This window comes from Pezoporus flaviventris, unplaced genomic scaffold (assembly GCF_033815535.1).
Source record: "Pezoporus flaviventris isolate CSIRO_AGI_PZ_B2104156 unplaced genomic scaffold, CSIRO_AGI_Pfla_v1 ptg000030l, whole genome shotgun sequence".
Classification (NCBI taxonomy): Eukaryota; Metazoa; Chordata; class Aves; order Psittaciformes; family Psittacidae; genus Pezoporus; species Pezoporus flaviventris.
In genome coordinates, this window is record NW_026892578.1 from 1,166,587 (window position 1) to 1,229,435 (window position 62,849).

General features: G+C 40.3%; 1 protein-coding gene and 1 long non-coding RNA gene across 3 annotated transcripts; both read right to left on the reverse strand.

The window, feature by feature from the left end:
- Positions 1 to 5,053: 5,053 nt before the first annotated feature.
- Positions 5,054 to 7,516, reverse strand: LOC133272491 (uncharacterized). The gene is made up of 2 exons (XR_009744452.1): positions 7,274 to 7,516; positions 5,054 to 6,333 (listed from the first exon to the last, which is right to left on the reverse strand). It is a non-coding gene; the product is annotated as an uncharacterized LOC133272491 (long non-coding RNA).
- Positions 7,517 to 7,525: 9 nt separating this feature from the next.
- On the reverse strand, positions 7,526 to 29,826 carry LOC133272486 (interleukin-1 receptor type 1-like). Of its 2 annotated transcripts, none has more exons than XM_061459628.1 (13): positions 29,780 to 29,826; positions 28,274 to 28,355; positions 25,359 to 25,629; positions 24,494 to 24,560; positions 23,821 to 24,052; positions 22,015 to 22,204; positions 20,771 to 20,945; positions 19,514 to 19,579; positions 15,036 to 15,156; positions 11,936 to 12,081; positions 10,330 to 10,473; positions 9,126 to 9,290; positions 7,526 to 8,242 (listed from the first exon to the last, which is right to left on the reverse strand). In XM_061459628.1, exons 4-13 carry the CDS (start codon positions 24,552 to 24,554, stop codon positions 7,866 to 7,868), a joined length of 1,677 nt encoding a protein of 558 aa, XP_061315612.1. In that variant the 5' UTR covers positions 24,555 to 24,560; positions 25,359 to 25,629; positions 28,274 to 28,355; positions 29,780 to 29,826; the 3' UTR covers positions 7,526 to 7,865. The 2 variants fall into 2 exon arrangements, with proteins under 2 accessions (XP_061315612.1, XP_061315611.1); XM_061459627.1 differs by having other exon boundaries at positions 11,936 to 12,123.
- Positions 29,827 to 62,849: the final 33,023 nt, after the last annotated feature.

The window sequence follows — 62,849 nt, forward strand, 5'->3', positions numbered from 1 at the left end:
CAGCCGCGGAGCCGCTGTCGGCTCTCGCCCCTTTGCAGCTCCCGCCTTCAGGGCCTCACCCTCTCCCGGCTGCAAACCTCAGTGTCACCGCGGTGGAGAGAGGAGCCCTCCTCTCCCCTCCTCTCCTCTCCTCTCCTCTTCAGCCCGCCCCTTCCCGCTTCGGCGGCAGGTGTCCCAGCGCAGGCAGGCCGGCCGGCCGGCATTAAACCTGATTAAACCCAGGTCACGGAAAACAGATTGAGCAAGAGCCACTTCGCGTTGTGAAGGCGGCGCCTCGCTTCAGCTATCAGCCCCCTGCTGCCGCGCCAGGGCTCGCCCTCCGCAGCCGGAGGGAGCCGGAACAAACCCTCCAGTCTTGGGGTGAGTGGCGTTTGTTTTGTCCTGTGGCACGGGCAGGCTTCCCTAGTGGAAGAGAACGTGTCGCTGGAAGAGAATGATCCCCTCGCACGTGTAGGGGCTATTGGCAGGAGCATCTCGGAGACGTCAGCTGGTTTATTTGGTTCTTCAATAGGCTACTTTGACAGCTTGGTCCGGGTTCCCCGGACTGCAACATGTCGCTGAGATGCTGGGCTCCGAAGCTTGAGCGCACAGATTTAGTCCCACTTAGCCGTAAGGTTTTACTTAGAGATTTAAAGTGTTGTTTAGTAGCCCTGCGTTTTTTAGAGGTTACTTAGCTTGTTCTGGGAACAGCATGTTCACTGTGTTCTGGTATTTCTTAGTTCTCTGTGCACGGCTGGACTCAGAGTTATTCCAAGTAGTTTTTCAAAGGTCGTGTGATGAACACAGAATTGGATATGGACTTTTTTAAGGCAGTATTGTCACTGACTAAAATTATTACTAAGGTAGAGGAAACCTCTTTCTTAGGTTCCTCCCACAGTAGGCAGCAATCAGCAAACCCTAACCTTTTAGAATTAACGAGGTAGATGTTCTCATTATTTAAAAAAAAAAAAACAACAAAAAACAACATCATAAGCACATTTGTTAAGCAAATTACAAGCATTCTGCTAAAACTGGGGGGAATAATCCAGGCATGTCCTGCTTCTTCCACCCTGATTTTTCATTCGCCTTCTGGTACTTCTTGCATTCCACTTTCTGGTATGATTGTATTTACCAAGCGGACGCATGCTCAATCATCCTCCCTACAGATAAGCAAAGATGAGAGATTATGTGCTGCTATGCCTGCATATCTTGTCCTCCACTGATGCAAAGTGGAGTACTGGCTCCTCCAGCCCCTCGTGCTGGCTGAAGGCACATTATAGCAGCTTCAGACATGATGCTCTTGGGAGGAACACAGAGAGTGAATGCGTTCCTGGCTCAGCAGAGACAGCAGGATTTGTGCAGTCAGCTAGCCTCTCGTTGGTCAGCAATTATACCCATATTTCATTTTGGAAATGTTTCTTATGAACTCACTGTATTAGGTCACATCATTTTTATGCAACATTTCTGGCTGCTGTATTGCAGTTTTGCATCACCAGCAAATATCTGTGAGTTAAATCTGATTATCATAAATACAAGTGAGGTGTTTCCTCACCTGCTCTACTACATTCGTCTAGAAGCAGTTATTTAAATATATATATATGTATATTCAGAATTCTTTCTGAGACATACATTCTAGAGGTTCCAGTATATATGGTGGGTTTTTTTTTCTCCTATCTTCATTATAATACTACTAATAGTGAAAAAAATGTTTTCAGTAAAAATGTTTCTGGTATAAAAGATGTTGTTAAATATTACCAAAACAAATAAGTAAAATGGGAACTATTCAGTAATTCAAATATTCAGTGATTGATATGAATCAGAATTGAGAAAAAAACACATTATAGTAAAGCTGAAGGAGTACCAACTGAAACAGCTGGATTTCATGAGACAGCAGAATACACAGAACATGGGTGTCACAAGACAAAACTTGCAGGGAGGGGCAGAGATGTGGGTTGTCTGAGGAAAGTGGGCATTGGCACAAGTCTCCAGGAACACTTCCGCAGGCTATGAATGACCGACTCGAGCAATGAAGGTGATGCTAAGCAAAGAGTTATCCAAACACATACTCCTGAGCAGATCTGTGCAGTGGAATTTGCTGGGTTTTGGTTTGGTTTTTTTTTTTCCTAATCTATACAAATATTCAGAGTATTTTGTCTCATAAAGCTCTAATATAGAATAATCTGTTGTTATTAGCATAGGGTGGGCTCTAATATAACTCATCAGTGCCGTCTCTGAAAATGACTGCAGCAAAGCAGTGGTTATGATGTGGCTTATCTTTCTGCAGCTGAGGTGCTCAAAAAAGGCTGTTTCTATACAAGTGAAGAGACATCTTGGAGTGGAGCTGGAGCAAAGTCTGGGGAGTAGCATTTGGTATACTACTTTTCCCAAAATGTATTTGCTAAATAAGGTATCACTGTGAAGCCCTTTTTCCACTGGATGGTGGCATGCATCTGCTTAATTTATTTGATAAACATAACACAAAGAAAGAAGAAGATTACTTACAATAAATAATTCAATCATTTTGGCTTATGCATAGAAGGAAATCAGAGTGAGACCATTGACTTAGCTAGGGATGGGATGGAAGTTGCCTGGGATGAATTTAGACCACTGCCTTTTATTACCACAAGCCTCCTGTTTTTCTGCATCCTCCAGTAGTTTTGTTCCAGCTTCCAAGATGACTTGGCTTCCCCAGTTTACAATATTGATAACTTTCCCTTTTCACCTGTATCCATCTCCTTCGGGTATATGCATGTGGCTGCACCAGCGTTTTTTTTTGGAGCAGGATACCACTTTTAAAGCTGATCTCCTGCTCAACCCCACCCCCCATGCTTTATATCACCAAACGGTTCTGTAGCAGAGTGAACAGGTTCCTTTCAGATGAGGTAAAACTTGAAGACAAGCTCCAACTACTTGGGCATGCTATCAACAGTACCTGACAGCAGCTAGTCTGAAATAAATAAAGTCTCTTGAAACATGCATCCATGCCAACTGACTTAACCTGCAAAAATCAGGGCAACGCTTGCCCTGATTTTTATTTTTATAGGACAAGTGACAATGACAAGCAAATGAAATTGCTACTTCTGTAAGGGAAATGATAGAATTCAGTAATCTTGTGTTTTACCTGCTCTTGGTAAATCATCCTTTGTACGTGAAAAGAGACTATAGTCATACCATGTCGCTAAGATATCCGGAAGCATATTTAGGGCTAACCTATGTGGTTTGTAGCCACAATCTTAGGTTTTAGGTGCAATACGTGTTCATCGCATCTCTTGCTCATCTGGAAACTGAGCAAGGCAAATCAAAACCTAACAATTTTCAATTATTGTGTATTTTCCTAACATTTCTACTTTAAGCTTCATGGCACAAGATAATTTCAATGAACACATAAATTGTTCTCAGTTACACTAGTGTAATTAGGGTAACTGTTGTTGCTAACTAGGGAAGTGTTCACTATTTTAATAACTTAGTCATTTTAAGGCAATGTACACTGCAACCTGGCCAGTATATCACACAAAGCAATGGTTATAGCCTTGTATCTGCACTTTGGTGATGTTGAGCTGCTGCAGAGAAGCAGCATCCATCAGGAAAAGAATCTTGTATGTAAAATGAAAGCAATTAAGTTGGTGCCAGGAAAATGGCTCTGTTCTGCGATCACAGTGGTAAAGACATGTTTTGTCATTTCACGTATTTGAAAGTCACTCAAATATCCACAAAACATACTGAAAACAGATCCAAGATTATGAATATTAAATATTTTTATTGCAGTAGTATACCCACGAGTAATTAACTGTGAGCAAAACTTTTTGTGGATAGGTACTCAACAGAGGTACACAGGCACTGTGCCAAACAGACCTTTTTATAGAAAAAAAAAACCCAACATAGAATCACACAATCAATCAGTCTTTATTACACGAAAGACTGACAAGTAGACTAATGAATTTTATATAAATTTTATATTGTTTTCCCATGCAATTATATGAGTTTGCATAAGTAATTCCCTCCATTCCTTTTAGTGTCATATCAGTTAGTACAACATCCTCTCTCAAACTAAGAAGCCTTATTTCTCTAAGCAGATTACATTCCTAAATGCAATAACAATAAATTATTTAAACAAGGACAGATAACACAAGTAAATAACTTAATTCAAAATCTATAATATTTCTCAGGAATGCAGAAAGTAACTTTGCTGGTGTCCTGGGTTCAGCAGTAGCAGTCATTTTTCTCCTCCTTGGTAGCTGGTGCAGTGCAGTGTTTTGACTTTCGGCCTGGGAACAGAGCTGATAGCGATGTTTTGGTTTGACCAAGGACTTTGTGAGCCTCATGCTCTGCCAGGGAGGAGGGGAAGCCGGGAGGAAGCAGAGACAGGACACCTGACCCAAACTGACCAAAGAGGTATTGAGCTTGGTCGGGCTGAGGGGGGTGAGTTATCGGTTGGCTGGTAGTGAGATGCTGTATTCTCTTCCCTTGTTATTTCCTTTATCACTGTCATTATTGGTAGTAGCAGTAGTGATCTGTGCTATACCTTAGTTACTGAACTGTTCTTATCTCAACCCGTGGGAGTTGAATTCTTTTCGATTCTCCTCTCCGTCCCTCCGGGAGCAGGGGGAGGGCAAGAAAGGGGGGGGAAGTGAGCGAACGAATTACCTGACTGGGTTTAAACCACGACAGCTGGTAACAATAAAATTCATTTCATATTAATACATCTCTGAAAACTTTCTTATTTTCCACTTTTATTTTTTGGTTGGTTTTGTTTTCTTGCATTTAAGAACAAAATCCAAATCAGAGGGTAAGAGACATTCCTTCCTGACTGACATTTGCACAGGTTCCCTAGTCTGCGCCTGCAAGAACAAACCAAAGCAGCTTCTCAGATGGATGGGCTCTGGACTAGCTCCCTGTCATCACAGGCATTTGGCTTCTACTTCTGTACCTCATTAAGCTAAAGTTCATTTGAAAATGAGACATTTCACTATCTATCAGTACACAACATAGGCTGGCAGCTCCCTCTCAGCCAGGGTCCTGCTTGCTGTTCTTTAGTGAAGGAATAAGGAAAAAAAAAAACAAACAAACCCAGCAGTGCTGTAGGAAAGAAATATGTAGTGCTTTTATTGAATTTAAAAAAATACCTTTCTTCAAATTGCCTTTACATAACACATGAAAACTTTAACATCATTTGTATAAATATAGCAAAAGGAACAAGTATTTTTTTTTTAAATCAGTGTTTTGGCTCAGTAAAATAAATTTCCTTTCCCTAAAGGTAGGGATAACAAGTAGCAGTTTTTCATTCAGTTTATTCCAGTCAGCAAAAATAATTCAGGAGGCCCAAAGTTGCTGGAACTCTGTTGGCTGGCCTGTGTAGTGTGAGCTGTCAATGTGGAAGCGTAAAGTTAGTATTACACCCTAGATCTCAGAGTACAAATACCATACTTCTAGGGTCTAGTCTTCACATTTGATATAGGCATCTTCTTAAGGGGGAGGTCTGTGAGCAAACCATACAGCTTCTGTCCTACCACGTTCTTTTATCACTGGTAGCTGAAACAAGCCTTGCTTACATGGATCTCAGTAACTTTAGATGTACCTTCAGGCTCTTTACCTTACAACAAGCTGTCATAGAATACACACCAGATTTAAAAGCTGTGTGTGACAGCTATGTCAATGTGGCACTTCATGACCAGAACTGATCCGCCCTTGACACTCCCATCTTGACCAAACTATCGAATGAGACCAGAATACAAGCATGTGCTTGTATATGCATACATGACATTCAGCAGTAAAACACTCCAGTACCATGGCAGTTTGAAAGCCTCATGTTTCAAATGCTTATTTCCCCCTCCTATCCTGAAATGAAGAGATTCTTACTTATTTCATTCTTACCAAACACACACTCAGTTCACAAAACTCAGATGGCACTGTCTCTCAGAAGCAGAGTTTCAAGTTTTCCAGCATACACCAAGGTAAACAAAGCACTTTAGGTGTGAGAGGAATCTATTTCCACTGGTTTTATCACTTATCAGGCAGAACATGAGGGTCACACCATCCCGCATTCACTAAGCAGTTCTTCCAGGGGATAGCACCTCACACTTTCAGTCTTGTTTGGTTGAGAACAGAAGCGTAACATGATAAATGCTTGAGCCATGAAGAAGAAAAGGCCAACATTGCAGTGTCAAAATGAATAGACAAATTCTGAAGGACGTAGAATACGATTTTTTTTTGTCAGGTGAAAAAGTGGAGATATCACAGGATCAACTCAAAGGGAAAATTTCTGCCCAGTACTGTATTAGCAACAGCCTTGAAGGACAGGTTGGCAAGTGATGGAGTTTGACACAATAGTAAGTTGGTTGTTCCAAGACAAGGGAGCTGTATGGAAAAAGACAGGCCACATTAAAAGAAAAAAAAAATCAAATCTGTTTAAAAATCAATCAATTCCCTCCCCCCCAAAAAGAACTGAAAGTACATCACTAGTTACACTCAACATGCACACTAAGTTTTAACAACTTCCTTTCCCAAACAGCTCTTTGGAAGCTGCAGCTCCAGTCCCACTTCAACTAGTCCCAGCCAAATTCAGTACATGGTCCTCTCAGATTCCTTGGATCAGGGCAGAGGGAAAGAAGAAAAACAAGCAGCGGCAGGGGGCAACCCAGGGCATCTCTTTCACTTTAAAGAGTATTAAGCAACAATATAATTTTAGCTCTATTTTCTAAACACAGCTGGAGCCAAAATACATGGTCCTACCACCCCTTTTCTTCTTCCATATCACCCTGAACCCTCCAGGAACCAGATAAACTCACTAAACTATACCAAGGAAAAGAACGGTTTCTGCCACCATAGCTGATTCAGCCAGCTTCAGCTGTCGGAGCTGATAAATGCTGGAGCCAACTCCCTGGCTAGGAACAGGAGAGAAAACCTGCTCTCCTTCAGCAAGAGCAACCTGCAAGAAGTGGGTACCATGCAGCCGCTTGATCTGGTCCTTAAGGTAAGGCAGATGAAGCCAACCATCCTATACTCCCCAGGAGACACAGTCTGTATCATTAAGCTAATTGTTCCATTTGGGTAAAATAAGAACAAATATATTAAGCCATTTAACTGTGGGAGAGGGGATGAAGGGGTGTCAGTGTGAAATCCTCTAGAGAGTAGGTTTTTGACTCAATACAGCATTAAAGTGATATTTTTATGCTGCCTGCATGGGACAAGTGACTAAAAATGGTACAGTTCTTTACAACGTCAACAAGATCAGGGAAGAGTATTTATGCTTTGTCAGGTTCAACAGCACTTTGAGGGGGCTGGGCTTGTCTCTTACCTTTTCTCTTGGACGGTAACACACTGATGCAGTAACACAGAGGGATTTATCTTTTGGCAAACTGAATAAGACAAGTAACAAACTTTTAACAAAGAAGTTTTGTGTCCTTTCATTAAAACAAAATGGAAGAAAAACACTTACTGGCATCAACCATCCCCACTACATAATATCATAGTTGTAATTAATGCAGTTCTCTTCATATTCGAACTTTAACTGTAATAAAACATAAGGTTGTTTGTTGTGTTGTTTGGTTGGTTGTTTTTTTTTGGGGGGGGTGATAATTTTTCTCCCCTTTCAGTTTTAATAACAAAAAATTTCCAGCAAATCACAGTGCAATTCTTGGAAAAGGCTTCATGTACTTCCTACGTGATATTCATGTCATCTCTGTGCTACTGATGGCATTTCAAAGCATTCTGTTGTTCTGGACAGAAGAAAAAAAATGATTCACATCTGTAGATGAAGTTGTAGTACCTTCAGTCCAAAAAATCTGGATAAGATTGTCTGCACAAAACAGATAAATGTGACCTTCAATCAATCCATCACCAACCATGTGAATGGAATTAGTCATTAAGTGTCATTTTTCTTTTGTTATTTAGGGAGAATTAAAGTCTTTTGGTAACAAATGCAGTCCTGATGAAGATCCATTTTTTCTGGACGGCATGTGGTAGCGCACTTTCTTCCAGAATTTGGTACTTGCCGAGTGAGACCTTTCTGAGAAGTCCCCTTTCCATCGGATCACTCCATGCTTTTGCTTAACATACTTGATGGATTCTGGCATGGTTGCATAATCCTGTATTTTTTCCAGTTCAATGAGAATTACTTTAATGCCATCTTGGATAAGAGCGTTGTACATGGCTAGCTGCTTTTCAGATACATCTTCTAGGATACTATAACAGGAGGGTTCTGGTACTAAAACAATTATCACTCTTCTACTTTGATGAATTTTTTCATCAGCGATGCTGATCACAGCTGTAGAGGAAAAGGTTGTACAAAATGAAGGGTTTATGTTTCTATTTTTTGTTACTATCATGTTGCAGTTGTTTCACTCACTGTTTGATAGGACAAGGGGGAATGGCTTTAAACTGAAAGAGGGTAGATTTAGATAAGATATTAGGAAAAAATTCTTCACTATGAGGATGATGAGGCACTGGCACAGGTTGCCCAGAGAAGCTGTGTCTGCCCCATCCTTGGCAGTGTTCAAGGCCAGGCTGGACAGGGCCTTGAGCAATCTGGTCTAGCAGAAGCTGGGTGCTCCTGCTCATGGCAGGGGGTTGGAACTAGATGATCTTTAAGGTAATTTCCAACCCAAACAATTTTGTGATTCTACAATATTTGAGCCAACACACTTTACCTCACAAATAGGGATAGAGTAAGAGCATGCAAGCAGTTACATTGCGTTAGCCAACAAGTAGAAATTTGGCCAATGCAACACAATCTGACCCCATCAGCATGCACTTGCATATTCTTGTTTTGCATAAACAGAGGAAAGCTACCAACGATCAACTACTTGTTTTGCTAATGTCATTTTATCATCATCACAGGTGCAATAGCAAAAAAAACCAAGTTTCAAAACCATAGGCCAAATAAAACTCATCTGCAGATGTCTAGGCTAGCCAGACACTAAAAAAACCTGGAAGAGCCAAACAACGTCAGGGGAAAGGCAAAGATTAACAGACTTCATAGAAGCACCTAGTGCTGTATTTCTCATTATCCAGCAGAGAAAATAGGAAAATAGCTCATTTGATTGTGGTTGATTTTTAGAATCACATCTGATTGATTGTCTGTTTCTGAGTTGTATTTGCAACTGCCAATGAGAAAAAACTCAAGTGTAATTTGTCTTCAGGTAACTTACCTTCTCCTGGTAAATCATCCCTCCCAAATATGAAGAGGTTATACCCACACTGTCTTTCTAAGACCTCTGGTAGTATCTTCAGAGCAAAAATATCTGATGAATATAAGCAGCTCTCTCTGTTTTTTGGATACACAACATAAGCATCATAGATCTTCCCATCTGAAACTAAAGAGCAAGCAACAGAAGTAATATGAGAATGGATTCTAAAGACACAAAAGCAAGCAAACAAACAAAAATCTCTAAACTCTGGGGTTTCTTCCCCACTGGAATAATTGTTTTAGGTCCTAATCCTGCTGTTACCTAAGCATATATTATACTAAGCCTGAAATATTTGTAGAATCAAGCCTTCTAAAATTCAGTATGCTGGATCTGAATAGGCAAAAGAGACATGTAAAATGAAGTAGGTTTTAATATTCTTTTTTAACTCCAAATTTTAAAAATGTTGGGAAATAGGGGTTCTAGTAATACAACTGAATACTTAATATTACAGCTGCCATATAACTCAAAGGTAATTTTTGTAACCTGGAGTTTCAAAGCCCAGCAACCACTTAGACATGAAAACAAAAACCAAAGTATTTGGAAAAATTCAAGGTCTGAATGGTATTAGGTATTCTGAAACAAACTTTTCAGAAAGACCAAATTTAAAAGACTTCAAAGAAACATAATGGAATCTCGATACCTCTAGAAAATACCTTCTGTTTCTCTAGCCAGGTATCCCCTCTGAGATGTCAGGAAATGACCCACGATTTACCATAGTCTCATAGACAGCTCCCCTAGCAACATTTTTCTGAATGACAGGAATTTACAGGAAGTAAAATAATTGGAAGTGCCTTCAAATAGAAAATGAAAGCAAGTGAAATTTGTCCTGGTTCATCTATTGAAAGTAAGAAACAATTCCACTGTATTACTCCTTTCTGTAAGAAGGATAATTAAAAGAAATCTGAAGAACTGCTATCAGAGCACCATTCAAACCACTGAAATATGTCTTCAGAGAAAGGAATGACAGTTCTGGATTCCTGGGAAGGTGCTGATTTTTCCCCCTGCAGATGCTTTTGTTTTCTGAACTAATTTTAAGCATCCTAAAAACATGTTATCCTTTCAAAAATCCCAAGGAAGACCGATCACACTCCATGTGGTTAGCTCATTGCTTTGCAAGGGAATGTGGAGCCTTGTTACAATACAGAGTATTGTTACACAAACATACCTTTTTTACCCAGGAAAAGATGGCAGGAGTCCCGATACCAAAGCACAATATCAATTTTGAAGATCTTGTAGATACAAAGAGTAAAAAAACCTAAAAATACTAAAGAAACTCCTCCTCCAATTAAGTAACCTTGAATGTTCCGACCTGCAGTAGGGTGGAATGAGAAGAGAGGAAACAAACAACACACAGTTATACACTAGAACCAGAGAGACGAAATTGTTTAGCCATTAAAATACTTTTTAAACAAGGAATTAATAAATAGAACTGGAAGTTTTTCATGTATTCCTTTCTGCAAATATTCAAAAACCCTACTATTCCATTTCAGAGAAGAGTTACTTTAGCTATGTGGCAAATGAGGCTACTCTTCAGCTGAAACATGAAAATATTGACATACAGACCAGGGCAACAGTAGTGAGAATTCTTGTACAAAATCTTATCAGTCAGAAAGCAAGAAAGTCAAAGGTGGGAAGGTGATTCCTGACCATGCTGTTCTCCCCAGCTTTCCATTCTGTCTAGCATCTTTGAAGATCTGTCATTGAATTTACTAATTTTCTGTCCTAAAAAAAATCACTCCCCACAAACTGCATTTTTCAGTTCATGCATATTAAATGATTTGTGAGGTTAAATCTTACCCTGACAATCTTTATGAAGAACTTAGTTACGTAACAAGCTAAAGCTCAGATCCACTTTTTAGTCAATCTTTTACAATGTGGCCAGTTAGAGGCAAGTTTGAGAATAACTTCTGTTGAAGGATTGGCTCTCAGCTGACAAAATCAGCTCAACTGAAGCTCAATAGACCAGAGGCTATTTTTCTTCAGCCCTGCATTTGAGGTTTCAAAGCCTGCTTTACCTTTAAGTTCTTCTACTAAAAAGAAAATGTCCTGCTAGCTACCAATAGGTCAAACTTAATCCTTGTCTCTGAGCACAAGACTGGGCACAAGCCACATTCTCCAACAAGTGGCAGGATGCTCCCAATCAACATGCATGAGCCTATCCAGAAAGTGATAACACAGCACATGCATCAGTAACGGAAAGTCCATAACCTTTCCAAGCAACTATTTCATTTCTTCATTATTATTACTATTAGAGTTTCTCCTACTACATAAGTAGATTTATTTTTTTTTCCTCTCCTTTCTCCTTGCGATCTGAAGCCTAGTATTTGTTACTGAAGGATAGCACAACCAGGTCCAAATATACATTCATGGCCTTTTGACAGTCCACACTTAGTCTTGTCTCCCTTCCCAGCTTTTCAGAGAACTGGCCATTTTCACTGCTCTTCTAGAAATACAGTCTCCTCCAAATCACATGCTTCTTTAAGTACAAGTGTGTAAAATAAAGCACAGTATTCCACTGAGGTATGATACTTGCTTCAAATAAATTGGACTGTTTCAATAATGTTTCCTAAAACACTGAATGAGAAAAGCCAAAACAAATTGAGTGTTTTCTTTAATTTTGCTAATAACACAACAAAAATTTCACTAAGAAAGGTATTGAGCTGCACTGCCCACTTTGCACCACAGTACATCATGCAGTTTTAGCTCTAAGTAAGATGTTGTCAAACCGAGATCAATCTTGATAACCATATTATCAAGATTTGATCTCTTACCTGGGCTTTCCAATTTGAGGTAGGCTGTAAATTGTTGAGAACCATATATGAAGTGACAGAAAAATTTATGTGCATAATCCTTTACTTTCACTTCTGAAATGTTAAATTTTGTTCCAGATACAGCAAGTCCATGAGGCATCCACTCTCTGTCATTAAAAAATGGTAAAAAGTAAACATCTGTAGAGAAACTGAAATATCATTGGTTAATATGTGATTCATCTATCCACTATTAAAAGAACATTCATTTTTTACCTCTATAAAACTAAGAAGCCAGTGAAGCACAGTAAATATCACCCCTGTAACAAACAACTTCATAACCAGAGGTGACTTGGCATTTTCCATACATATTAGGTTGCTGGCCTTGATTGCTGAGTGGGACAGAGTGTATCATTAGCAGTTATGCAGATGATACAAAACTCAGAGGGATAGCTGATACACCCCAGGGTCATGCTGCCATCCAGAGGGATCTTCACAGGTGGGAGAAGTAGGCTGAGAGGAACCTCATGAAGTTCTAAGCAAAATGCAAATCCTGCACCTGAGGAGAAATACCCAGTCCCTGAACTGCATTAGGAAAAGCACTGCCAGCAGGTTGAGGGACATGGTCTTTCCTCTATTCAGCACTAGCAAGGTCACACCTGGAGTAGTGGGACCAGTTCTAGGCTCCTCAGCATATGAGATTTACTGGAGCAAGTCCAGTGCAGGGCCATGAAAATGGTTAAGGGAGTGGATCATCTGTCATGCAAGTGAGCAGGGACTGTTCAGCCTGGAGAAGAGAAGGCTCCAGGGCAGGGGGTGGGTGGTGGATCTTATCAGTATGTTTAAATACCTGATGGGAGGGAGTGGAGAAGAGGGAGCCAGGCTCCTTTCAGTAGTGCCAACTGACAGGCAAGAGGCAATGAAACACTTTCCCATCTGAAATTCCATCTGAACTTTTTTTTTTTTTTACTGTCAGGGTGGTCAAACACTGGAACAGGGTGGCCAGAGAAGTAGTAAAGTCTCCAACGGTAGACATATTCGAGACCCAGCTGGACAGAGGACTGAGCAACCTGCTCTATCTGACCCTGCTTGAGCAGGGGGGTTGGACTACACAATCTCAAGAGGTTCCTTCCAACCTAAGTGATTCTGTGAATGCAAGACTATTCAAACCAGTAATAACTAGTAATAAAAGTGCCAGGATTCTTTGTACTGACGATAAAGCAGAGACCTTTCTATGCAAACTAATAGACTTCCCAAGCCCATATGGTCCACAGCCAATGGTGTCAACCAACTTGGGAAATAATTATTCAAAGAATTCACAAAAGCTGAGTGACCATGGACCAAACGGCAATAAGAAGGTTGGAGATACAACGTGCTATCATGCCAAGTACCATCCTACTCTAAGATTTACAAGTGTAAGGTGTGGAGGAACTGCAGTAGGAAGGCACCTATAAACTAGAATCTATATATACTCTATATACTGAAGTGACATCACCTTAAACACTCAAGGAAGAAAACTCATTTTGCAGAACATCCTGAAGAACCAGTTTCTGTTACTTAAATAATGGCCAGCAACTTCTGTCATGGGATGCTAATACAAACATCCCCATTTTGCAACATGTTCAGACTTATTCATGTCAGTTTTAAGTTTCCTCCAAGCAAAGAGTTACCTCCCAGGTGTAAGCCTCAAGTCCATAATATTGGCCATGCCTACACTGTGGTTTGCTATCAGCAAATGCTCCACAAATTTAATTGCTAAGAAATTGCTAGTATTTTTTTAAATAAAACATTATTATTGCAATTAGATTAATTTCTCTGATACTGGCTAATTTGCTTTGCACTATTAATGCTAATTAGAACTTGCACAGGACATATTTTGCACATCTCTACCTCTGGCATGAAAAAAATTATCAGGCAAGATAGTGATGAGTACTAGAAATCACTTCCAAGTAATAAAAAAAAAATCTTAAGGGAGAATTGCTTTGAGTGTAACATATTAAATACTTTTCAGGAAGTGTTTAATGGCAGCACCAAGTTGGCTTCAGAAGAAGATGCAGTTACTACAACTTTAAAACAGCTACACAGAGCTGCACATGTATCTTAACTGGTGAAGCTGAGAAACCTCATGCCCTAAAGAAAAATGGACTTAGATATACCTTAAGAGACCACAAGCTGGGGTCCTATATTTATAAGCAAACAACCAAGCAGACAGATCTATAATGAAACTAATAATTCACTCTAAGGGAACTCTGGGACAAAGGAGAACTAAGATTCTTTCTGGAGGCCAGATAGAGATCAATGAAAAAGATGGTTTTAAAAGCAGTATGAAAGCTAATTCTCTTATTTTGTATTGATGAAGGCACTTGGTGGAGAGAGCAATGCTTCTGCATGACTATGAGCTGATCAGCTGAGAATTTCTATTTCTTTTCATACTGTATTTTAAGGGTTGTATTTAACAGCAGTGACTGATAAAACGAGAAAGCAAACAGTACATTCACACTATGCTGTTATAGACCAGTCACTGACTGAGAAAGGTCCTGCTCTCTCAAAAGAATTGCTGGTTTTATCAGCTTCAATTGTATTTGATTTTCCTGAACACAAAAAAAAAAAAAAAACAACCAAAAAACCCCACCAAAACCTAAATGTCTCACAACAAGAGTTTCTGCTTTGTGTTCTTGAGGATTAGCAGTGTGTCTGTCCTTAGAAAAGGACCAGCTTCACAAATAAAAATAAGTCAAGTGATTTTTGTTTGGAACAACCTATCCTTCCCATATTAATGCCAGAAGGCAGGCTTTAATCTATTAGCAAAAAAAGACTGCATAAGAACAGATGCCTAAATAAGCCTTACAAAATCATGTTTCACAACAGCATTATAAAAGCCTACGTATGATTGCATTATTACATTTATATCTGATAAATCAGTATTTATAATAAAATGGTTTGTTGTTTTTTTTTTTTTATCCCAAGCAATATGAATATTATGTACTTAATGTAGACTTCTAATCAGTTTTTCAATGACTACTGGCATCTAGTCAAATGCACTCAACTTTACTGTGAATTCACTGCAAATTTTTGCATTTAATTCACCTACAAACGCATTTACAGTTCAAGGTATTATACTCACTCATAATACTGTTCCCTGTAGGTGTTATCAAAGATATCAACATCCTCATCGTCAACTTGCCAGAATGGAATCAAGCCATTTATGCCACTTGATATATTACATTCCATAACTACATGAGAACCTACAAAAAACATTCAAATATGGCAACTGAAGGTCTTCTAACAGAAGCAGGATCAAGTGATTGGGGAACAGCTTTGAAAAGGAGGGATATGGAAAAACCCACTTACCTTATGAAAAGCAGAGTCCTTAAAACTCATCCATTTGTAATCCACACCTGGGTGCCTCCGACCTGGATATAAACTGCACCCTAAATGTAGGTGTCTAAATGTTCACATCTACACATAAGCTAGATGTCTAAGCTAGCAACAGAGTTCAGCTCTGCTCAAGTCCACTTAGATACAAGTGGACACACCGGGACCTTATCAACTGAACGGCTCTCCAGACTCCACTGAAAGATCTCCAGGGCTCAAATCAGTTGCATGTACACAGTGTGCTGACATCTGAGATGCTCTCCAGCATCTAAGACATCTGTATGGAGCTGGCAGATAGGACTTCAGATCTTCAAGAAACTTGTCCTGCTAGAATAGCCAGACCACTCAAACCAGCACTAGACATCTATGTGTAGGCAACTGAATTGAGCCCCCATTGAGAATGAAGACCCACTGTAGGAGAGGAACTGGTTCGAGACCATCTTAAAAATCTGAATGTGCACAAGTCCGTGGGTCCTGATGAGATCCATCCGTGTGTCCTGAAGGAGCTGGCAAATGAAGTAGCGAAGCCACTGGTCATCATATCTGAGAAATCATGGCAGTCAGGTGAAGTTCCCGATGACTGGAAAAAGGGAAATATAACCCCCATTTTCAAGAAGGGGAAAATGGATGACCCGGGGAATTACAGACCAGTCAGTCTCACCTCTGTGCCTGGCAAAATCTTGGAGCAGATTCTCCTGGATGGCATGCTAAGGCACATGAAAATCAACAAGGTGCTTGGTGACAGCCAGCATGGCTTCACTAAGGGGAAATCCTGCCTCACCAATTTGGTGGCCTTCTGTGATGGGGCTACAGAACTGATGGACAGGGGTAGAGCAGTTGATGTCATCTACCTGGACTTGTGCAAAGCATTCGACACTGTCCCACACAACATCCTTGTCTCTAAATTGGAGAGACATCAATCTGATGGATGGACCACTCGGGGGATAAAGAACTGGCTGGATGGCCGCATGCAAAGAGTTGTGGTCAATGGTTCAATGTCCAGCTGGAGACCAGTAACGAGTCGTGTCCCTCAGGGATCGGTGTTGGGACCGATCTTGTTTAACATCTTTGTCGCTGACATGGACAGTGGGATTGAGTGCGCCCTCAGCAAGTTTGCCGATGACACCAAGCTGTGTGGTTCGGTTGATACCCTGGAGGGAAGGAATGCCATCCAGAGGGACCTTGACACGCTTGTGAGGTGGGCTGATGCCAACCTCATGAAGTTTAACCATGCCAAGTTCAAGGTCCTACACCTGGGTCAGAGCAATCCCAGGCACAGCTACAGGTTGGGCAGAGAAGAGATTCAGAGCAGCCCTGCGGAGAAGGACTTGGGGGTGTTGGTTGATGAGAAAATGAACATGAGCCGGCTTCAGTGCGCGCTCACAGCACAGAAAGCCAGCCATATCCTGGGCTCCATCAAAAGGAGCGTGACCAGCAGGTCCAAGGAGGTGATCCTGCCCCTCTACTCTGCTCTCGTGAGACCTCACCTGGAGTTTTGTGTGCAGTTCTGGTGTCCTCAACATAAAAAGGACATGGAACTGTTGGAACAAGTCCAGAGGAGGGCCACGAGGATGATCAGGGGACTGGAGCACCTCCCGTATGAAGACAGGCTGAGGAAGTTGGGGCTGTTCAGCCTGGAGAAGAGAAGGCTGCATGGAGACCTCATAGCAGCCTTCCAGTATCTGAAGGGGGCCTATAGGGATGCTGGGGAGGGACACTTCATTAGAGACTGTAGTGACAGGACAAGGGGTAACGGGTTAAAACTTACACAGGGGAAGTTTAGATTGGCTATAAGAAGGAAATTCTTTCCTGTTAGGGTGGTGAGGCACCAGAATGGGTTGCCCAGGGAGGTTGTGAATGCTCCATCCCTGGCAGTGTTCAAGACCAGGTTGGATGAGGCCTTGGGTGATTTAGCGCATCATATCCCTGCCCATGGCAGGGGGAACTAGATGATGTTAAGGTCCTTTCCAACCCTAACTATTCTATGACTCTATGATTCTATGATACCACCTTGACTTAAGGACCCTAACTCATATGCGGATACTCATGTATCAATAACTATACCCTGCAGCTGAATCCCATGTTTGCAAACACACACATCTTTACTCCAGATCAGAGTCTTTTGGCCAACACTGTCCACTGGGATGGTTTCTGAATACTCTCACACTTTGCTCCCAGAATAAGCTCACCTGTCATTCCTTTGCCACCAAGAGTCCAGATCTTACAGAATACTTCAGTATTAAGAGAGCAAGCCAAGTTGCAGAATATATTTATTGCCAATGTACCTCAAAGTTTCATTTACAGGAAGGTAAGCAGCTTTCTTGGAGTCCTTTCCTTCTGTATTTTACCCATGGAAGTCATGATTTGATAGGAGAAGGTGGGCTCTCAGATCTATGTAAAGATCTCGGTGTTTCGTTTCCTAGAACCACATCAGATCTAGATGCTTCCACCAAGGAATGGTGTCTATCAAAAGCATGGAATAAACCTTTAGCTCACATGCAAAGCAGTTACCTGAACAAGAGTTCACATAAAAACCACAGATGCTCCCCCATCTCTCCCCTCACAATAATGAATTTTTCTAAAGATGGGGTTTAGTGCATTTTACAGCTCTTGGGAAGGAAGAAAAACCCTCAAATATTTCATGCCCTCCATTTCCATACATTCGTGAATGTACTGTTAAGTAGCTACACAGCCTTCTGCAATTTCTCATTCAAAAAGCATACAAATGTTTCTAGGTTCATGCAGGTGTTTCCAGGTTCTGCCCCACAGCCAGGCATTTAATGGGAGCAAAGATTTTATTTTTTTTCATTAAATAATGGAAGTCACACTAAAGGTACAGAACAGAGAATACTTTTGAATGGCAATGGCAGTGCCCTTTTTAAAGAAAAAAGAACAAACAAAAACCCTATCAAAACAAAAACCTTCATCAACTTCCTTTAAAGGATCCCCTGTAGTAGAGAACTGTTTGTACTTGTTCACTAGCCCACAGTAAACCCATGTTGTGGGTTTGTTCAGTAGCCACAATAAACCCAACTTTGTGGGTGGAGCCATTATGTCTCCTTTTAGTTTCACGTGTGCTTGCTTTGGTTCCTATGTGGAGCCAGAAACCCAAAGCAACCTTTCCTCAGAATTTCTCTAATTACCCAATTGGTAATATCCTTCCTCAAAGGATTACAAGATAACTTAGATGCTGCATTAGGAAATTCTAGTAAATAACAAATCACACTTCTCCAAAATCAGCTAATGCCCTTTCTAATCAAATATTTTGTTTGAAACAGTTCCCCTCTTAGTGCACAATGAGAAAAAAAAAACATTACAGTTCAAGCAGCTCCAAACATCATTCTTCTGGACTACATCAATAGAACACAACTCTGTCCAATGTATGGTGCAATTTAAACATGTATAGGCAAGTCTTTCTAAGCAAACCTACCATACACTTGGCCCACAGAATCACATAGAATAACTGAGGTTGGAAGGGACTTTGGGCAGCCTCCAGTCCAATTTCCAGCTCAAAGCAGGACCAGCTCTGAGAACAGACCAGACTGGTCAAAGATTTATCCAGGTTCCGAAACCTCAAAAGACAGAGACTGCACATCTTCTCTGGGCAGCCTGCTGCACTGCCTGGCTGACCTCACTGGAAATAAGTTATTCCTTATATCCAGAATCTCTTATTTAAAAAATTTCTGAGATAAACAATATGTGGGATATCCATCAACTAGCAGCCTACTGTTTCACAAAAGATCAGAAAGCTTTCAATGCCCTAGATAGAGGAATAAAATCCAAGTTGTGGAGAGGGAAAGGAGACAGGAAACAGAGGAAGAAAAACTACTGAACTGGTCAACTGGTAACTATCCTAACATGTTGTACATGTGTAACCATATTTCCATGGATACTGAAGATATGTCAAGACATGGACACTGGGAAGTGGTACAAAGGACAGATGGCAAGAATAAAATAAATACATAAATGCATCCTACCCAACACTGCTGGTCAAGAGACTCCAATCTTAGGCCCACAGTCATCATGTCATGTCTGTGTGCCACCTCCTCCCCCACTCCCCAGTTACTTGCAGGAATAATACTCTCTGTCTTCCAGATATTCTCAATCCACGCGCCTATCTTCCACTCTTGCTGAAGTCAGTGGAACTCTTCATGTGTTATTTCTGACAGACCAGTGGCTTATTGGTTTCACTGAATGTTAATGACTTCTTAAATAGTCACTACTTACCAAGTTCTACTTCAATTGTATTATTTTTCGGATAAATAAACTCTGGCCTCATCTGCAGGGGTCTTTCTAACAGAAACAAAGAGAAAAATAAATCTTCAGGCAAGAAATTTTCCACAATTTACTTCAACTGATAGTTTTACAATGGTTTTATTTTATTGTCTGGTATTATTGTAGCTCCACACTTACTACCACTTTCAAATTTACAACAAAAGTATCTCATGAGATTTGCTGTACTCTATCCAAATTATTCTATTTTAGCTTCCAAATTAACAAAAGGCTTTAGCTTATCTTAAAAATACTTTTAAAAGAAAATCAGATTTACTGATAGTTGATATCAAAGTAATATAAAAACCAGAAAACAAACCAAAAACATACGATTAGCTTTGTCAGACAGATGGAAAAGGAAGAGGGATTGTATCAACAAACTCCTAGACCAGGTGAATATCTATTTAAGTAAAAGAGTAAACAAGCACACACTTAAACTGGGCTGCATGATGTATAAACTCACTGCTAGTAACCCACTGTTCTTGTATTACCTATCTAAAGTCAGAATTTGGATTTTATCTAAAAAATTAACACCTTGCATCCCACTAACTTTTCTGATACGATACTACCATGGTACTGGCAAGGTCATCAGCAATGCTACCTAGAAAGATGCAATCACAATAATCACAGCAATAAATGACAGTACTGGGACAGTAATGCAGCCAGTTCTGAGCCCTTTGTGCAGAAGAGCAAAGCCAAGTGCCAACAAGTAAAGCCAATCCTTTCCAGAGGAAGATTTATTAACTTTACAATATTTATACAGCTTGTCACATCTCCTTTCCCATCAATTGAGATTCTACTAAACTTTGTAAGCAAGTTCACCAACAGGGCCACAAGCAGGTGTTTTACTGTGATGGTCTCAGAAAAAAAAAAAAATCCTTTTTATTTAATTTAATAGTGCATTATTTGTTTTAGCAAAAATACACATCCACTCAACCCCCCTAGTAATCACTCCTTCCTCCTAATTCTCATTCCTAACCCTGCATTTCTCATTGCTCCATGACAATTCCTCCTCAGAAGCAATACTCAAAATGCATCAGGAATTAACATGCACCACTGCATTTCAATTTTCCGTTCAGGGAAAAATTAATTGAAGGTGATTACAACTCTAATTTCACAGAGCTGAAAAGTAACATGCCAAATAGTTTATGCCTTCATACAAACATTTACAGCAGAGCCAAAAAGAGAAGAGAGTAACCTCAGTGCACTCACCTTTAACCTCTAGACTCATGGTTCTTGAAACATTATATTGCTTTCCCAGGTATGTGTACACCATACGGCATGTGTAGTTTCCTCTGTCTTGTACAGTTACATTGCGAATCAAGACAGCATTTTCACCCTCTGCCAAAAGAAGTCTCTTGTCTTCAAGAAATCCAGGCTTACACTCCTAAACATATCAAAAGTACCTGTAATTTAAGGGAACTAATAATCTGATAATATTTAATAAGTTACTGAACTCTACAGATTATTAAAGTACTTGACAAATACCGATTTATTTTTTCTGCAAGACACAACATGGGTTCTTATCCAAGTATCATTACACTCCAACAGGAAGTCTGATGATGCCTTGTTGCATTTGCACTTTCTAAAAATCACTGCAGCCAATCCTGTGAGTTTTCAAATGCTGTGTTTTAGTTCACTGCCTTCATCTAATAGCTTGACAGTTAGATATCTCAAGTGCAACAGAAGTTATTACACATGTTTATGAGAATACATGCCTGCATTGCCAGTTTGCCAAGATGAATGAGAACTGCTGTAGCAGTGCCTCGTGCTGCTGGGTGTATTGCTGTTTCTGTGGCAGTGCAAATGCAGTGAAAAACACTCTTTCCTGACCTATAAGCAGTGTAGAATCATTTCATCTCAAAAGATGTAAAATAACCTTGGTACTGCACCTATACATGTACAGGCTCAGGTATCTACTTTAATACCAGCATCAGAATTAAGCTACTTTAGAATTTTACCTTAACACAAAATACGTGTTTCTAAGCTTGCATAGTCTACAGAGTACTCTGGCAAAAACAGAACAAGAGGCATAATAATACCACACCATGATCACCAGATAGGACAAGCCTAATATTCTGAAAAACTGAAATTAATTATGCAGAGCCTTGTATTTAAAGAAACATGTAAGCTTTTAAACTTACTATCTAAGCTTTTAAACTTATTACATACAAGAAATAACCAAAGAATAAACTAGATTTTCATAAATCAACAAGCCAAAACACGTTTTTGACTCTGAAAAAAACTTGCAATCCAAAAATGGACAACTGGATTTTTAACATACCTCCTATACCTCCTTACACCTCCCCAGTACTGTAGCAAGATAGATACCTTACTCAAACTGTAGAGGAAATTAAATCTTTCCTTCCAAAAGCTGCTTTTACACAGTTATTTTATAAAACATTTTAAATAGACTATTTTGTATTCTGTATATATGAAAAACACATGCACCTTACCTTATACCAGTGTACTTCAGGCTGATTATTGTCTTCATCTTTAAAATGTTCTAGATCAGGACATATTATCTTTCCAGTATTTCTGCTTGTCACTTTTTGTTCAAACCTCATTTTTCCATTAAAACACAAACTGTTATCATTCTTAAAAACTGCTAAATTTATAGTTTTTTTCTTAGAGTAGTTAAAGCTCCTGTAATGAGAATGGCAGAGAAGTCACATCACTGACAATAAGGTTCCTTGCTTCCACCAAGTCATTAGCAATAAGGTTCTTTGTTTCCAGCAAGTCGGGGATTTTTCAGAGAGACTTCCACATCTCCACCAGCCTTGCCTCTAACACCCCTTCTACATGCCCCCTAGCTCTTAAACATCCCCCTCAGCTCCTCACCCCCTGTTCCAGATCGAGACATGCAAATAAGCTCTGATTGTGTGTTGTGAGCAGAAGTAAGGTCTGCTCTGAAAGCACCAAAGGGGATGCAAGGAATCCTCAGAGCTGATGCTCTACAGAGCCTCCAGCACCAGCCTACCCTTGCCATTTTCAGCGCTACGTTTGCAAAAACACAGTAGTGCAGGGTACCCTAAAACATATCTGCTCTGGAACATCCTCTCCCAAATGAACAGAAGACAGATTTATCTCAGCATTCCTTGGAGAGACGTATCAAGAAAAAAAGGCTGCAAGTCTTAGCGAAAGAGAAGCAGAGCTTTTGAATAACATACACATCAAGGTGCAACAATGATGCGAAAATGTCATTTTGCAGCAAGAGCTCACAATAACCTGTAGTACAGTAGCTCTGCAGAGGATGAATGGCACTAGAAACCAGAAGCTGATGCCAGAAGTAAAGGAATACTCTCTAATAATTTTTCACTCAACTCTTTATTTCTCAACACTATGCTAAGGGAGAAGTTTCCAGAAGGGTGAACTACATGTTTGGACAGTCCTGGCATTAACTCCAATACACTAATTTATATACTATTTACATACTGCACCTGAAAAGCTCTGCCATTAAGGTTTAAGTGAATGATGCACAAAATGTAGCCTACAATTAACACAACTGAACTTCAAGTTTTTTGTCCCACTGATCTTTATGCGGGCCAGGGATGTGAGGTGTCCACAGGAATACATCTTATAGCTAGAATTGCTAGAAATAGCAGGAAAGACTAAATCAAAATTATTTAACTGGGTAGCCTTGAAAGGATTACATTTCTTCTGACTTCCAATTTTAGCTTCATTACCAATTCTGGAGCAAGAAGGTGCAAAGGCCTGAGACACTGGAAGTTTTTGTTGATCACTGTTACTACACTCAAAACCCAAATGCCTTCAGTATAACTGTATGCACACCAGTACACATAACTCTATAGCACATTGCTTTGCTGTTCAGATAGATACATTCTCAGTTTTGATCAGGAACATTTGGTAATGTTTTAAAACAAAACATAACAATAGTTTTCTGCCTTTTAGTTTAAAATTTCTAGAAGGATTCCCCAAATGCCGATATGATCCTCAGAAAGTCTGTATGTGGTGATACTGCATCCAAAACAAATGAACAAAGCAACCCACTCACAGAGACCATTGGTAATATTATCATGCTTTAAGATAAAGAGTCTTCTGTATGAACCACTTCTGCAGTGCTACATGTGTGGAAGGAAATCAAAAAAGGCAGCACACAGAAACAAAAAACATGGTCAAAACAGTGCTTTTAACTGATCTAAGCTCTCTATTAAAAACAAAAAATTCTGTACATTCAAGTTCCACAAATGTATTATCACACCTGTATTAGCACCCAGCTGTTTCCCTCCTTTCTTCCTTACCTTACATTACATTCATAAAGTCCAGAATCTTCCAGCGTTGCAGGAATAAACCAAAGCAAGTCCTGTCGCTGATGGATCCTGGCCCATCTCTCTGTGGTTACTGGTGTAGAACTACCATTTTTATACCACGTCAGATTGTAATCAGATTGAAGGGCTGGCGATATAAATATTGGGCAAGTAATAGCTGTAGGCTCTCCAACAAGTACAAAGTAATCACAAATAATGCATTCTTCTATTGAAAAAGAAAATGAAAAAAATATCAATGCTTTTAATATATATACTTTTAAAATATTAATAATTAATTATAAAGGAAACTGAGTCCTACTGCTTTCAGGACCAGAGCTACAGCATGACTCTTGAAGATGGCATTCAACAGCTACCTTTAAGTTCCGGAAACCAATCTCTTTGGACTTTCTTCAGAGGAATCAGAGAGAAGCTAAAGTACCCTAAATTTATGTGGCTAGATTTAAAAATATTTATGTTGATTTGTTCATTCCATCCCCAACTTCAACCCAAGAAGAGGCATTCAGCATATATCCAATATGCTAAAGCAACACCAAACACCAAATCCACTATGGTGCTCTCAGTAGCTCTTTTCTGCTAAATACACACCGCTCATCTCTTGCAGGTGTTCTTTTCTAAAATGGTAATTTCAACAATGCATTTAACTTACCAGCGCTGAGCAGAGGTATCAGTAGAATGAGATGGCCAATAAGCAAAAACCTAGATGTCATCTTTTGCTGCAAAGAAGAATTTTTTTCATTAGTGTAGTAAGAGTGTTCAAGCTGTGCTGTTCTCTGCACCCTGCATTACTTCTTAATAAGAAGCATTAGTCATCTACTCCTCTTTCCACATGTTTAGAAGAGACACAACTACAGATATGCAGTGACGTATAAGGTTTCATTCTTCAAAATGTTCTTGTACAGTTCAGGAAACACTGCTTTTAAGTGCAGATGAACTTGTAGCTCTTTGAAAGAGGACAAGCACGCTGTAACTCCAGTGTGATCTGGCACTTAAGTGTGTGGAAACAGCGGCTAATATGAATTGCTGTGGTCAGACAGAAAACAAAGCATTTGAGAATTGTAATTTCACTTCACATCTCAGGACTTCTTTGCAGCCTTCTCCAAAGATGTGACTGAACAGACACCCACTGCCTTCATGGCCTGCAAGTGTCTTCCACAAAACATCTAAATCTCAACCAAGTCCTGCTCCCCTCTCACATGTGGCTACTTTTTCTTGGGAAGACATCATCTTCCAAAGCCTTCTGCTATCAACCACCTGGAAAACACTTAACTCCTTTGCCTTCTGACAGCTCCTTATCAGTTAAGGTCTGCATTTACCTGTTTTGCCTTTCCTCAGTTCCTGATTATTTTGCATGCTGCTCCCTCCCACCCTAAAGCAATCTGTTTTCCCACGTAAGTGGCCCATTGCAAAATATTCATTACAAAGGTCCTAGTTAATATGTGGCTTCTACCCAGCTAGAAATGGCTGGAAGAGGAGATGGTGTTCCCTGAAAAACACTCATGGCCTTGACTTACTTTTATACCCAGCGTAGATCACTTTAGTGACAAATAAGCCACACCAGCTCCTTCTTTTGAAACATTTCACATGCAGGTATGTTGGGGTAGTAGGGAGGGAAACACAAAGCAGAGTTCAACACTTTAGTGTAACAGCTTCCGAGTACGTACTTCTTCTGGACAGTTCAACTGACAAAACACTGATACCATAGTTTTTATTTAGTTGCCTTGTATGTGGTTTTCCTTTAACTTGCAAATGAGCTGACACTTCATTCTTGGAGTTTCAATTTACCTGTAAAGAGTGGAGAAGAGGAAAAAAATGGATTTTACAAAACACATTATTTGGACAGCAACATATCCATACAACCCCAAATTTTCCACAGACATCCTAAATGTAAAAGCAAGAGCATCCCTCTGCCTACACTAGAGAGATGACTGAAAACAAAAGAGCAACAACAAAACTTGCAGTTTTGACCATGAATTCTAGCAAAGGCTTTTGGTAAATAAAGTTTCTGTCAAAAATAACATAAGATTACACAGGCGTCAAGCACACACCAAAACCAGGCATAAGGAGCTACTTTGTAAGATAGTTTTAACCACTAAAAGGAAACAAAGAATACTTAAATTTAGGGCAAGAGAAAAATAGTTAAGCGATCCAACAGGTTAAGCTTTACATTTTGCATCCATTACTGGTCTTCAGTACCATGGGTGGCTATCTTTATAATACTTTATGCTAAAGCTCAACTTTTTAAAAGTTCTACTGTTTCAAAATTCACGCACACACACCACCATCAAATATTGCAGCAGTAAAGCTTGAGAACTCTAGAAAGAAGAGAAAAGTAGTCACAATACCTCACAGCATATAGAGCATTTCTGTTTTGGTCAGGCAGTTTCAAGTGAGCACACAAGGTTTATACACTTTTTCTTAAGCAGACCATACACAGAAACACTACCCAAAATCCAGAAATGTGAAGCAGCAAACTTGTCTGTTAACAGCAGATGTCTGTTAACAGCAGATGTCTGTTAAGATACCTAACAACTTTAGCCTTGTAGTGCCTTCTGTCCCAGTCTCAGCAATATGAAATGGCCTTGTGATACAACCACAGAAGCTCAGAAATCTCACTTATGTAGAGAGAATGGCAATTTCACTCATGACACTGCCTACAGACTTAGTCTGGAACACTGCTTCAGCTCAAAATTTGCTGGGCTCAAAGGAAAAATGTATGTGAAGTCTTTTAAGAATAGGTGAGGGGAAAGACAACCAACAACAAACAAAAGCCTGCACCACCAATCATGTTTGTGGTTCAAGCTACTAAAAATTAAAAGGTTTGATTTCCAAGTTACTTTCCTAATATGTATCTTCCCACAGTTAAAATACAACTTACTACTGCTCCTTCAAATGTCTAAAATTACCACCTTGAAAACAGAAGCAGGAAACATGCTGACCTAATTTAGGATACTGGCATTTTGTTCTCTGAAGGGTGCCTATCTTCTCAGAACTTGCCCTTTTACTTGCCTTAGGTACATTACCAACTTTAAATGCCATAAAAATAGGTTTATAGACATCCCAGGTCCCTAAGTCTGCATGCAGCAGAATTTACTTGTAAATAACTTATAAATACATGGACATGACAGTTCCTTGCAAAGGCTGGCACAATGAAAAAATGCTCAAGACAGTAGCATAGAAAGCATCTAAGCCCCTTGAATGTGTATCAGCACATCACTGTTAATTTAAGTGGCTCTAAATATTGATCACTATCTATGTGGATTCATTACAGAAAGGCTCAGATCCTGAGCCTTTGAGCCATACAGAACACCACAGAAATTGTGCTTAAAAGGCAACTCATTGCCACCTTTGCAAATAACATAACGGCACAGAAGTGGAAAATGTCCCAATTTAGTAGCCTACCTATATAAGAGAACTGAATTCACTTTTTAAGAAACACTTCAATACAGTTTAATTGAAACAGGGTAGGGAGGGTGTGAAGAACCAAACACATGTGGCCACACGCTCCAAAGTACAAGCACCAAACCAAGATACAACCCACCACAACAATTCATAGAGCTCACACCTCGTTCCTTGTGCTTACTGTGGTCAACAGGAGTGAGCTGTTAAGCTGCCTACCAGGGTTAAACTACAACAGCAAAGCAAGATCAAATTTTAACAGCCTATACCTTGTTTCCAGTCTACCACTTTCCCAAGGTCCCAACTTTCTGGTCTTAACACACTCAACATTTAAACAAAATGCAGCTGATCATTCTGTGTCCCTGACCATAGCAGGAGGGTTGGAATTAGATGATCTTTCAGATCCCTTCCAACCCAAACCATTCTATGGTTCTGTGATTTCACAGGGGCATGTGTGAACCCTGAGTCACACAAAATGATGCAGAAGTACCCTCTAAAAGTGGATCTGGTTATCCATTGTGGTATTCTGTCAGCAAAGTGACGACCACAAACTTTCAACCTTAAATGCCTCTTTTCCAGACAATCCTGCAAGTTGCATGATTACACAAACGCATTACCCTTATGGAAAACCCATTATACAAGACATTATCTTGAAGCTACATCAAAATGAAGAAAGAAGTCAAAGAAGAATATTTGCAAAGAAGCCTGCAATAATTAAATCTTTATAAGCTAAATTCCAGTTGAACTTTGTCTCGAAGTTCACCGCTCTAAATGTGAATCTGAACCACGTGTTTGTTACAGGTACTGCCACAACTTCTACCAAAGCACAGGAGAATTAAAAACCATCTGTATCTCTACATAACTGTACAGATACCTGTAGCTCTTCATAACCAACCAGCACCAGTTGATTCTAGCACAGTGAAGAGCTACTTATCCTCCCACTTCAACCTCACATCAAACTGGAAGCAATGACAGCACCCAGATCACCTTGAAAAAAGTGATCTTTTCAGTGTTCAATTCAAAACAGTACCTCCTTTTGGCATGAAGTGGAAGGAGCTCATTTCGCAGTCAGCGCTTCGAAGACTTTTCTATGTCATTTCACCCCCTGCTACCTGTCAATATGGAGTAATGTGGAGTTTAGTGTGGAATATTTCTTACTTAAGTCCAAAGTAAGTTATTACTTTTCCTCTAACATTTTCAAAGTACAATTAAGAGGCATTTAAAAGGACCAGAAGGGTTCATGCAGATAAAAATGTATCAAACCCACAATGATGCAAAGTATTAAAAAATAAATGTACTTCTCTCAGAGGAAGGAAATCAGTAATACTGTTAAAAAAAAAAAAGAAAAGAAAAAGTAATGGCTATTTAAGGATTAATTTAAAATAGCTGAATTAAAGATTCTGCATTATAAAACAATTTTTATACAAGGGGTTTTATGTCAATCTCTTGGCTTTTACAGCATTCCAATTTCACAATCTATATGAAAGATGAGCATGTTCACTTAGTAACTCCAGCCTGTTTTTTGAGAATCCAGGCACATACCAACAGTCTAAGTCAAATGAGTGTGCTGTTGCCGAATTTACAAAGGAAAACAAAACACATCCAGCATTTTGCTCAAGTTCCTGATGAAAATTCTTCAAACTTAGGAGCTGCTGCTGGAAACAAACAGAACCTTCATCCATCTCAGTAGCTTTGGGTAGTTTACTCCTGCCAAGGTCTGGCTCCACATGCTGCTGCCAACCTCAGTTGTGACCAGCACAGGTCCAAGACTGCCAGAGCAGGAGCTCCTTGCTAAGTTTGGTACTGCTGTTTCTGCAGACACCTCCTTCACACAAAGCCTTGCTCCTGCATGTGAACAGTTTAAAAGCTTGGATCAGATGATCCTTAAGGTCCCTTCCCACCTGGTATTCAATGATTCTATTATGATTCTAAACAAGAGCCTGTTTTATTATGGTTATGCAATAAAAACTTTCTGTAGTGGTTTACTGGGTCAAGAAAATCCATGCCAAGCTTTATGCTGCTTCCTGTTACAAGTACACTAAAAAATACGGTTCAGCACTCCTAGTCCTCATTTTTATACCACACTTCCCATCCTGTTTAACACAGGATAGGTGTATAACACAATACACAACAAGGAAACAGACAGAAATGCAAGACCAAAACCATGACTTCCAAGGAAGCTATTCGGTGGCAAATCAGCAGCTCTACACCGCGTATCAAAACACGTCTGAAATTAACAGAAAACAAGGGTTTGGGGTTTTGTGAACTACCAGCACTTCAGTCTACCTGACAAGGAGTTGATCCTGCCTTCAACTGGACACCTGACCGGCCTGGGGACGATGGAGAGTCCCCCTCGCCACCGCCCGCTACCCACGCTGCCAAACGGGCCGCGGTGAGGCGGGAGGAAAAGCCCGGCTGCCCCAGCCGCTGCCAGACACCCCGCCGCCTCCCGTCCCGTTCACGCCGGCGGCGCTGGAAGCCGAACCTCGGAGGGAGCGAGACGGCTGTCCCGACGCTACCCGCTGCCCTTCCTCACCTCCATCCGCTCCCTGCGCCGACCAAACCAACCGGACCCCCGCCACATACCGAGCGGGCTGCTAGCAGGCCCCGCCTCGCCCGGCCAGCCGGAGCCCCTGCCGGCGACTCGCCCCGCCCAGCGGCCCGCCCCGCCGCCTGCCGCTCTCGGGGGCTGGGTGCCTGCTGATGGTGTCTGTGGGAGCTCAGCCGGCAGCAGGGTGTGCTGAAGGGGTGTGGGGAACGCGGGGAGCCGACCAGAGCCAAGTGACCTCCGAGGGCCTGCGGCACCTGGTGCGGGAGGGCTGGCCCTTACGGTGGTGTCCCGGGTGGCCTCCTTTGAAGCATCCCCTCGAAGTTCGGGCTAACCGTGTTTTCTCTGGCAGCAACCCACTTCCTATATCCGCCGCGCCTGGGTTTCGCTCCCCTTCCTGACTTCAGCACTATGCGGACACCCGTTTTCCAACAGCTGCCCTCGGGGCTTTTGGCTAGCCCTGGCCAGCCTGATCTTGGAAAGCGGGAGAGCTCTGCGGCCAGCTGGGCGTGCAGAGTTGGCCATCATGCGGGGATAACACCCATTTGGAGCGGAGAGCTTTCAGGTCTTCAAAGAAACAGATTCTGCCTGTGCACCATGATGCATCCTGGACACACCATACCTGCCCTGGGCACCTGCGTAGCACACGTGAAAGCAGCTCTTGGTGAATCTGGCACCTCACTGATGCAAGTGAGTGCAGGGACTCACTTTACCGGAATAGTCATGTGAGTGCCTAATGCCACTATTTCCGTATTCCATCACCTGAAGTTGCTCAACCTCTCTATTTGGAGCAGAGCTGTTTGCTTTCCAAAAGTCTGGTTTGATCAGCTGTCCCTTCTGCTGTGCCAGGGCATCACTTTTCCAGTTCAAACAATAGTTTTCTTCCTTCAGGGTTTGGGTAGTAGTTCTATATAGTTCTCGTTCTGAAGTTTGATGGTGAAATTAAACATGTTCAAACATAGAAATGCAAATTTTTCCAGCCAGGGAGAATTTCCTCTGAAATTGTTCCCTTGTCCATCATTTTCAGTTCAGTGCCTCTTCCCCCTTGAGTTTGCCTTGACCTCCTTCATTTTGGTTCCCATAAACTTACTGTTGGTCACCCCTCCAGGACATGACTGTAGGGTACTGAGAGTGATTCTTTAACTCTGTCTCCATTTTTACTCAGCATCCACATGCATTTACTTTGAAGTAAACATACATTTTAATATGAATTATAAAAATGTAATGTAAGAAGAAGCTTCATCTTGGGGTTTGAACTATTTCCAAACCAATGTGAAGGGACTGTCATGTTGGTTAAGGCTTTGGAAAAATGTGGGAAGGCATCATGGTTTTAACTTGCTAAATGGTAGAAGTCTTTGTTCCACGCACACATTTTCCCAAGTTGGAAGCTTGGGTTTTTAAGGTAGAAGGGCTAGTTTGCTTCCCTCTTAGTTTCATTAATGCTAATTGGAGGAAAGAAGGGATTCCCATACTGGCCTTCTTCCATGTTGACAATATCAGGATGAAGAGCTGGCTTGAGCCATGGAACTCTCAGAGAAGAAAGCTGTGAAATGTTTACCACCTTATCCAATGATATAAGAGGGAGAAAACACTCTGTGAGCTGGATGAGTAAATTTCTACTCCTGTTGCTGTGCATGATTATAACAAGCCTTTGCAAGCTGTCATGTCTATTTTAGCCATTCAGAATGCTTTTATCTGCTTTTGCCTTCATTGTTTCTGAGTCAAGGGTGCTGTTAAGCTGAGTGGCTAAACTGAGGGAACTTCATAGGCCATAGCAATCTTAAGAACAAAGATATTAGAGTGCTCTATTTATTTACGTGCCCAATATTTTATTCCACAATATCCAAAGTTTGAAAGTTGGTGACATGGGGTTCAGAAAAGAAGTGTGTCCCAGTAGCTGGCAATGACCGGGAAAGCTGTCCATCATGTAGCAAGAGATTAGGGAGCATGCCAGAAACCCAGCAGTCTCAAGTAAGAGTAACAATTATATGTTGGAATGTATGTAATACTTGATAACATAGAAGATAAAATCATCATATGTAGAATCTGGCACACATCACTATTTCCATAATTCTGATACCCGTTACCTGTCATGACCACACTTTCAAAGTGAAAACCGCATGTATTCTCTGTCACTCATTTTAGAGAAACTAATCACTCCAAACCAAAAGTATGCTTCCAAAAGAACACGCGCAAGTGTCAGCACTGCCAAATTGTGATTCAGGAGCCAAGTATGCACTTTTCTCAGAGCAGAGGATGTTTCCTAGAGTTTCCTAAGAGTGTTGTGAATTTGATCATGAAACATCTAGTAAGACTCCACGCAGAGAGGAGCAATTTTGCAAATTTGTGTTCTTATTCCACTGTAGAGCTGTGTTCCCAAGTGACTTTTACAACCAAACCTGTTATCTCGATCATACAGTCAACCGTGTCAGTGTGCTTAAGTGCCAAGTTCACGTGTAATTGGGAAAAGCCTGTCATTGTTTCCAACTGCAGGCCTCTGAGGCATGTTTCAGGGCTTAAACCTCTGGGCTGATGCCAGGTTGCTGCTAGGGAGACTGCATTCTTCAGAAATCAGTCAACACCAAGAACCCACACAGCGGTTTGTGTCTTTCAGTATCCTGGAGTAACTGACCAGAGCAACACAGTAAGTTGTTCCAGTTGTCCGTGAAAGGTACAGCTTCTGACACATCAGTCACTGGTGTTGGAAATTATGACTATGTCACACTAATTAAAGCAAAGTCAATTTGATATTTCACTGAAGTTCTCCACAAGACTTGTACTTCTACATAGATTAATGTGGAAAGAAATCAAAACCAGAAAATTATACCAGAGAGTTTATTCATACTGAGTTAAGTTTTGCTACAGCTTGATGCAGCACCAAAACCTATAGATCTTATAAAACACAAACCAGTCCCAAGTCTCCTAGAGTCTGAACACACTTGTTTTAGCACAACAACAGAGCTTGTGCCCACCAAGATCATTATTGCAGAAAATCTTAAATGTGGGAGTGGTTGAATTTCTGGTAAGCCATGCCCAAAGTTCAAATCAAAACTGAGTAGCTGCATATCCTACTAGATCTCTTCCCTTAATGCCCTCTTGTACAAAGCTCTTTCTTCTTTGAAAGGACAGGGTAGCAAAAGAAACATAAGGACACAGACTTCATATTGAACTCACCACAGTGGCTATATAGTGTTGCTTCTTCCAAGTCATGTCAGGTACACAGGGCAGTAACCTGAAACAGGTTTTCATGTACTGAGGCTTGTTCAGTCACACTGCTGGGCATTTCCACACCTAAGAGAGTTTGTATTTTATGAGGTATAGCCATCTGCACTTAAGCAAATTTATACTGGATAGAGTGACTAATCTCAAATTCACTTTTAAGTAAGTGAAAAACTTTAACATACTAGTTATCTCAAATGACAGCTTTTGCAACTGAAATCTCATTTAAAATAAAAATAGATGTTTAAATATTTTTTCTTTTTTTTTTTAAAGCTATAATATCTTTCATCAGTTCTACACGTTTCCATGTGCAACTGTGGCTGAAGTGGAGGAAGTCTGTGCAGTTATATGACTGCCACTGCAACACTTGACTAGGAATGATACTAGGAGCACCATTCTCCTCCTGTCCACCGAGAATCACTGTTGCTTTCTTAGCAGGATGCTTCTCTTCTGACTTTTCTGTGACTGGTTTCCATGCCTTCTCAGAGCAATGCTGACAGTTGTTGAGATTTTTCCTTTTTGCCTTCAGCACACAGAAGCTCTATAGCCTAGCTCATTTCCAATGTGACTGAGCAGGTCCAAAACCCTGCTTTTTTTGGCTTTATCACGTTACTACTTAAGTAAATGTAGTACGTAGTGAACTCAGAACATTACCTGAACAGTTCTGGTTTTAACTGAAACAGTTCTCAAGGCAGGCTGGGAATGTTATTATTGGTCAGCTTAGGACTTCCTTGAGGTGGAGACAGTATGTTGGCGCTAATAATGCATATCAGAGCCAAAGCAAGTACCCAGTAGCTGAGTCATTGAAATAAAAATCAAGTTTCACAACTTGGTATCTCTGCCTGACACATAGCCACCTCAAGATCTTATCCTGTTTTGTGGGTTAGAGCTCTTGGAGTCAGCAGAAGTGCAACTGAGATGGCTGTAATTTATTTGCAGTGACATCTGTAAGATGGATGCAGTGGTTTATACATTGTATATGTCTAGCATGAGTTTAAAATGTCCTTGTTTGTAAGGGCTATGATCTGTCAGCTGTTATGAGCAGCTCTCTAACTTCTGCTTTTGCAATTTGCTACGTACAGTGTGCAGTCAGAAATTGTTATTAAATGTTGTACAATAAAGGGCCACATGCTGAAAAGGAACCTGGAACTTTGAGCAAAGGAATTCTAGATTTAACCTTCTTACCCAGCCACAAAGGGGCACACAATAAAATCTGTACAAACTGTACAATGGCTACATATCTATATAATAAGATTATCCAGTGTCTTGCTAGAATACCACTAAAATTGTATGAAAAAAAGTAGCAAGTAAGATGGAACAACAAAGTGGCCTGAGGAAACCCATACAATAATATTCTTTAGATTTCTAGAAGAGCACATAAAGGATCCACACAATTACAGCAGACCCTTAAATATGGTAACTGAAAAAGAAAGAATCTTTAGGAGCAGTAACTTGCAGTGGATTGTGCTTTGAAAAATAAAACTCTCTCTCAGAAGACACTGGGGTATGTTGGCGATTTAACCCTACAGTAGAAGGAAGGATTAGTTGCCTTAGAAGCATGTAATGCTTCTTTCTCCCATCACCTGTAAAATCTTGGAACAGCATGAGGCATAGGAAACAGAATGCAGAGCTACTTTCTGCCTAAGCTATGACATTCCTTGCAGAAAAAAAGCAATAAAATCAAAGTAGCAGATGTGTGGCAGGTAATGCTCATGATAAAATAAGAATTAATCATCTACAGTAATTGATTTCCCATGATTAGAGCATGAACCCTTCGCCTTTGGGGAGTAATTTACCATCTTTCGTAGGGCTGAGCTCAGACTGGCTGAGTATGAATCACTGTGCTAAATGCTGCCTCAGATGCTTCCAGAGACCAGCAGAATACTTTGATTAATGTTTTGCCAAGCAGTCAATTTTTTGTCTTCTATACATGTGTTTAAAGGTCCTGTACTGGTATTGCTACTGAATTCATGCAGAAGCTTTGATTTTCCTATGTTTTCACCTTGTTTTTGCTGAATCGTCAAAGCAGATAAGCCGTACTGACATTGTTAGTAGTTTTTAATAGACTAGTCATCAGAAGCTTTGTGCACAAATTTAATAGGGACTTTAATAGGGACTTCCTTTAGTAAGGAAGCCTTAGGAAAGGCCCAAGCAACCTGGAGTGGTGAACACAGCTGAAATTACAACATGTTCCCTCAGTTAAAAATTTTATACTCTCAGGCTGTTTGGGGAAAAATGTCTCATAATTTGTGCTTATTACTAGATTTTTATTTCTTATCTATCCACCATTCTTCAGTACATGTTGTAAAGTCAAAAATTCTGTATTTGAGAAAGTGATTTTTCTTTGCAACCATTGTGTACCCACCCTACCATAAACCTAGGTTGCAAAAAGAGGAGCCGAGGGCAAAGAAGAAGGAGGAAGAGTCAGACTAGAAGTAAAAAGTCAAAACTGGATTTCAGTCATGTAATTAGCAGCACATGTAGAGGGATATTGACAAAACCCCTTTAAACAGGAGACTGCTATGGCTGTGTCATGTAATAACTTTGCCTCAGTGCCAGCATGTTAGCTCTAATTAAGGTTGATTCACCTGAAAAATTGACAGATTTAAAGTCTACAAGGCAGATTTTCATTGCCTTTCCTGCATATAAACAAAAGAAGCTTACCCATGACAGAGCTCTCCCTAGGGCATCCCTGTCATTCATTGCAGCAAACTGATCAGGTCACACCTATTTTCTCAGTCGGCTTTTAGTCATCAGCAGTATTCATAACACATAACACTACTCAGATGGTTTTACTTCTTTGCTTTTCCTTCCACATGTCCTTCAAACACAAGCATTAACTCAGAATTTGTAAGAGTAACCCTGCAATTTTTTCTCGTCTTTAACCCCAAGGAGATCAACTCATTACAGAACAATAGCTTCTCCTAAATCCTGTCCTTCTCTTACAGCCCTCAGCAGAAACTAAAACAGTCTCCAGCTTTCTTGCTGACAAGATGTCAGTGTTCCCCTGCCACACTCATCTCCTTAGGTTTTTCTTCTCCCCATTACCCAGCTGTACGTGTCACATTCCTCTTTATAACCATCCTTTCAGGGCGAACTCTTCAGGACTTTCAGCTTCCAGATCTCTCAAGCTTTTGCAAAGCCTAACTTGAGTGATCAGGACAGGGTTCATGAACTCAGCAGATGTCTGCACTGGAGAGGATGAATCCAGTCCTCAGACCTGCCCGAACAGCCTGCAGCATCTCTAATACATTTTATGCATTTCTAATTATTTGTGATAATTCCTTCTGTTGAATCACACTACAGAAGAGAAGACAATTTCCCTCATAGGTCGCATCACTACATTTTGAACTAATAAGTTCTTGTTGCTTCCGAAAGTAGCTGCAAGAGCTTCATTTGCTCTCTACTGAAACTTTCCATTGCCTGAAGAGCTGGCATTCTCCCTAGTCAAAATAAAGCAAACAGTTATGTGGAATACAGAAGTAGTTCCTGAGCTGGTTTTCTGTCAGTGGAACCTTTAAAAATGAGTTGGCAAATGCCGACAGTGGGGTCAAGCAATCCCAGCTCCCACTAGCCTTATGCTTTCTCCTTTGGAGACATTCATTCTGTGTGTTTTTATTGCTACAAAGGACAGCTGGACCACAGCTATAAACTGGCATTTTGTAGATGGGGGAAAAAAACAACAACAACAATGAAAGAACAGGAAAAACCTGTATCTTGTTATTTTCCACAGCCACAGAGAAATTTTCTTATTAATTTCATTGAGATTTCTTCATTTTCCTACTGGCAGTCACTCAAGGACTATCTTGTCATGGGAATAGAAGTAAAAATACTGTGTGTATCCTTTTGCCCTGCTGGTCACTTCTGTTCCTGTGGTTCTTGCTTATCTGTGTTAGTATCTGGCCTGTGATACTAACATTATAGTAAAACACTGGTGCAGTGTTCATTGAGCTATTGGGCTATGGATAATATTTTGCCTGGGTTTTGGTAATCAAAATCAGTTCTCCAGCCACAGTAAATACAGCTGCAGATGGCACAGTCAGCTGCTATGTTCCAAAACAAACAAACAAACAAAACAGTTAATTTTGAAATTCTTTAGATTCAAATGATTTCCTTCTCTGGATTTCAATGTGCACTTTTTGTCCTCTGTCTTTTGTCTAAATTGCATGTGAGTACTCACAGAGATGGGTACTGTAACGGTCAAGTCACAGCCTAAACTATATCCTTCTTCATATTATATCAAATCATGCCCCAGTTCATGCCCCAGTTAAAGTACTAGGTTCCTATACTGCCAAGTTTAGAAACAAAAGAGAACATACATCCATACGCACTTTGAGTTCAAGTAATCCATTGTGACAAGAGGTGAAAATCCTTCATATAATTTGATTTGTCTCCACTACAGTGGATTTTTATTTCCTGAGATGTCAGGCACAATAGTGGGCAATAGTGTAAGAATGCTGTTGCCAGACTTTGTGCTTCCCGGCATTCTACCAGAGGAAACATCTTCCTCTTAAACACCCAGACCTTTCTGCTACAAAGTTGTGCGAAAAATCTGTTTATGTTTTGACAGTTTTAATTCTATAGAAAGCATTACTGTCTGAACCTTTGTCTTAGGCCTTCAAAGGTGATCAAATCAGGCAGATCTGGATGAGGAAGAGGAAAACTTGAGCAGGACCTTTATGGACAGACAGAAACAGCTTCTTGAAAAAGATGGTATCACGATGCTGAGTAAATGGCAAGAGAGTTTGTATCGGCAGGAAAAAAGGAGTGGAAGAAAGCAAGATAGGTCAGGTTTCTGGGGCCATACCAAGAAGAAAGATTAAGAAAAGTGAAATGAAGTATCATTCATTATCACATGAATAATATCATTGCAAGATATAACAAGGCTGTGCTTGCAAGTAGGGAAAAGCTGCCTCATGATCCCCTGCAAAAGAGCAAACAAGAGTTTTAAGAACAAGCTTGTGACAAATGTTTGAACTGGAATCCTAATTCAAACCCATCATTCAAATGTGATCAGGCTGCTGTGGCAGGGGGTGGAGCAGTAAGAACACTAGCCGCAGCTTTGACTCAGAGGTTAACCACTGTTGTACAGGTGAGTGTAGCTGGAGGGTGAGAAGCGTGTCCCTGAGCTTTGGTACTCTCCATTTCTTTTTTACTTCAACTGACCTCTCTGGATCTATGGGGCAGAGTGTTAACTATTTGTCTACATGACATTTGTCTACAAAAAGCTGTTAAATAATCAGGAGTACCCAGTAGGAACAAATTCTGTGTGAGGAGACCTTACTTTATTTACAGGTTTCACAACAACCTGAAGGAGATTGCCATTGATGTGGACTTGTTTGGAGGTTTTTTCGGATTTTCTCTTGCAAAGAAAGCCTGCAACAGGATGTAACCTCATAACCTCCAGTCAAGTAGTTGCTTTCTTTCATTCAACAATAATTGCTATCTCTTACTGCTATTATGAAATTAACTTTAGCCAATTTAACTCTTTTTGCGAGACTCAGTAACGAATTCGGAGCCACCGCATTCACCATTGCTCACAGCAGCCTTGATGCTTCCCCAGATAAAAGCAACCACTCTGAGATGAAGAAGGTTCAGGGATGAGAGACTGAGCAACATAACCAGTTTAAAAGAACATTGGCAGAGAATGCATGAGCCACTTCAAGGCTTTCTCTTTTGGGGCATTCCCTAAAAATGGTGATAAATCACTGTATGATAACTGGGTGTTAGCTGAAACAAAGTGATTGACCTGACTGTCTGATACAGGAGGTAAAAAATCTGGATTTGGGACTACCATTTAACTGGTATCACATCTGTAGTTTGAGATGGTGATAGTGTAAGCTATTAAATTGGTAATATAAGTCTCTCATGAGTGCTAAGCATGGAGTTTTGAAAGTGAATTAAAACAGACAAAGCAGGTGCGCTTTTCTAATACTTTCTGGGGATGCATGAAAAAGTTCAATTTACTGTAACAACTGATTCCCCTAAACGATCCCCTTTGGTCCTCCAGGTCTCTGGCCATTCTTTGGAGAGCTGGGAAGGTGGGAAGGTGATGCCTTGGGATGCAGCATCTATTCCATCCCTGGAGCAAATGGGAGAAGCAGTATGAGTTCTGAATGTTCCCAGCCTCCCTTATGCCACCAGGTGTTAAGTGAGCTTCATGTCCTCCTCATCTTGCTTGTGCAGCAGAAACCTGAAGAATGGAAGAGGAGGGGACATGCTGAGGGTGGAAATTCATGTTACAAGCAGGCAAGCTGGAAACAATAATTTTTGTTCACGTGATTCAACAGTAAGCATTCTCTTTATTTCCCTGCCCTTCGTTTGTGTTGTGTTACTTAGCAGTGCTGCAGGAAGCAGTTTCAGCATGATGTGATGCTGTATCTGGGAGAAGGAGCAAGTAAGGTGAAGGATTTAACAGACTGCAAGGGAAAAGACAGACCTAAAGGAAAGAAGCTAAATCTGTACTTTAGGTAAGCTGTCTCCAACGTAAATCTCATTGTAGAACAGACCTTGTCTCCATTCTTAGAAAGTGCACAGGTCCAGCAAATTACAAACCTGGTATTTTCCTTTGTTGCTTCACTTAGAAGAAACTTCTCAAAGCTTGTTTTTCTTTCTTCAAAAGCAGCTTTTCAACGACATGTTTCAGTTTACTGAAAACATTACAAATCTGAGATACTTGTATGCCGACTGGGTGAGGTTGCTTATTCATGATTAAACACTACTGGTGGAGAGGGGAAGGAGCATGGCTGTGCCTCATTTAGAGATCTGCCTCCCCCCAGGGAATTCCGTGACTGGTAGGTTCCTCCTCTGTGACCCTTGCTGTACCTTTGAGCCATTAACCACAGAAATCCAGTCACCAGGAAAGCCAGGGTAGAAAAGGGGAAAGAAAAAGCATAAGCAAAGCAGAGTCATCTTTTGGTATTGATAGACTCCTCTGAAGGAGCTACAGTTTAGGACAGCTTTCAGAGACATGCTAGCATGTGGGATAAAACAGCCTGCGGCCTGACCCCAGCCAGTCATAGGTTGTCTCCTTACCTTCCCTGCATTGGTATCTATGGCAGACAGGGCCCAGAATTTTCTAGGGTTTCTGGCAAGGGATGGCAACAATGACTTATGAAGATGTTGCAATAATGAGCACTTCCTTTCTTATGGCACAGAAACTGAGGACCCAGAGCATAGACAGAAATCAGATAAAACATCCCAAAGAAAAATACTCAAAGGCCTTAGCTGGTAACTCACCAAATATGAGCATGTGCGAGGTGAAACATACAGTGATTTATAAGTTGGCCAAATCCACATAACACTGCACAGAAATGCAAGCTACACCAAAAACACATCCCTGACTGTGTTCCCGTTTCTGTCTTTAAAGCATGTAGACACAGTATTTTTCTTCTTAAACCTCATTTTAGGAATTTCAAAGTGGATTTGGGTGGCTTTCCTCTTCAAAAACAAACTTAGATGACTAAGAAGTATAGAAAATCTGTTTCAAAGGGATAATTTTAGCAATATTTAAAAAGAGATTACTCAGAAACTTACAGAGTTTCTACCAACTCTATCCATGATACTACCTCTTCATTACTAATGTATTGTAAATCACCTTCTGAAGTCTAATGCCAGCCAGTTATAACACATGTTAAAAAAATGAAAGACTGTGCTGAAGTAAGCTGTAAAGCAATTCTGTTGCTTAAAGTTCACTTGTTTCATCCTGTTAAGGCAAATAGTTGAAGGAGACTCCCACAGTGCTTTTGGGAACTTACACTTGTTGCAATGTTGAAGTGGTCACTAGTTTTGTTCAGTAATAACAATTTTCAGATGAGATTGATTAGACTAAAACCATGATTTTATTGATTATAAATATTTTTTTAACACCTAGAATAAAATCCAAAACAGACTACAGGGTAAACGGCTCCTCACTGTAAGAGTAATTTTTCACAGAGGTCATTAGGACAATCTTTGAATTTCTCATTCAAGAGGTTTTCAGCCACAGGTCAATAATATCTACTACATCAATACAGGGCGTAGCAGCAATCAGTGCGGCACTACAGAAGCTTAGACTGCAACTGGAACATTACTCAAAAGGTACCAGTACCCTGTGCTCGTACTTCTGTGGTTTGACAGGCTTCCTGCCTCTCCCTGTAACACTCAATAAGGGAAGAGCTGCAATAGCCACAAAGAATAAAGTAGCATCAGCACTTGAGGATGTTGCAAGTTTGGTCTCTATTGAAGAAATTATTTATCAACTGTGTTTTGTTCCACATTTTCAGATATTTAATTATGTTTGGCAGTCTGGTTCAAACAGACTGAGAAAACTTGGAAAGGAAAAAAGAAGCTTATAAAAGGTGGAAGCAAGGAGAGGTGCCCTGGGAAGAACACAGGGATGTTGTCTGGGAAGCTAGGGACCAGGTCAGGAAAGCTAAGTCCTAGTTAGAATTGAATCTGCAAGGGATGTGAAAGATAACAGGAAAGGCCTATAGGAAAGCTGGAGAGGGACTTTCTACAAGGGCATGTAGTGACAGGATAAGGGAGAATGGCTTTAAACTGAAAGAGGGGAGATTTAGATTAGATATAAGAAGGAATTTCTTTACTGTGAGGGTGGTGAGACACTGACACAGGTTGCCCAGAAAGAAGTTCTGTCTGCCCCATCCCTGCAGTGTTGAAGCCCAGGTTGGACTGGGCTAGGAGCAATCTGGTCTAGTGGAAGGTGTCCCCGCCCATGGCAGGGGTTTGGAACTGGGTGATCTATAAGGTCCCTTCCAACCCAAACCATCCTGTGATCCTATGATTCCGTGATTTTAGTTTCAAAGAAGTTCCTAATTTCTCATAATGATGAAAACAAGTGGGGCTGGATTAAACAAATTAGAGAAAGAGAATGGGAAGCCAAACCTGATGTAAAAAATAAGAGGAGGAAAAAGGGTATTTGAACTAGTAAAGAATCGAGGATAGGGGTGAAGAAATGCCATGTGTGTAGCTTTATCACAGAACCTAAATAAAGCAAAGAAATGAGTAAGACCAGGCAGAAACAAACAAACAAACATACAAACAAAAAAAAAAAAAGGAAGTTACAGAAAAAGGTGTTGTTGGAAAAAAAAAACAAACCAAAACAAACCCAAACATTTAAAATTTTACAGGAAATGGCAGCTGAACATATAGAAGATGAAAAAAAGTTATCTTATTTCAAGGTGATTAAAAAATAGGGGAACTAACTGACGGAAAGAGAAGCAAAACAGAACAGAAGGAAGGTGATGGCTAAGAAAGGAACATTAATGATTCTGGAGTGTTTCAAAGTATTGCCATAAAGTACACAAGCTTCAACTTTCTGAGAAGCCACCAAAAGACGTGCTTGAAGAGGAAGTGAAGCATGTGCCTTTGTGGTTAGCTGACCCAATTAGTGGTGGAAATTGACCTGAGTTAATAATGAGGAGATATGCTTTTATAAGTCATTGTAAATGTTTACCCGTTTTGATGATGTAGCTGTGACTTCTTTGATGTTTGATTATGCTTTCTATTGAAGATGACTTGTTGGGGCATTTTTCTTATACATAGTGCTAAGCAAGTCAGTATTTTTGCATAAGTCCTCACTTGAAAACTTGTGTTTTCATTTGTGAAGTCTTTTTCTTATGGATCATATTCATTGTTCTTTTTGAGTAGGTCAATCTTACATAAACAGCTGAGCCAATTTCAAATACAAACTGTTTCTTACCTTAATTTTACAAGAAAGAGCTGCGAAGCATACCATCAATTACTTCCTCCTGAACTCAGGAGAACAACAAGGGTCCACTCAGAAAGGTTCAAAATCTCTTCCTTTGTCTACCAGTGAGCATAAGGACAAAGTTCCATGATTAAAACATAAACTATAATGGTAATTTTAACCTAGAATTTTCTTCCAGAATTGCAGCAAACCACATTAGACAATACTTCTAGGTAATTGAATGAGATCATTTTTGTACAATATAAAATCCATCTGTTCAACAGGGCAGGATTTTGTTTAGCCCATAATAGGCACGATTTAAATCATACAGTGACACTGCCAGTATTCTAGTTTTGGCTAAAGCTTGAAATGTGTGCCTAAAGTGTCTGTCATCATCTCAACCCTTATACATCCTCTTCCTTCCCCACCTTATCCTGTTCCTCTCTTTTCCATGCCTTAGAATTTATTAACCCATGCATATCTTATAACTTACAAATACTTAGAAGTCCCTTAGAAGTTGGAAACTGTCATTTTTACTGTGTGACTGTACTGATTTATGAACAGCTAAGATTGTTTTGAAGTTTCTTGAGGTAGTGTTGGCTCTACCTCTTTGTGCTTCTCTCTCTCATTTCCAGGCAACTGGGAAGATATATAACAATAAAGGGATGTGCCAGAGATTCTTGTTTTGTCTCCTTCTTTCACATGTGTCAAGGAATAAGAGAAGATGCTGCCAAACCATCTTCCTCTGTTTTCAAGTTCTGCGTATTTTTAGATTTGAACAATAGCTTTTGACTTCAGAGCAATTCCCTAGCTGCTGAATAAAGGTTGCCAGTGTGCCTAAATATTTCCAAAATTCTCACAACATTTACATCCATTGTAGGTATTTCTTTAGTCCTTTTACAGCTTCAGAATTGGAAAAGTGACTCAGTGCTTCTTGTCCCCAAATTCTCCGCATTTCTGCTTTGACACAGGCCCGGAGGTGTCACTGAGATACCAGGTGAGTAGCACTCCCAGTCACATCTTTGATTCTTAATGTGCCTGCCTCCATCAAGGCTTGCATCAACTTGCCCTTCCCTGTAACCTGTGGCAGCCTTGTGAGAGAAACAGAGGCTGTCTACAAAATACCACATCTAATTGGTGAGAGTATTTGCACCTTCTAGCAGTTACGTGTTTACACACCTTACAAAGCCAAGTAAAAATCTCTGCTGTGAATTGACAGCCCAATATTGGCAAAGTTGATCACACCTAGACTGGCTAATAACAACATCATATCCTTTATAAAAGCTACAAAGGATGAACTTACTGTTCATGAGACAGATGCAGATTGCACTTTATGTTGCTCCAGGTAGATGCCTGTGTAATTAATGATGTAGAGTTTGAGGGTGGGTCTATGTCAGCAGTGTAGCACACAGCATAAGCTCTTTTTAGATGCCAAAACTTTTCTGCATCCCTGCTTGGGATCTGTAACTTATTCCAACTGAAAGTGCATTGTGTTGCAGGCTTCAAGGCTGTGTTTCTTGTCTTTTGCCAGGTTCATGCCCTGCCCTTTTGCCTTTTCTGCGACAAGAAAATGCAGCTGTCACAACAAAATTGAAACCTACTTCATAGGCCTGCATCCCTGTGATTGTTCACTTAATTCCTACTCAGATCTTGGATAAAACACAGCTCATGCTAAGGCCTGATGTATGCATTGAACAGTGCCACTAGGTCAAAGTGAGGGCAACATGTAGGCAGGACGCAGTGGCCAGTAAGGTGTAAAGGTCATTATGCAGCCACTATCACCTGTAGTTTTTTGTGCCCTCCAGTCATCACCCCTTCATATTGATTGTCTGTCAGTTTCTTCAGAATCATCATTACCACCATCATCATCATACAATGGTTTGGATTGGAAGAGACCTTAAACATCATCTAGTGACAACCCCCTGGCCACAGGCAGAGACATCTTCCACTAGGCCAGGTTGCTCAAAGACTTGTCCAATAGGTTTGTTTCTTTTCTTTCCTAATGCTCATATAATTAAGTATAATTTATAGACTATGTTGCCCTATAAATTTGAGAGATCCGGATGGTCTGTGACAACCCCACTTACCTTAGCACAAATAAATGAATGGGCCAGAGAACAGGTTGTCTGAGATTTCTCTCCATCTGGCTAACCTGAACTCAAAAGGGTGTCCTCAGCTTCACTTCTGACTTGGAAAAGTCCCTAGCCTGGCTAAACCCTGTACCACAGCAGGTATCTCCTAGAGTGAGTGTGCAGGTAGAAGAGAAGGTCCTGGGACACTGCTTGTGCCTCTGCTGTCATCCACTTTTATTAGTGAGAACATGCATAGGTTCCCTATCCCAAAAGGGATTTTTGACCACCAGTTAATCTTTCAAACAGGAGCTTTTAGCTGAAATTCCTCCATATATAACAGAATAAAAAATAAAGAGCAGTAGGCATGTAGTGAATATTTAAGATGTTTCTGGTTTTCTTTCTGAAGTTCATGGATGCATGTCAAAAGGATTTTTAGAGCCTGGTACTCCACAGCATCTAAAGCTACTGCCATACCCTTACCACTATAAGCAGCAATTACATTCTGTGTTGTGCCAGTAGAGAAAGTAAGGGAGAGATGCAGTAAGAAACATAAAATAATACCTGCTGTGTGTTTCTTTTAGACTGGTAGTGAACCAGGAGTCAGGAGACGCTGCAGCCGGTCTAAAATGGAGCAGGAATGAAGTAATTTGGTTTAATGCAAAATACGTCAGGAAGTGATAAAACTCCTGATATACTTCTCAGCCCCTGCCAAGAACTTCGCACATCTTAAACAGGCACACACAGAGCATGAAAAAGATGTATTTGTTTGTACTCCTTCAACAGGAGGAACTTAGAAAAAATCATTATCGATTCAGTTCTGAGCAATACACAGATACTTATGCTCTGAATGTGACATAATCTAATTCCCAAGTAAACTGATTTCCTCCTCACGAAAATCTAAAAAACAAACCAAAACAAAACAAAAAATAATGAATCCCTTTCCCATTCCCAAAGAGATGGAAGAAATCTCATTCTGCTTCCACAGTCAGTGAGTAAACTAGTCTCATGTTTTAATAGATTTGAAAGAGACACTGTGTATAAAGCTGCTTTTGTAATATAAAATCTTTAATCTGGCCTGCAGATACAGCAGATACAGCAGAAATAACAAGTCCAAATCTGTAACAGAGGCACTCAAGATACTTGATTCTTATATTGGTACTTATCTTGACTGACCTTGACTTTCCCAGATAGATGCTGAAACAGCTATCTGAAATGAATTACTGGACTGACTTGAATTACTGCTTAAGATTAGCAAGATAAATGAAAGTTGAAGAACTTTGAATCATCTTAATGGAGGAACAGTCTGGAAATTAAATAATAAAAAAAAATATTACTTTTTAAAATGGAGGTTGTTTGGTTTGGGTTTTTTTTTTTTACTTTTTTACTTCATTGATTGAAACACTTATAGAAGTAACTATGAAATCCTGTACATCAATCATGTGAGCCACGGGACTATATTGTGTAAGTGATAGCATAATGTCATTGGGAATAACATCTGCTTTTAATTGCATCCCTGTACATAGCTATGAATGTTACGTTTTCTTCTTTTAAAATTTATTTCTACATTTTCAAAAGACATTCATATTAGCACAGAGCTAACACATTACAATGTTAATTAATTATAAATTTTAATATGAATTTTTGTATGTACAGGACAAGATCATGAACCATTCACTTATTATTCTTATTGAGTCTAACAATTTGAAGACATTCAGCACAATAAGCTTTTTGGTTTTAATCTTTAAATGATCAATATACTGCTGATCAAAATCAGAGACTAATCCTTGTAAAACATCTTATTCACTAACCTCAATTTTTTTTTTCTACACTTTCATATTGTTTTCATCTCTCACACTTTTAACTGGGATTTATGTGATACACCATTACTTGAAATCTGACTTCAGTTCTAGTTCATTGCCTGCAGTGCACTACTGTGAAGGTTTGTTGTGTATTCAGCTAAAAACATCTTAATTTTGGAAGTGCAGATAATATGAATGTCATGCAAGAAGGTTTAAATTGCTGGTATTCATTCCCAAGAGGAAATGTCTGGTGTGAGTAGTGCTCAAGCCCCTCAGAAGTTTGAGTGTATGTCTCTTATTTTAAAATCAGACAAAAAGGATGGCTTGGGACCTTTCCTGGCTAGAAAAGCCCTTTTGGAAAGGGTTCGGGCATCTCCAGTTCCCCTCCATGAAAATGTGCAGTATTTCTACACAGCTTGAGCTCAGGCTGAGTTCAAAGTGCTTATAAGATGCAGGAATGATACTGGCATCTCCTCTGAGTCTGGTGCATTCTCAAGAGCCATCAGCCAGGCACAGACCAAACTCAGTTACCTATTGCTGTGGCCAAATTCCCCTGTGTTGAGCACAGTAATTCTATGTAAGTCCTTACAGGCTGAGCCAGAGATGTCATTTTCCCAACAACAGAATTATTCCAGCATCTTTCAAAGACTGAGTTTCAGCCAAAGAGTTGCTTTAAATATTGCAAAGTAGAATGTCTCTAATTAGATGTATTTTTAACAAAAGCTTCTAACACAGAAACAGAAACTACACCAATAATACAGGTTTAATATATAGTTTATGTATTGAACTGTATATTTAAATAGAGACTAAGAAAGATTTACAGGGGAAAAAAAAACCAGATCAAATCATTTTAAGCTATTAAAAAAAAAAAAAAGAAAAAATCTGCCCCAGTTATTCAATTTCCTGTTACACTGTTTCAAACTTACTTAGGTGTTCCCATGCTAAACATTAAAAATAACTTAAGGTGATGACTAGGCTCCCTTTGATTGCACAGGGGAGAGAGATACTCTGAAAGTACAGGGGCAGGCAGGCAGGCAGCCTTCTGGCATTCGGAAGAAAAGAATCATCTCAAGAAGTGGAAGGACAGAGTGTACAGTCCCTTCAGGACTTGCAGGGCTTGCATTTCTGCCCCCACAAACTCTCAAAACCCCAAAGCAAAACCCCACTGAAAATTAGCAGAGAATTACATGAGGTGCTTCACTTTTCATTTTGCAACACTCCATCTCATTACTTTTCTTTCATATCTTAGGTATATTTAGTACTTCACCTGCTCTCTTCTGGCTTTATCTAAAGATATGAGGTTTTCCTTCTGAAAACTCTGGGGCATCATTCAGCAAAAGGAAGCTCCTGCTGCCCTGCTATGCCCACTGCTTCCCTAGAGCCTACACACTCAGGGTCTGGTCACAGAAGCCCCCACTGAAAAAAGATGGTGAAGAAGAATTGCGTTTATACTATGTTCAACTTCTTTCCCTTTTTAAGTTGACCTTTGAACATATTTTTCTATCCTCTTAGCTAAAAACTCATGGGTTTAGTCTCTCCCTCCCCCAGACTTGTTCGGGGCACAGATCTGAAGTTTTCCTGTTGGACAGCATGTGCTTGAAGTTCTCTGATTATTCATCCTTGGAGCTCTTCCACCCTCTTTCACAATCCTGGTTCTGCAGTGTATAAACTGCACAGGAAAATATATCCACAGCCCACATGGTGGGAGTGCTCCGTGCTTAGAAATCTATAAGAGCTCTCCTTCGGTCTGCCTCCAGTTCCAGAAGGCTATAAACACTTGCGAGAGCATCATAACATCCACCCCACATTCTGTTAACATCCTGTGCCCACAGATTTGTGTCTGCTGAATGTCCAAGGTCACATCTCTGACCCCTGCCAGCTGTCCTTCCCAAGCCTGGAAGTCCAACTGAAAGGCAAACTCTGGGACTCAACCTCATCCCTTTGTGTAGCTCTTGTATTTTACTCTTTTTTAGCAGAGATTGAGTACAAAAAACCTACTTTCTGCCATTCCCTACTTCTATGTCATAAGTATGTCTCTTCTTCAGAAGAGATGTCTGGGACAGAGAGATGGGACTCTTAGAAGAGCTTTACAGGACAAGACAGCAAACACTATAGCCATGGGACAGAGAGCTGGGACTCTTCTAAGAGCTTTACAGTACAAGATAGCAAACACTATACTCATGGGACAGAGAGCTGGGATTCTTCTAAGAGCTTTACAGTACAAGATAGCAAACACTATAGTCCTGCTTTTAACTGCATGATCATATGCCACATCATGTGTTGAAAATGTCACACTAGCATAGACATAAAACGTGGGAATAGCTCACGGCACTCAGACTGTTAAGAAGTAGCCACAAAAGCTATGCAGGTAACAAGGTGGAGACATATGTCTGGAAAGGACAGCATCAGCCTTAGGAACGTCTGATGTCTACAAGCCACTGCATAGATTTTCTTAGGTAAACAGATAGACCCAGTACCCCTTCTCTAATGTCTCCCTGCCAGGCGTCAGCTCTGTAAAAAAAAAGATAGGAAGTCAGGTCAACACTGGTGCCTGGAGCTATCGGTTCCTGCAATAGATACCCTCTCTGTAACTTGCAGGATGCCAAATCCTACTCGGGTTAAGGCAGGCTGTTTGTTCTGCCTTTTCTTTTTTCTGCAGCCAGTTCCTGGTGACTGGCAATAGTTTTGGTGCGTCAGGTATTCTGGTTTTCTGCTTTTTGTTTAACAAAATACTACTAGATGACCACCTGTGCTTTTGTTCCTGCTATTCCACAACAGCATTGCATGGCAGTCTCATTTCACAGGCTTGCAAAAGATGCTTTCCTGTTCTGATGCAATTTTCTGTGAGCCCATGGGTCAAAAGAGCAATCAGTAGTAGTGATCATCCTAAAGCTCTGCTTTCCTGCAAACTGCTCAAATACATAAGCCATCAAACTTCAGCTAATTGTTAATAAATTATATACGCATCATATAATTTAAATGTGTATTGCACAACCACAACTAATCTATAGTTCAAGAATAAATCTAATAAGCTGTCTAATAAAACTCACTGAATGGGATTTGAAGCTTTGAGTAAGAACAGTTTCCTATGCAAAATGCTCTGCGGTCAGGAAATATGACTTTTTTTGCAAAACATGAACAAACAGAAGTGCATCAAAGATATCTGAGTCCATCATCAATCTCTCCTCCTGACAGAGACAACCCACAGGATGCTGAATTTTGGTTAACCAAATAGGTCAAAAAAGCAACACAAGTGAGATATTTTTGGAGTTTCAAGAGATAAAGTGATCTGAAGCTCCCCCAAACTGGAGTGAAAAATGGAACTGGAAACCCCATGAGGTGGCGCAGACACTGCCATCATTCTGTGCTGTATATTCCCGTGGGGATGGCAGCATTGCTTTCTGCACATGGCTTTTGTAATGTTTAATTTTATAAGGTAAAGATATTACAGTAATGGGACCACATAAGCCACAGAAAAAGAAAGAAGTTTGTTAAAACAGAAACTTCTTTTGCACAGCGTGGCAACTGGGAGCACACTATAGCCCTAAGCATTTAAAACTTCCTGAGCAATGTAGGCTCACTTTTGTGGGAAAGACCACAATTTGTGAAGATTATTTTAAACCTAGCTTTCAACCATGTTTGTTTTCCCCCACCTTCTGTTTCCATTTTGCACTGGTTTTGTGAAGACACATGTAGTTTAATTTGCACCTAGTCCTGAGGTCTCAGTACCTGAGAGTGGAGTGAGTCCATGTGGTCCAGCTACAGGCCTCAGCCATGCTTTGAATCCATGCTGGGGAGACACCTCAGTACATGGTAAGGAGCCCCCATCCCTTATTTTCTGTGGAAAATAAACCTCATTTTGAGGGCTCAAGTGATATTCTTCCTTTATTCAGGTTCACGGTATGAATGCCTAGAAATCCAGAACTTAAGGAAGTAACACAGCACATGCCTCCTTTGTGTCTAGAGACATTCTAAAAAGGTTAGCTAATTAAGAGTTCAGGTAGTCAGCCAAATTGTGGTTATTATACTACATGGAGTACTTCACACTTTCCCCTTTACAGTGAATAACTTGATGTAGACTGAGAACCTGAATATAAAGTTTTAATTGCTTGTGAGATTTAACTCATACCAGCAGTATCATGGGGTTGTTCTGTGCATTTTAATAACACAGCTGCAAGATTATGCTATGATGATAATTTAAACATAGCTTCTTTTTCTGAATGTTTGTGGTTAAAGGAAAACAAAGAGTAAATCTGAGCTGACAGAAGGTGAACGATGTGAACTCATGCAAACCTGCAGCTCTGGGCTAACATGACTTGAGGTTTAAAATGGTGCAGCTAACACTAAATCACTCCCATAACATGGTTTCTGTAATACCTGTGGGTCAGCCTGTCCAGCATCTATGAAATACTGTTGGGTCTCTTGAATCTTTTGCTCACTAGGGTACTTGCTTCTAATTTTATAAAGAAGATCCAACTCATACGGTTTGGTTTTCCCTGTGCAGTTGTACAAAAACCCCATTAACAGCTTCTACATGTTTGTTTAGAGTGACGACCCTAGCAAAGGACCTGAGCAGCAGTTGTCATTAGTTGGCAGTGACAATTTTACCCCAGCAGATATCAGGGGGTTATCTAGTATCATTCTCACTATTCATGTATTTACCAGGTGCTCATACCTCAATATGACAGACTGTCTTTAGTCTGACTTTCCTCATTTACAATCCACACAATTAATTTAAGCCATTTAACTGTGTATTCCTGTTATAATGCCTTCGGTGATGAGAAATATAAATCCAACTGTGTATATATATGGATTGCAGATCTCATCTCAAGTCTATGATGATGAGAACTCCACTGTCTTTCACCAGCTCTGGTTTAGCTCCTAACCAGGAGTCAGAGGACATCAAAAAAAACATGTCAACTTAGAAACACTCATAAAGATGTCAAATGTTTGATTAATGTTACCTAATGCAAAGATTGTTTTATCACAAGCAGAACAGGATCTTTATCTTCACTTCATTGTTTCTTTCTTGTGTGACAGGTCTAACCTCTAGTAAAGAATGCGGATCTGTGGTTGGTCCTTTAAAATAAGCTAATGACTGAATCCATGACAAAAGCCCTTTTTATTTGGAAAAGATTAAAATGCCCTGTGCACAAACACACAAGTGGTACAGATATCGAAGCATGCAGGCAGCAGGCTGTCCTGCTTTTGTGACTCCTGAACATTATTGCCATGTTTGGGGAAGAGCCAAAGGAAAAGAGAAAGCACTGTCTGGATGATAATCCCTTCATTATGCTCCATCATTTACTGCTTGCATCCTTTAGGAAGTCCAAACAGGAAACTAAGCAGCCGTGTCTCTAAGGAGCCCCAGAAGATGGCAGACACTAAGACTTTGTTATGTTACGATAACCAGGAAGCAGCACATTAAGTTGTTTGTTTTAACCTCATTCTTTTATGTGTCCACTGAATAACTGACTGAGAGTCTGTTTTAGGCACAGAATCATGGAATTAATATTTAATGTAGATTTTAAACCTTTTCATACATTTTTTCCACTGCCCTACCTTCCCACTTCCCTTTACATTGATGTGCACAGATAGAGCATTATCTGATCTCATGCTGATTCTGCATTTGTTTCTAGTGAAGCTAATCCTCATTTTTCCCAGCAGTCACTGATAAAAATGACTGCTGTAAGAAACAGGCCAAATTATTTGCCTATATTCATTCTGCACAGCAGCTTATGGGTTAACAAAACAAAAGCATCTAAAAATTGTCCTTTGCTAGAACCAGTGTGCAGGGATATATAAAGCCAAACCTAGGGGCCTTACTGCCCCTGAAACAGCTTCTTGTCTCTAACTCTGGCTAGCTGCAGCTACTTGTAAAAAGTATTAGTGGAACGAGGCTAATGAGAATTTGTCTATGTTTGTTGTACTCTTCACTATTCCAGTAATAGCATTTCAGGTATCCCGGCAGCAAAAGGTTATGCCCTTATTCAATAGTTACTAATTAACTTTCCTCCATAGATCTGTCTAGTCCCTTTTTAAACTTTGTGTCTTTCTTGCCTCCACAGCATCCCCTGGAAATGCCTTGCACATTAATCATTAAACACCAACTGTGATTAAAAAGGAACATTCTGCTGCTTTCTTTTTTTAACCTGCCACTCAGTAATTTAGCTAGGCACCCTGCTCTCTGATTATGTGAGAAAGAATGAACACATCTTTTCCTGGTTACTTTCTCCATTACCGCTCATGACTCAGAGGATCCTCTCAGCATTTCCAAGCTGAAGAGCCTCCTAGTGAAGCCACCCCATGCCACCAGCCATCTGTGGCACCCTCCTCTGTGCTGTATTTTGTTGGTGGTGGCAGAACAAGAATTAGATACTCTTTCCTAGACACTGATGTGCTTGCTTTGATGCAACCACCTAATGTTATTTAATGCACCTAACCCTACACAGAATCTGGACCTTTTTAGTGCCTTTCTGAACAATACCAGATAGACCATCTGACAGACTGCTGCTCATCACTGACTTGATGCTTTCAGAGAACTAGTCACAGTGATATCAATGTGCCTTTCCTGAACACGGACAGCTAATGAAGAGACAGCCATTGGTACAGCTAGTATGGCTTTTCCACAGGCACAGAAAGACTTTGTATTTTTCCACACCAAATTTAAACCTCTTGTTTTATCAGACAAAATGTGAGAAAATTCAGTCAGACCCTTCCATAGTTCTTACAGCATGTTTTAATCTGTTTGACTAGCCTAAATAATTCTGTATCACACCCAGAGTCTGTCACCTCTCCTGTTTGAGAGTAACAAGGCAGAAGACCCTGATCCCAGCAAAGATGTTGGTGGGATTCCTCTGAGAACTCTCCTGGCAGGTGAGCCCCACCACTGAACTGAAGCAGCATCAGTCAGACTGTGTGATATGCCATCATTTTTTACTTAACACCACCCAAATGAAATTGCAGACTAAAGAACTCTTATCAACAGTGAGGGGGGGGGAAAGAGGATGCCACTGTCTTCTCTCCCTTGTAGGAGTCTGGTGCTACCATTTAAGAAGAAAAGTGGTTCCAGGCTAGAGCTGATATAGGACTTTGCAGCTTGTCTCAGATTTAGATGGAAATCAAACCCTTGCTACTCTACAGATGATGGAGGAAATTCTTGCTAGACAGGGGAGAAGAGGGGGTAACATGCAATATCAAAAGCATCACATTCCCACAGCATTTCTTGAGCTCAGTGTTTGATGTGATAATTAAGCCATTCCCATGTCAATTGCATCCATCCTGCAGCTGACTCATATATGAGTGCCAACTCTAATGTTGCAAGAAGTACAAGTATTTCTCACTGTGACACACTGAAGCTGGTCGTGCCAGCAGTGTTCCAGCTATTACAGTCTATGAATGAATTCTCAGACTGAAGAGGCCAAGTGAGTTGCTAAAACATTGCTCTTTCTTATTGCCTTATCAGTACAGACTGAGAGAAAATCCCAAAAGATCTGTGGCAAGCCACATGTTCCAATCATTCTTTGAACATGAACTGGAGGAGCAACTACCAGAGAATTACCTGAATTAGTTCAAAATGCCTGTGCACATGCACTCCAATATCCAAAGAATTTATGAGGAAAAAAAAAAACCCATGCTTTCAATTAAGTTATCCAAAAACTGGATATTTCTTTACTTAGCACATTGGGTTGAAGATTAATTTTTATGTGTTTTTCACCAGAAAGCCTGAAGAACATTCTAGTTCCTGAAGAAAAGCCAAGATTTCAGGGGTGAGAGCGTTTCAGTCTCATGCTTCACTTCCTTTAGGACAAAGAATTCAGCCTGTAAAGGTCCTTCCTGGGAATTAATTTGGCCAAAATGAATTCATTTTTTTAAGGAAGCTTTGGTTTTAATAAATTGTTATTTTCCCGTGACTGAAGTTTTAATCAAGAAAACTCTGTTCTCCAATGACACAGGCCTCTCCCACAGTGAAGGAACACTTGCCATCTTATTTTATAAAGATGCCTAATTAAGTAATTTCTGTCTCTCTTTTATTTTTAAAGCACTTGCAGTCAGAACAGCTTTAATTTGAGCCCAGCCACACCAGTATTCAATCATTGCACTACATACGTAGCTAAAAGTGATCCCAACTGCTTAAGCACTGATGCCGTCTTCTTCTGCCTTTGCAGAACGTGCTAAAACCAGGAAGTTCTCTCTGTGTTTTTACCATTTATGTCATTGATGTACAAAAGAGAAAAAAATGTATTGAGTGCTGACCTGCTCCTTCCAGTATGAATTATCTGGACCTTAAATGAGCCACAACAAAAACAAAGCTCTGGTTTACAGTACACAAGCCCATGTTATGGCAGACAGAGGCTATCCGGAGCTGCAAGCACCTGTCTTTAAGGAAGAAATCTTTCATTCTTTTGTGTAACTATAATCTTCCTGTAATAGGAACTTAACAGTTAAGTATTTTAAGGGCTGGTAAGGAAAAGTGGGAAGCTGCCAAACCCACATTTATGGGAGCGTAAGTCAAGTGAAGGCTTGTTTTTCTTCCCATATCCCATTCATACTCATAATCTGCCACCAGGGAAATTTTCGTTGTGTATATGTACGCAGGATAAGAGACTGAAGTTAGTGGGAGCTTTTCCCTTATTTTGAGCTGGAAGAGGATTGTAACCTGTTGTATGCCTCAAGTACCATATATCCTTAAAAACTGTATGCCTCATTCAGGTTCAGTGTGACATCTGCTCACATGTCATACCAACAACTGGGAACAAGATTTGCTTTCCATTATGAGTATGCTTATTATTGAGATAAGCCTTTAGACCCTTCCTACTCAAGAACTGCTTCAGCAAGCTGTTCTCCAGCACGAGTCCTGTTTGTTCTGAGCCTTTTGTGCAAGAGTTTTGGGCAAATGGATTTACTGGAAAAGGCATCTGCTCTTTAGGATGACCAAATGCTCTTTGGGATGATTTCCCCCCAAAACGTTACGTGCTTTTTCCCTTCACTTTTGAAAGCCAGGCTCATTGCTCATTGCAGAAATCTGCACATTAAAGTGCTATGTATCCCAGTGAAGCATGCACCTCTTTCACATGGCTTCTGTTACTTACAGACCTAATTTACTTCTGATGAAAGTTATTGGAAAGGCTTTCACCACCTGCAGGGCGATGTCAATAGAAAACTGGAGAACGGCTGGATTTTTAAATAGGTTTGAAGAGGCACATAAATATGCATATCTTTATAAAGGCAAATCGGTTTCTCTTTTGCTTCATATTCTGTGAAATACAGACAGCAGCCCTGATCCTGCTTGGGGTACTAATGCAGCAGAAATAATGAGTGAGACTGCTCGAGTGCAATTACTAGTGTATACAGATTTTGTGCAAACTGCAGCCCACAGTAACAATCCACAGTTGCCCTTGGGAATCTCAAGCTCAGCTGGAAACGTGCACAGTTTCTGCTAAAGACATTTCCACTGGTTTTTGGGAGGCCACAATTCTTAGTCTTTATTTGTTGCATGTCTTTCCTGACCTGGCTCTTACAAAGCCCTTTCACTTCTGGGTTCAGGCTATCCATGCAGCTCGTATATGCACCGAGTCCTTAATCTGAAGAGAAGTGGTATTGAAGCTAGAACAGTACTAAGAAAAAAAAAAACAAACTAGGGGGCTAACTGAACACCTATAGTTAACCCTACTCTGATCAGGCTGCTTCCAATCTGTCTTCCTTTCCTCCAGGCACTGCCTCTTTCCAGAATCAGTGCTCTGGCATAAGCTTCCAAACTTTTAGAATCACAGAATATCTCAACTTGGAAGGGACCCATAAGGATTACTGGGTCCAACTCCCTCCTCCTACTACTTTTTAGTTTTAGGCAGGACTACCTAAAATTAAATCATGTGACTAAAAGCATATGACACTAAATCCTGTTTTAGTTTTGGACAAGGCTGGTTTTGTCCTGCTTGGCTACATCTAGCACAGTTTGAATGGTACCATCTCACAAGTATTTAATTAGGTACTGCTACCAGAGCTGTCAGAGTGGCACAGCTATGTCTCAGCGCATTCAAAACTAATGCAGCTGCTGAGAAGAAACAGACCAAGAGGCTTCTGAGCTGTGCTGGGTTGGGGTAGAGCTTATTTGAATGACAGGCACATTTTGGTTAATAGCTATCAGCAGGCTAGAGTTGAACTGAAATAAAGAATGAGCTTCTCATCTCAGTGTGTTTCAAGTTTCTGCCAATTACCCTCAGATCAAATTCCCACTGATCAGTTATTCTTCAGCCAAATTATTACTGAACAATCTTTCTGCATGATATCTTCTGTCAAAGTTCTTTTTTTTTTTTTAAGAGAAAACTTGATGAAAACTCTGGGATCTTCTCCAGCATACTCCACTTCCATCTGCATCACTGGATCAAAAGCTGCTCTGTGCTCTCACACCTTGTTCTTTCCGATGCTGGTGGTGTTGACGGCATCACACCACACTCAGCTGCTAATCACTGCAAATTTCAGCCAGCCTTTGACTAAACCTTACAGGCGTTTCAGCCCTGTACAACCCAACCCAGCTGGATGCCAAGCCATGTATTTGCAGCTAGTACGTTTATGTTATAGTCAGTGAAGATGTACAGGAAAAGTATATGTGGATGGGAGGAAGTTTTGCTCTCCCTGGAGGCTCCATCTCCTGTTTTCCTGTTATGGTGCTTCTCCAGAACATCTTCTTTCAGCCCCATAGTCTGATGTGCCAGTTGTAGACACAGCACTTCTCTCCACGTGCAGGCAGCAGCTTATGCCAACCTCTATCTCTTGATCCTTTACAGAAGGGTAAGGGCAGGGGGAGGAAAACTTATCTCATTGTAAATGTATTTATACCTAACATATAACTTGAGTTTCTTCTATCTGATTTTCAACTTTGTCATTGTAAAGTCCTATATATCAACTAAACGTGACAAAAAGGGGGAAAAAATGAAGAAAAATAAAGAAATTAAAGGAGTTTGCTTTACAATTAGCTTTATTAGGAAAAGTTCCTGCAATGATCTAATTAAGCAAAGGTATTTCTTATGGTGCATTAACCATTAGAAAAGTGCATACTGGCTGTGACCTTGTAGTTCTGAACTATGAATTTCAGATCTGGTTTGTGGGGTTTTTTTGTTGTTTTTTTTTTTTTTAACCATTTTTAATTGCTTTTTCTTTTCAATTTCTTCCAAGTAATATCCAGGGATTTTCACTTACCTGTAAGCGCAAAGGTGCACATTTGAAACTGGTTACAAAATTACTACAGGACAATCAGAACCAAAATTCAATAGAAAAGCCTTGAGCAACCTTTACAGGCTGCATGATCGATACAAGTGTCAATGTCAATAATCTAACCTGTTTGTTAACCAGCTGCTGACGTCCAAATTCCTGCAGCCATTAAGTAAATCACCCAAAAAAACAAACAGTGAAGGAAAGAAACGTCCTGTTTCCCTGGTAAAAACAAAAAACATAGGGTGAAAACTTCTACAGAAAGTAAGAAAAAAATTGCAAAAGGAAATGTTACACAAAGGTTCTGAGGTTCATTTGGAAATGCAAAATCACAGTTAATTATATAGTTATAGCCTGTCCCTCTACTCTGCTCTTGTGAGACCTCACTTGGAGTATTGTGTGGAGTTCTCGTGTCCTCAACATAAAAAAGACATGGAACTGTTGGAACAAGTCCAGAGAAGGGCCACGAGGATGATCAGGGGACTGGAGCACCTCCCGTATGAAGACAGGCTGAGGAAGTTGGAGCTGTTCATCCTGGAGAAGAGAAGGCTGCGTGGAGACCTCATAGCAGCCTTCCAGTATCTGAAGGGGGCCTATAGGGATGCTGGGGAGGGACTCTTCATTAGGGACTGTAGTGACAGGACAAGGGGTAACGGGGTAAAACTTAAACAGGGGAAGTTTAGATTGGATATAAGGGAAGAAGTTCTTTACTGTAAGGGTGGTGAGGCACTGGAATGGGTTGCCCAGGGAAGTCGTGAATGCTCCATCCCTGGTGGTGTTCAAGGCCGGGTTGGATAGAGCCTTGGGTGGCATGGCTTAGCGTGAGGTGTCCCTGCCCATGGCAGGGGGGTTGGAACTAGATGATCTTAAGGTCCTTTCCAGCCCTAACTATTCTATGATTCTATGATTCTATATTATTATTTGATCTGTGAGCCTGAACTAAAATTGAATTGCACGTGTGTATAAAATGTGTATTTGTGTTGACAGACTTAGAAAGGTGGAAGCATGTGGAAGGAGTGCTCAGGTGATTTTTTCATACTGCTGTTTGTAAATGTCACTGAAGGCTTCCAAAGAAAAGCCTCTCAGATATATTGCCATACATAAAACAATAAAATACAGCCTTAGTACCAAAAGTACACATGGCATTTCTGTGAATAGGTTAAACCACACATCTGTCCCTAGCCTGAAGTCAAGGGAAAACAGTCTGCTGGAAAGACTCAACTGCAGGTTGAGTCTACTTTTGCCACCTAAGCTTTTATTTTTAAGGAATGTTTCTAGCACAGTCCAGGACAAGCTCTGATGTATTAAAGGGTTAACAAAGAATCAAAACTGTCTCTACTTTGGATCACACAGGGAAGAGTTTAACTCTGGAGAAGTCCACAAAAACTGATAAAGCTGTCGGAACTACAGAGAGAAGCCTGTTAAAGAAGGACCTGATGTGTTAGACTGATGAACAGGTACACTGCTACCTGGGAGAAGAGGGAATGACTCTATAAACCCATTGAAGGACCTTGGTGGAAAAAGCTGGGCTGTAGCTTGAAGGCATTTCACAAGGTCGTTTAACCTGTGCTTTTGTCCTAAAGTATGGCTGGTAGATCTGCAGCATCCTGATGGGTATTTAACATAATCATAAAGATTTCATATTCTCCCCACCATAGTCTATTTCTGTGCTTAAACTAGAAAAACTTGCTTCAGCTGTAGAGTTTTTCTAATGTAGAATAAGGTTTCCCTAATGGACTACATAAATATTTATTTTTCCATGCAAAAATGAAGAGATAACTGCTTGTCCTAATCCCTTGAACATGTAACTCAGCTTTTTGCTATCTTTTGGCCATCTTGGAAGTCTGTTATCATGTTATCAATATTCACTTCTTTTATATGAACTAGTCTTCTTTTATATGAACAAACTCAGCTGTTTAAACTTGTTCCCAATGAATCATATTTTCCAAAACTCTTCTTCCTGGATCCCTGATCTAGATTCTCTCTGATTTCTGTGCATCTTTCTCAAAACGTGAATCCAAAATGCAATAAAATTTGAATGCCAAAAAATGTTTTCCCGATAAGAATAGAGTAGAATAAATACCTCTCATGTCTTATGAAAAAGATCCCTGTTAGTACGTGTCACTACAGATCGTATTTGTTGCAACTGCTTTGCATTATTGACTAATTCAATTTCTGGTTGACTTTGTTTTCCATATTTCTTGCAGAGCAGCTATTGCCTAATCAGTTCCGCAAATACCACTAAATTTTTTCTCCTGATATTTTTTTTCTTGGATTTATCCTCATGTCACCCAAACATACCAGACTCACTTTGGCCTTTGCTGTTCATATTTAATGTGCTTCCACACTTTCTTACTGTGATGTGAAGTATAAATTCATGAAACTATTCCTAGTCCATCACCAACGTTGTAACCTACCTTAGACTAGATAAAGTCAAACCATTTGCAGTAACTAATTTTGCAACCTTGTCCTGGAATATCCCATTTCACAGAAATCCATTGTTGGCTACTCCATTAGTAGAGTTTTCCAGCTGGCTGAGCACCAACCTTACATTTCCATCACCTCCACAACATTTCCCTAGCTTACTTATGGCACCCCTCAAAACCCTTCCTAAATTTGAGATATACCACAGCTACTGCTCCGCCTTTAACTCTAAGCCAGTTATCCTGGCAAAGAGGAAACGGAACTGCTAAGGCATGTTTTGTTCTTGGCAAACCCACCTTGTCTTTAATCAGCTATTTGTCTCATACATGAGCTCTTGCTCCTTAGACACTCCTTGGAATTTCTTCAAAAGATACCTTCCTACCTGTCTGCCTTGCATGGATTCAGGGCTTCCTTCCTTTATTTGGAATGCTATTGTTTTGTAGTTTCCTATAACTCACATTACCATCTGACCTCTGGCTGAATAGAATTTCAAACAGATTTAATTACTGTCCCTTATCTATTAACTTCCTCTTCATCTACAATAATAAGCTGCTACTAACGCATTCCCAGAACTTTCTGGGTAGTCTCTGTCCTCCTCTGTTTCTTTCCCAGCAGATCCCTTATTTTTCCTTTTTATTTTTAACTGAAAACATTGAACAACTCTGCCTTCCATCTCTTTCTGGACTTCAGGAGAATCATGTACAATCTGACTGTGCAGACAAAAGCTTCATATGTGCCTCTTCTGTCTTCTCCCACACTCTTCTAAACCAGCATCCTAACATAATCTACCTATGATATTAACTGACCAGACTGTAATAAAATATCTCACTATATGTTGTGAAAAAGAGAAGAGGAGGAATTATATGAGAAAGAACATAGGATAAAGATACAGGGATAAATCCTATCTTACATAAATGTATATATACTGTTTCTATAGTGCATGTGTATAATAAAATAGAATAAACTCAAAAGAAATCTTTTTCATTTGAAGTAAAGGAACTTCAAATCCTTCTTGAAAATCAGATATTAACTACTAAGGATATTTGGTTTTTTTTCAGTTTATGTTGAAAGACTTTTCTCATGTGGGACATATTTAACTCTGACACAATCTCTGAGCAGGAAATTAACTAACACAAAGTATATTTCTCACATTTCTTTAATTTTCTCTAATTGTGTCATTATGTATCAGGAATGACACAAGTAAATCAGTACCACAAGTTTCAGGAGACTGGTAAAATCTTTGATCCAAAGAAAGCAATCAGCCTAGCATCCATTTGGAAGGAAATCTGAGTCTTTCCTATGGCATAAAAAGGAGTATGGAAGACCTGCCAGCTGCTGCCAGAACTGACAAACTTGTCAGACAATGCCAATGCAAAGGAAGGTTTCAAGATAGGCAGAGATCAACAAGGTTGCATAAGGCAACCTCTTTTGAGTTGCAAAAGGAATTGTGCAAAAAGTAAGAACTAGGATCAACAGGCATAGCTATAGGCAAATAACCTGAATTCATAAAACACAAGAAAGTAACAGACAGAACTAGGTATGATTAGATTATTCCTTCACAGGAAGGACTGGGGAAAGAGACCTAAAAATAGCTGCCCCTTCTCCATCCTTCCCAAATCCTCCCCATTCCAGGGATGCAGAACCACAATGCATTCTAGGAAATGGGCAAAAGCAAGCCAGAGGAAAGGGAGCCAGAGAACCTCCCCAGGAAGCAGCAGTCTGGGGTGCTCCACTCCCCAGTCCCTGGGATGAGCCTGCCTCTTAGATTAGCCACTCATCAGAAGAAAATAGTGATGATAGTGCCTGAGCCAGACACAGGACCAGACAGTCCCCATGCCTTTTTCCCCAACTGTTTCAGCCACTGCAGTCTGGCATGCTGTGGTACTCTTTTGGGGTGGAATATCAGTGTCCCACTCTAAAAAACAGCTTAGATCAGGTCTTTCCCCTTCCCAGGGGAAGTTGTTCATCCAAAAGAAGGTGCCACTAACACCCATGGCCATGTTAAAGTCCAGCTTTTCAGGCTACCCCTTGGTAGAAGGCTGTCTTTTGGAAGACGTCTGAATATCAGCACAGCTGTAGTAGCACATCACAACTCTAATAGCACATCACTCTACAACACACACTCCTGTACATGTATCAGCATCCAACTGTAGGTACTTGTGAAATTTTCAGGCCACATAGAATTAGACCTGGAGGGCTAGAAAATGCTAGAAATCAGGAGGTGGAGTTGTTGTTGTCTTGGATCTACAGACCAAGCTGCAGGATTTGCAGAACTTAGACACACTGCAATTTCAGGGAATCAAAGTTCACATTTGAAGAAAAAGATAGGATTTCAGTCTATAGGTCTGGTTGGCATAGTGCAAGTCAGAACAGAGAATGACAGATGACCTCTGTCTTGAGATGTGGATGAGATAGTACACTTCAAAGCCAAACGCAATCTCTCCTTTTTATATGTGCAGAGACGAGGTGTATATGCAGTATGGAGGGACGCAAGTTAAGATGCAAAGAGCTTAAAAGTTCCTGAAAAAAGCAGCTCAAGAACCCAGTGACCTTCAGTATTAGCTTACACTTTTCCTAGAAAAAGTGTAGGTTTATTCCCATACAAGGAAGAAAAAGTACATCTTTATGGTAACCAAGGAGCTTTA

Coding starts and splice junctions, on each gene's coding strand:
- LOC133272486 (XM_061459627.1), bottom strand. CDS start 24,554: ATGACATCTAGGTTTTTGCTTATTGGCCATCTCATTCTACTGATACCT. Junction 10,474..11,935: donor CCTCAAATTGGAAAGCCCAG/GTAAGAGATCAA, acceptor ACCCTACTGCAG/GTCGGAACATTCAAGGTTAC. Junction 8,243..9,125: donor GGATGATTTACCAGGAGAAG/GTAAGTTACCTG, acceptor TTTCCTCTACAG/CTGTGATCAGCATCGCTGAT.